Below are 72,089 nucleotides of genomic sequence, written 5' to 3' on the forward strand. Positions count from 1 at the left end.
AACAAATTATGGGGGAGAAGGAGGGAAAAATAAGTACAACTGGTGAGGGACAAGAGCATCATTCACTATGGATTTTAAGGTTTTGATCTTTATTAATGTCAAATCCCTTCTCCTAAAAGAGAGAGATTCCTGATAAGGCAGATTTATATATTCCACGTGGTAATTTGTTCATCTAGAGTGGAAGAGATCCACATTTAAGGCCCTGCTCTGCTCTTTAGGACTGGAATCTTGTTCTGGCATCAACTCCATAGCTGTCCCATTAGAGGAACTTTGGCATCTCCCTCTGCTCTCTAAAAAATATGAACTATGAACTATTCCTATCAAGCCTTTACACGGAAAATATTCTCAAATATTTATGTGTGTATGCATAAAGTGAGGCTATACAAGTACAAAAATATTGCAAATAGCAAAAATGTTATAAATATTAAATTTAAAAAAAGAAGGGGGAGTGGAGAGGGGAAGCAGGTTTCTTGGCTTGCTGAACACTTTTAATTGAAAATTTGGCAAAAACAAGAACGACGAAAAAAAGTACTTTTCCAGATGAATCTGCTCTTCCTAAATCAGGTTTGGGAGGAAGCCAGCAGGAAAGAGAAATTAGGAAAGCAAGATGACTACACATTTCCCACAATACAGGTCACAGTAAAATTGAATGGGTTTCCTGATGTTGGATGCTCAGCCCCACTCCTCACTGCACTCTGATGATGTAAAACTCTCCCGGGAGGGAAAATGTTGAGAAATAAGATTGTTTCCACAGAACCCTGTCCACTGCTAAAAAGAGCACTGAAAACAAAGAACTCCAAAACAGACATGAGAAAGTAAAATTTGTGCTTTACCTTTGAAAAGGTAAAACACAAATGTTTTACCCGTCCTGTGATTTTGAAAGAACAAAGATCTCACAAAAATATATATATTATTAACTATTTAAAAATTAGATTCTGTGTCTGAAGTTATTCTGCCATCTCTTCTTTTATGGTAACATAGAATTGGCATAGCAACATTTCCAATGTGTTATCATTTACCTTAGTTCTTCTATAAAAGATACATTATTATAGCTTAGTTTAGGAGAACTGTATGCATTAATGGAAATTGATGGTAACTTGGTAGAAAAATACTTTTATTAAATCCAAATATCCTATATGCATCTTCCATATACATTAGTACTTATATAGCTAAAATGTGTGTTAAAACAATTTCAGATGTGTAAATTCAGCCAGGAGAAATAAACTCTTAAAAAACTATTCATCTGGGCTAAAATATTCTTTTCAGGAAGTAAAATAACTGCACTGAAATCCTTACAGACATGCACAACAAGCATACATTCTACCAAAAGTAAAAAAGAAATAAAAAGGGCACATCCTAAAGGGTTTTACTTTTACAGTATTATATGACAGAATCCTGCTACTCAATACATTTAACCTTATTTTTGAAGTTAATTTCTGCCAGTAAAAGGACAGAGACACGAGGATGCTCTTCAAAGTTACAGCAATATCCCATTGAAACTGAAGTCACCAAAGTTCAAACACGAAATAGAACTGTTGTACTGAGATTTGCATCCAAACTGGCTGGTCACAATAATCTGGTATCAGTGGATTACACAGCAATACTGGTGAACTATTTATTAGTGATGAACTGATTCAATCCTGATTGTTCCTTTACAGGAAAACATCCCTTGTTTGAGTCCTGAGTGCTGTTTGAGGCTACACAGCTACGAAAATCCAACTTCTTTTTGAGGTCTACACCAAGCCACAGATTTGCCACAGAAAACCCAACTTTGGTAACCACCTGAATGCTGAGTTCAGGCTAAAATACCTTCAGCCCGACACCACAGAAATCAAAGAGCATTTTACACTAACGTCACAATTTCCATCCTTGAGGATGATCAGAATTTGACTGTGCAAGGCCCTAAGCAACCTGATATAAAGTTAGACAGACTGGTAGTTTGGATCAAGCAGCTTCCTGAGGTCTCTTCCTACCTACATTATTCTGTGATTCCCAAGGGAAAAAAAAAACAGTAGGTAAAATGAAAAGTTGCAGAAGCAGAATGTGAGAGGTATTCACAGCGACTACAACAGAACTGTAGAATAATATTGCTAGAAATAACATTTTTAAGTGAAGAGACAGAAATAACAGCTGGAAAATATTTTGTTGAAATGTTACTCAAGTATTACTTAAAATGGTCAAGTGAGCCTTTCAAGGCACATGATAGCACAAGCTTTATATACATAAATCCCTCTCCTTCTCCAGCATGTTAAAACAGATGTTTGAATGTTCTACTTTTTCCCTTTTCCACAGACATGGGAGAAAAAACTGCTCAGGTTAGCTGACTGGGTTAACTTCTTTTTTTCTTCTGTTTGAATCAAACAGCAAACATCTAAAAGGTAACATCTAAAGGGTACATCACGGATGCTGTTTCTAAAGATCAAGCTTGGCAATATCACCCCAAAGAGAAAATTCACAGAAAATTCAGATTAAACCTATTCCATCAGGATCCTAAAGGGCAGAGTTCATGGCAATATGTTTGTTTACTCTTGGTCCCTCACAGCTGTTGCCACATCTTGCTCTATCTGCTCCTGAACACAAAATATGGACTACAGCATTCCCTGGTTCCATTGCAGGGAGCATTCCAAAGCCTTCAGCAGGACAGCAGGAAATCCTAGCAGCACACTGGTTTTTTTTCCACCTTACACCCGAGGGATTTTAGACAGAGAGAGAGACAGACTCCACAGGCACAGTCTCTGACCTGTAGCTGAATCTGTATTTATAGACTGCTGCTTCCTGGGAAGCACAATAGAGTCAACTCATTGAAAAATCCTGTGTTAGCCACTGGCCCAGCTCCTGCACAGATATAAGGAAGTCACCAAGAGAGCAGGAAAGAAGTGATCTGTGTCTGTCCACACCATGTGACTCATAAGTGAGATTATTTTAACAGTCTTTGCTTTAAAATCGCAGATATTCATAAACAGCAGGTTCCCACTCAAATTTATGAGAGAAATATCACGTACCTTGTTTGAATGAAGCAGTCAGAAAGAAATCCCCGTGCACTTCATTTGTAAACAGGGTTTTTCCAGAGGAACACTCCCATCCAAGGAGGGCAGAGCTCTCCCTCTGTCCCGGGTCCCACAGTGGCTCCCATTGACTTCACAAGAGCTGAGAGAGGTTGCAAAGTTTCCTGCTTTGGGTCTTGTGTGGATCATCAAAAACCACCACCACAACTGCAGGTTTAGTGCTCTCCTCCACCACACCTGTGTGGAAATTCCAGCTTGTTGTTTGCTGAGCATGGCATGCAAGGGTGTCACAGCACACAGAGCTGGGTAAAAAAAAAAAAAAAAATAAATTCTAAAAAAAGGCAGCTTTGCAGAAATTAAAATCAGCATTTCCTGACTATTGTCTTAATTTTTGAGACCATATTTTGCTAAGCTGTTTTTGCAGTTCCCCTTATATATATTTAAGAGAGGATATGAAGAAGGCAAATTATCTGATTTACTCTGAGAGGTTTGATAGGGGATTAAATAGTTGGTTTCTTCAAGATCTTCCTAAGGCTCTGCACAGATGCCCAAAAACTGTTTCTGCTCATCTTTTTATATAAATTACAGCCTGGAGAGAACTGGGGAATGTTCTGTTATCCTCCTTCCAGAGGATGCACATCAAACAAGATAACTTTCCTGTTCAAAATCTATTTCTCAATTTTCAGAATTAAAAACATCTGGGTTTCCCATGTCAACTCGTGACATCTTGAAACTATTCTGAAATAAATGAAAGATCATTTTTCCACTGCTGAATATTCTGACCAAGGCTGAACAGTAATTTTACAGTCATTGGAAACAAAATGTTATTGATTGCAAAAAAAAAAAAAAAAATTCAAAATGGAATAGTTTTATTAAGTCAAAACGTTTTTTGCAGCAGCAATCCATAAGATCAGTTCCTAGAAAAGGTCACAGTGTAATTGGGCTATTTCTGCCCAGGGCACAGGACTGGGCCCCAGCAGAATGGTGTTTTATTTCCCATTTAATGCTACCGACCTTCAGCACAGCAGTGTCTCCCTCAGGAACAGCGATGCCAGTTTACAGAGGGCGTCGTGATAAGCAGGTGAAAAGCACTTTATCACCTCTTAGTCTAATCCTTACTAATTAATGACATAATAATTGGTTTGGTCTTGTTGCTCGTTAGGCTTTGATGTGTTAATTGGTTTATCCTAATGCCTTTATTGAATAGACCACTTCCATGAGATGAATTTCCAGGCAATGAATAATCCACAAACAGTTTTCTCACAGCCATTTAAAGCAGGTGGGTAAGGCTGTACAGCTCAGGCTCTGTGAATGCAGTCTGAAGTACCAGAAAGATTAATTCCAGCTGCATCCAGTTACTTCTTTCAGAGACGAGATGTGTGAACCTCGTTATCTCAATTCATTGACAGAGTGGAGGTTTCTCCAGCCATGACAAATCCTATCCTCCACTTCTCAGGCCAGTAATAAGGCACAGAATTCAGTAAATGAGCCCAGTTTTTTACTGTGAGTCCTTTGAATCTTTCTTGAAATTCTACCGTTTTAAAATTGTCCTCCCGCATAAATGATCCTAAATCAACGTTATGCAAAGATTCCCTTCACAACGTGTAATAGGAAATACCTGTCAGGTGCACAGACTGTTATTTTACTAATAAATTAATAGCACTTCTCCCAAAAAAACCTTCTTATTTAGAACTACTGCTCTGAGCCTAAGAAAGGGAATATAAAACATGAAAAATTGCATCCTCCAGCTGAACTTCCTTTCTGAAATGATTCCCTATCTTTAAGTGGACATCAGATATGACTCCCAGTATTATGATACACTGTTTGTCTGAGACTTGGAGGAACAAGAGGGATCATTAATTTCTCCTCAGACTGAGATTACATGTACAGGGATTTGTGTGTGAGAAATAGAAAATGCTTCTTCAGTCTCAAGCAAAGAGAAAGGGTTCCTTGGAGACGTTCTGAAGCAATTTTCAATCATTTCAGAAGTATCTACTCTAACATATTGAACCACTGCCAGGTCAGAGCATTGAGATCAAAAAAACAAAATAATTCATGTTTTTTTCACAATTAGAAGGAAGCAGGTGTTTGCATTGTTTCAGGACATTATTTCAGCACAGCACCATATTGCTTCATATTTTCTATTACAGAAGTACCCTAAACTCTCTAACTATCCATCATGTATCTTAGAAATAACAAATACACCAGTAGCTAATTAATCATAGTCAATATATTATTAATTCTAACGTGTAATACATAAAAATTATGCCCAAATAACATGAAGAAATGAATGTCAAGACCCAGAGTGTGCACTAACACCCAGGGAAACATGGATTTGAATCAGAGCAGAGTGAGAACTGGCCATCAAGCTCCCACCTTTATCATGAGGAAAATGGTATCTGAGCAGTGAGTGTAGGTATTAAACACAAACATGGTATCAAGCTACTGAAAACCCACTATACCTTATGTATCTATGCAATATATATATATATATATATAACTTTTTTTTATTCTGCTCAGATCTCCGAGTAAAAGGAAAAAGCAAAAAATTAAAAATTTATATGTATATTTATGTATGTAAACAAAAAGAGTTATAGCACCTTTTTCCTCCTTCTTCTGTGTCTGTTCTTTGGTTCTGAAGGACAACACCCTCATATCTTCTACTGTAACACCTAAGAGGAAACGAAAATGAAATAGGGAGGAGGTGAGAGAGAGAACATCATGGAAGAGGAGAAAAGACAAAGAAGAGAGAAAGTTAAATGGAAGGGAAAAATAGTTTGTCTTGATGTTTTTATCACTGCAGTTTCATTTCATCCTGCTCCTTAGCACAAATGAGAGAGCTGCCAGCTGAGGACAGCATGTTCACAGCTGATTGGAAAGAGCTCTTCGCCAGTTTGAGTTTACAAAAAGGAGCAAATATGCTTCTTGAACCAGCCACACCAAACACGTGCTATTGAGAAAAGGCACACAGTGCAACTGCTGGCACAGAGAAGCTCTCAAGAGAGATCTGTGAAAGTTCTTGCACAAAATACAAATCCTGTCACCATAACAAAGCAAGCAAAGGGCAATTGTTCCAAACACCTGCGTTCAGCTCATCAGTTCGCTGATCACACCCTCTTCAGTTTGTTAGAAACCTGATGATCTCCATGACAGCCTTTGATTAAGCAGTAAAACCTCCACACCCAAACGTGGTGAAGTGTTGTATTCGTGCATTAGAAAACATAACAGCACAAATTTGTAATTTGAGTATCATGCCTTTGCTGTCAGAGGCCACCTTTCTCCTCTAACCTGAGACGGAGACAAGAACGAAACACAAACTCGGTGTTTTCCTGCTGGGCTTGCCTTGTTATGTTTTTTCTAATTTATTCTGTCATGTAAACACTCTCACAGATGTGTCTGATGACCTCCTCTAGTTCTGTTCCGTGCCTCTTCTCAGCAGTGGATTCTCTGTGCTGAGGATGCCTTGCCTGGAGTGAACGTTTGCTCCTTTCTGCACGGGGCACTCTCGCATGTTGAGGCTGGAGTAAATTTGTATCTTAAAGGCCAAGATCTCTCCCCATCTGCCAACCCACACCACCCCATCTCCTGGGCATGCAAAAGGAAAATCACAGGCAGGAAACAAAGCAGAAGAAAGCAGAGGAAGACTGAAACAGGAATAACAAAGGGTCATTGTTCGTGGAGCAGCAGAAGTTCAGGGAAGTGAAAGGGAAGCTCTAAGTTTACTTCTCAGGTGACACCGTGATGTGGAAGCTAAAATAGGGCTAAACTCCAACTCCTGTCCCTGCTACACCACCAGGCAACCACATCTCATTTTGTAATGAGCTGATGAAACCTGGCAAAAGAGCATTACCCAGTTCCTTGTAGTTTATTCTGCTTATTTATTCTTGAAAATAAAGGACGGCCTGTGGTCCATCTGATCAAATTACCATTCATTGGTTATAAGAGGATGCAACTAGAATCCAATATTTTACTTATTCCTTCCACATAAAGCTTCTGTGAGAAGGGAAATTGAGAGAGCTAGCTTTTCCTGCAGAATGATCATTATCACTTATTTAGATAAATATGGACAAATTAGCAGTAACAAAAGACTGTCTCTACATCAGGCATCACACCATAGACGTGAGAATGACATATTTCATCCTGCTAAAGTGATGAGCCAGATGTTCATCTTTTCTGTTCAGAGAACTTACTTAAGACTGATGAAAGACAGTGTCATGAGGCAGCTGGGATTGATTATGAAGAAGACTTTGTTGCTCAAGTGATATCAAAACTAAAAGAAGCAAGTCTCCATCAGACCTGAGTGAAACTACAGAAAAACCGTAGGCAAAAGCAAGATAAGTTCTTTTTTTTAAAAAAGAAGTCCCAATAGGATTAAAGTACCATGAAATAGGGGAACACAGAAGCAGAGACTGTATCAGCAAGCAATGGAAGTGAGCACAAAAGACAAGCAGCAGGTGGTTTTATTTCTGAATATTGCTAGTTCTGAAACTGTTTTCCACAGGCCTTGGTCGGGCTAGACAAGTCACTATGATACTGTGCTCTGACATATGGCATCTTCCACACTCAGAATTACAAGAGATCTTTCAAAAAGTGTAAAATGGAAGTAAACTGTGACTATTTTAAAAGCAAAGACTCTTTGTGGAGCTGAGCTCTTTCAGACAGTTTGGGTCTACCATAGGACATCCAGAAGGACGAGAAATCTTACGAATTACTTGTTGGCAAGCAAAGGTTAGCCAAGTTTGAAGGCTGAATGGTATCTTGACACCAAGGATGAGAAAGAATTCAAAATAATGTGGGAGATAAAGAGAGAAATTTGAACTTCAATCTTCAAGACTGCAAAACAAAACAGAAGGGTAAAAAAATCTCTAAACAAATCGCTGTATTTGGGGAAAGATGCAAAAACTTCAAAGGATTCTATCACTTTGCAAGTATTTGGGAATATCAACAGAGTTTTCAACAGAATAAACAGAAAGGATAGCAAGAGTAACAGTAACTCCAAGGAATTTTTTTACAGTAACTAATGAATAATATTACAGCAGAAGACAAATGACCTACATCTGAAAGGCAGCACAACATTTAAATTTAAAGGCTTACATTCTTGGCTTCACATTAGGCAGACTCAAATGCCCAAGCCAAAGGAATACTCCAAAGCTCCAAAAAGTTTCCACATCATGACTGATCTTTGCAGATTTCTACCACCTCTCATGATCTGGAATTTTTAGTATTATTCCTGCACAAAAAATAAATAAACAATTAAGTTGTCCACCAATGCATTTTAGCAGGTGGTTTTTAAAACACTTTAAAACCTCAGTTAAAAACAGATTCAAACCTGGGAGAAGCTACAAAGAAGTGTTTGCCAGATCAGATCTGATAGCACCCTGTCATGGAGTGGCATGAATTTAAGGCATTCTCAGCACAGTGTCATTTGAGATGTGTTACTCCGGCTCTCTGACAGAATTAGTTGAACCATCTTTATTAACGTTTTACAAACTGCAAAAGCTGCAGAGCTCTGTGCCAAAGCAAACAATGTCGGTAACTAAAGTCTTATTTAACTGAAAACTTAAAACAGAAATACACTGTTTGAGATGTGCAGTCACATTAGTGAGAAAATGCAAATACAGAGGAAAAGGAATGCAAAAATAAAATCCACATAATGGGGGTCTGCACTTAAAGCTAATACTTAAAGCTAATACTACTGGAGTGAACCTACAACACCAAGCTCTGCCAAGGCAGACAGAACTGAGATGAAAGGAGGGAATGGATGCGGATTGAGAGGTGGTGATTTCAAAGTGAGAACAGGCGTCTTTAAACACCGAGCAGAAGATTTTGCCTTCTCCTGACAGCTCTGAGGCTCTTTTAGGAACATCACAGCTCCTCCTTTGAGGCAAGGCAACCATAAGAGTGCATTAACTGGGAATTTAACTGGGAAGTGCTTGTAAAAATTTGAAATTGTGTCTTTAATTGCTAGTATTATGTGTACTTAGAAAACAAAGAGGGGGGAATAAGTCCTTTAAAGGACTGCTGGTGGAAAGCTGTGGGGCTGGCTATGGTGGGAGAACCTGCAAAAAAGCAGAGTTCAAGTCCATATCGTTTCTGAGTTATGTACTGAACACCATCCACCAGAATTCCTCACTAGAAAAGGTGCAAGAGAGGAAAACAAGCTACATTTTTAAAACACTCCCAAGAACATTTTTTACATGTAACATCTGCAAAGGAAAGAAGTACCACTTGAAAACAGAAACAAAAAGTCTGAAACTATTCCTTAGAATGCCATGGATCTTCGTTAAATTCCCAATGTTTTAGGAGGGTAAAAGTACACGCAGGAGTTCCAACGGAAATATTCCAGCTTATGTTTCATATTCTTCAAACTCGAAAAAAATGATGTCTTTGGTTGTGGTAAACTATTTGCTTTACAAACATATCACACATCTTACCTACTTATGGACCTTGTTATTCTTAAAAGATGAAAAGGTATTGAAAGTCAGAAACACCACATGGTCTTTCTAAACTCTTATTGCCAGTATCCAGAAATGTCATATCCTGAACCACATGAATTATACAGGGAGCCATGGTGATCATAATTCTTTGCTCTGTTTCATATTTACTTTTCATTCTTGTTCTTTATAGTCCTTTAGGAAATTAAAACTACTATATGTGAAACTTCATCATTAAAAGGTATCGGGTTTAAGTAGAAATTAATTTTAATCACAGTTTTTGCTGCGTTTTCTTTGCTAGTAAAAAATTAAAACTTTTTCTCCCTCTACTCCTCACATACAATCTTATGTCAAAAATCCATGATAAAGCTGTTTCTTTTAAGAACACCAACAATTAAAGTTACACATTTATGGACACATAACAAATTAGGAAAACAAAAGCTATTTGTACAGCACTACAGGTACACTGATAGATCAATGTAATGGACTGTGTTGGCCCAATATTTTCTCATATACCTACTAATATACTCCTTGATCTTTAAATTCACCCTTAAAAGTTTAAGCTACCCTGTTTGTCAAGAAAATCAAGTAGGTATCTCCCAGATGATAACAGTTCCATGTGCTGTTGCATGTGCAACGACTGGGGGATACCTGCATATGCTTCAAAAAAATGATTTAAAAAAAAATGATTTCACAAATCATTATAGATATTACATTGAAGTTCAGCTGCAGAGCATTTCCAAATGCCTACCAATGCCCCTGTACTTCACCTACCACAGAGGACATGCACATTCAAGAAATTAGAGAGAGGCAAAAATAAGAAAAGACATGTGACATCTCCCAGTCAGATTTACTCAATAACCTTTTGTAACTGGAATTATCCTCTGAAATGTGAAAATTGAAGAGGTATGCACTCAATAAAGCTTTAGGTCTTACATGCCTACCCACACCCTACCTGGTTAGTATTTGTCAGGAACATAATCATACAGACACTACACAAAGACAGCATTATATCGGATCCATAGTTTCCAGACAATGCAGAAGAATCCCAAAATAAAATTAGCAATTTCATACTGGATTTTCCCGTTCTCTTTTGAAGAGGATGAAGAAAGTATTTGCTTACAGCTGCCCTGGTACAGCTCTGTTTACATATCATGTCAAATTTCCAAACCTTCCTTTATTTCATTTGTTGACACAGCGTCCAGTAAAATATTATGGATCACTAACCAGGCCTAAATATTTTTTTTCTGTTTTGTTTTACATAAACATGTGGTTGGTTGGTTGGTTGGTTGGTTGGTTTCACTTAATGCAGAATTTCTCAGTCATCCTAAAAGTGATATAATATGCTCAAGGCATACTTGAGAATAATTTTATGAAAAAGGGGATTTTCCTGTTTTACGTATTAAACCTGTGGGTCAGATGGAAAGTATGACCAACAGCTTGTTTTCTTGTTCTCTCCTAGACCTTTTCAGGACTTTGGAAAAAGCAGCTGATTTTCTCTTTTTCAGCATCTGAGGCACAGAGCACATCTCCAGCTGCTCGTGGCATCACCCGGGCACACTTTGGCTGCTCCTCTCCACCAGAGGAATTTTCTCACTGAAGCAAAACAAACAAGATGAACTGATGGCCCCACAAGAGCAGCAATTTGTGATTCCATCTTCCTTCACGGGTAACAAGTTTTCACTGCCTCTCTACAGGTACCCATCGGGCTCTGGCTTCATAAGTGCTTGTGTCTTGTCTGGGCTTTAAGCACCCTGTCATCATTTCAAAAGCTAACAGATATAGTGATAATTTGTAGTGGCTCCATCTGTTCAGCTATGAACTTCATCCTGCTGGGATTGTAAATGCAGATGGGAAAGAAAATCACACTTCATTGTTTTGGGTTTGGGATGGGTTTTTTTATCTGTACAATCTCCTGAAAGCTGATACACAAGCCAAGAACAAATGAAGCAAACAAACAAACAAAATCTGAAGCAAACAGACATAGTAAAATTATTGCCATGGGGGTCAAAACAAATCTAAGCAGATAATCCACTTATAATAGCCTTGTGATGTAGAATCTGAAAGAGAAAATAGTGTGGGCCACTAGTGGATGAAAGCTATAACAAATATATAGTAAGTAAAATGGATCAACCAAAAGATATCATCTCTCATAAACCTATGCACTAATAGCTTTCTTCTGTGCTTCCTCGTGTCTTTAGACAAAATTCTTTAGATTTCACAAACAAAGTTTTGACATTGATAAAAAAAAAGAAATTACTAGTTGGACAAGTCCATCACTAAGACAGTTCAGTTAATGTGTAACTCATAGGAATTCCACTTCCTCACTCAGTGAGAACTTTAAAATATGTTAATAAATCTGACTAAATCCCTTAAATAACTGACCAACTCTTATAATTTTAGAAACTCTAAAAAAAGTACTACTGAAAATCATTAATAATTCTACACCCTTATGAGCACAAAGCCATTTCAGTCACAACATGAAGCACGGGAATATACTTGGTAACACATTTTGCTGTGCAACACTATTAAAACTTACATATGCCACCATAAAAACATCAGCTGGTTCTTCACTAGCCCACACTCCATCCCCCAAACACACTCCCAGTGCAGCTTCCACCTCAGGTGAGGGAAACCCATCTTCTCTCCCTCCTGCCTCAGCAGACCCAAACATTTCTCCTGGTGAAATAAATGGGTGCTCTTTGGGAAGGCAGAGGAATGAAGTTGGAAACCTCTCAAAAAAAAGCACAGAATAATTCCAAGTCCTTTTTCTGAAAGAAAGCTCTCAAAAATTTGACAATTACAACCTAAAATACTAAACACTGCCTAGCTTGAAGGCAGCTCCATCTTTTCTCCTGCTGTATTTTAGAACAGTAATTCTGCTCAGAAGTCTGGATAAAGATGGGAGCATCAATTTTCTGAAGAGTGGCCTGGCAGAAGAAAAAAATCCCTTTTCTGTGGAAAGCACCTGTCCTTAATGGAGGGATGGTCTGAGTACAAGCTCTGACCGTGGCAAGTGCAGTCCCATCAAGGTCCTTTGGGACACCACAATGGAGAGCTGGACATGCCAGTACCCTGTTAGCTGGTCCTAATGTCTGAGGCCACCTCTCACAAATTTAAAAGGCAAACCAGTTTTTTCCCTGGTTAGAGGTGCAGGGAAATTTATCACATCAGAAAATGCTGATTCAGAAAGAAGAAAAAAAGCCAATAATTTTAATAAAATATTTTTCGGGGGGGGGAAAAAAAGCAGCTGAAATCGTGATTGCTTTTGTCTCAAGAAGAGGCAACACACATTCAAACTTGCTGCTCCTCAGTGAAAGTTATTTGCACATGGGCTTACCTGTAAACCAACATTTACCTGAAGGAATTAGAGAATTACACACAACAAATCAAAATGAACCAAAATTCCAATAAGGCAAAGGTTTGGGATTTTCAGCTGCAGCATTTCAGCGTTCTTCGTTTTTTTCTGACTGAAACTGAAAACAACTTTATTTAGAAACAACAATAAAAAAAATTAATAGAGATCAGATTGCAGGAAAGAAGAAATATATTATCATTTTTTCCTCTGTTTTAAGCTGACTTAGAACATGGTACTGCCTTGCACCACTATAGGCAATGATTTTAGTGTGTTACTTTATAACTGTAAAGTATCACATTTTCCCAAGTCATTTCCCAGTTATAAATGACTAAAAAGATGGTCAATCTTGCACACAATTAAATGATTTATTAGGTAAATTGAAACCATTGCAGAGTCAAAACAACCTTCCAAGATGAACTTACAACATAAGTAATAAAAGTATTTCAGATGAGGATAACAACATGTCAGGCTAAAATGATGCAAATGAGAACCCTTTTTAGAGAGGACAGAAATGCTTTGTTCTTCCCTCTGCAGCAATAAAAGTACCAGGGTGACTTTTATATTGATGTATTTTATATACACAGGAAGGTTTTAAAATGAAGCACTCAGAAGTTAGAAAATTCCTAATAATTTAGGCAGCCTGTGCAGCCAAATTTTACCCTGCATGTCCATGTGCACCACAAAACAGCCCTTGGCTTTTTTTCCCACCGGCTGTGAGCCAAATAACATATCATTCCCCAGCCCCATCTCCACAGGCAGCTGAACTGCTGCAGTTGAATTTTTCCCAAAAAGACTCCCCTCAGAAGGCCATCCAACAGGACTTTTTCAAGCAAGAGGTCAACGTTTCAAACTTCAGCAAGTGCAACTGGTCGTGCTTGGAGTTCTCGCGGGGTCTCACAGCTGGGCCCACAGACAAGGCTGCCACCTCCTTGCAAACATGGACATGGACAATGAATATCCTCTGTGAGGATTCAGGGACACAGAATTCCTTGTCAGACAAAAGGATCCAGCTCACCTCCCCTCCCCTGCCACACAAGGAACAGGAAAGGGATGGAGTGGGTGGTTATGAACGTCACACTCGGGCCACGGCGTTTCTTCAGGACTGAGGTGGCATTGCCTGAACTTGATCCAGGCAGCTGCTCATGACACCACCTGGAATGACTGTGACCCACCAGCCCATTTTGAGATCTGCCTCAGATGCTCTGAACCCTCCCTCAGTTGTGCTGACCTATCCCACAGTGTCCTGTTTCCTGCCTGATCTCAAGACAGAACACATATATCTGCTCAGCAAGCCTGCCTGCCACTGGTTTATAATCCATGTTTCTGCTTGTTCTTTCCTTCCAGGCCAACATTTCACTGCTATTTCATATTCATAGAAAAGAAATAATCAAAGACAGGTGGGTTTCTTCTGCCATTTGAGCTAAATTCCTGCCCCACATAACACAGCCTAACAAGAGGTCTGTATTAGATTACATGAAAAGGACTTGCAAGCAAATCTTATCTCTCTTGCAACTATTAAATCTACTCCTAAGTAATATGATTGTGTATCATTTGTATGATAAGGCTTAGATGTGTGATTACATACAGGCTTGATCATTTTAATTCGGCTAAAACATAGAACCAAAGTGGTCAATTTTACAGTATTCTTATTTCTTTCATGTTCATTTGAACCATGTACATTCATTATGAGCCAATTTCCTGCAAGGCCATCTCTTGGATTCCATTACAACAGGCCTGCCTGCCTTGCAAGGCTTTGTATGGCACAGACACTGTTCCTGATGCTCCTGCTCCACTATTTGAAGTTAGATAAGGTATCACTCCACAGCACACTGGAGCATGAAACGTTGGCATATCCATAAGTTGTTTGGTGTGGTTTTCTCTTTCCATTAAATGCTTTTTATTTACATCACTGTGAGAACAGAATCCAATCCAAAACTGAATCTTTCTGCAGATCTAATCGTGCTTCCCTCGCTTTAATGGCAATTTAAAAGCATATTAATACCTATCTCCATACCTATCTTTATTGTACCAGCTCAAATTAAGTAATTTCTTGCCTTCAACAAATTATTCCAAAGCAGATGAAAAAAAGTTTAAGTCAATGCTTTAGAAAGTGTGGCTGAGTTGTGTGCACACTGCTGGCAGCAGTCAGACAGAATTCTGCTAAGGACATACAGATCAGGGCTTCTCTTCTAGCTCCTGATTGTTCTCAAAGTTTGGACTCTGAACTTTTATAATCTGCTGTTACCTAAACTGTGCTCTCCCTCCCAAGTAACCACAACTTAAGCAACGGAGACCAAGGTCTCCTTTGTTTTGCTTTCAGGTTTTTTTTTACTTTCAAGTTGTTTTACTTTCAAGGCACGAGAAATAAATACTGTTCTGTTCACCACACGGACTCACTGCAGAGCACACGATTGCCTGTGATGGTAACAAGGAAACGAGCTCACTTGGATTGAGGCTGGATGTCAAAGGAGTTCTCTGCCTTCAGAGCCTTAAAAATACTGCCCTGCATTTTCTGAGAACTTTTGCCTTTCAACTGTAAAAGCTCATAGGGCTTTTTGTGGCTGAGTTTGAATCATATTTAAAAAATGAAAACCATGTGAACCTCTTTGCCTGTTTTTACTGCTGTATCATTAAACATCTTTAGATTTACTGGTACATAACTGAAAGCAAATCCTTTTATCTTCTCGTTGAGAATAGTGACATTAGGAATGAGGTGATCATCATTAAAAAACATCTCCACGGCTTCAGTACCCAAATATATTCCTGAACGTTCAAGGAAATCAAAAGCCACATTTTTTTGCACATTAAAAAAAAAAATAGAGAAAAGGAAAAAAGAAAACATGGCATCAACACAGAGGACAGCCCTTGAATTTACACACCAAATAATAAGCAAAAAAGTAAAATTGCATTTAGTGTTTCAGCCATCTTTGGCTTCTGAACTGTCATGGGAAGTCGGACTTCACATAAATCTGTATCACACCTTTCAGGTAATGTCAGGAAACTTTTTTCTGTTACAATAGAATGCAAATAAATTAGAACTAGGTGTTAGTAAAAGGAATTCTCACTAGTGTCTTCAGAACTCACCCAGGCCCTCCTTTCCTCCTGATGGCAAAACTTGAACACGCTGTCTTCAGCACAAGAGACACGACTGCACATCATTGTTTTAAGGCTACTCACACATTTATTTTTATCTTAGGCAGGCTGTGCAGTTGTGGACTGTCATGTTTACTTGAGGCATTAAAGCAGGGTGAGCAGACACAAAGCACTCATGAAAAATTGTGATGTGAATAATCACAGCTTAGCAGCAGTGGAATCATTCACCACAGTTCACAGTAAGCATAACTCATCCCCAAATCAGAACAAGCCATTCTAAACTGGTGGCAGATTTCATGGCAACTTGAAAAGACATTGGAGAATCCATTTTTAGAGTGTGACCACTATCATTTCTCACTTTGGCTGCAAGCAGTAATAAATGTTTGTTAGTTTTGCGGAGGAAGAGGAAAAAAAAAGAATTAGCAAGCACAGCTCATAAAAGTCATTTAATCAGTAGCACAGTCCTGGGCTCCCCTCGTGCTCTCACTGCTGTTCTTTTTGGAAAAAGCAGGTAAAATGCAGCAAAGCTGGCTGGTTTCCCTTGGCCAAGCAGACCCTTCCAGTAAGAGGATGGGACTCAGGTGCTGTTCATGCCCTACCAGCAGAGACTTAATTCTGTTCAGCATTGTGCCCTGCAACCAGAAATGTTCTCAAAAGGTGAGAGTCACAACACTTGTCCTCGTACTCCTCGATCTGCACAGCAGAGAGGACAGCAACAGTGAATTTGCAGAACTAAGAACACAGTGTATTGTGTTACACTCAGCCCTCTGCCACGTGCATTTGACTGATAGTGGTTCTCGGTTTATTCTGTCAGAACTCTGTGGTTTTGCATCACTTCTTATCCTGAAAGACACTGTACACTGATTTTGCTGGTAGCTGCTTCTGAAGAAAACAGTGGAGGAGACGAGCATTTCATCATCCCAACAATAAGCAGTAGGGATGGAGAGCAGGAGGAAGGAACTAGGATGCAGAAGTGTACCAGAAGGGTGACAGTGTCAGTCTTCATCACCCCCACCCTAAATCCCCCCAGCAACACCAAAAACACAAAGGAATTAGAATGGAGAAGAAAGAGGCATAAAAAACAAAAATGAAAAATAGAAATTACAAGATAATCTGGCAATAAGAGTGCTGATTAAAGTGCTGGGGTAGCTTTTCCTCCTTCTAATGGATTGTTTTCCTAGTAGTTTCTTCTGCAGTAGGCTGTGATTACAGATTACACTGTTTTTCCATGTGAGTAAAAATAATTGGTTCAGCCTCAATATGGGCACCATTTTCATTTAGTAAATCTGAATTTGAAGGGGTACTCTTACTACATGGGGATTTATAGAACCTGAGATCTCCTCAGAAATGAGTCATGCTTTCATGACAAACAAAATGAAAATTTCTCCCACATCAGGCAGCAGAACGTAAGAAACACCATCACAAAATCCCCCAGACCTGCTTTAATTTTTCTTCAAATTCACAGAAGTAGCAGTACTGCTTTCCATAGAAAATACTAATATCCCTTGAATTTATGTAGACTTTTTACTCCTGTTTCCTCACCTCTCTCTGAGACTGATACACACCAGTTGAAACCCTCGACAAGGAATTACTGACCACATTGCAGGCTGATTTTAAGTCATCTGGGGCGAGAAACCCAAGTGTCTGAATAAATGAGGAATTCCTGTCTGCTCCCAAGAGCTGTCCCTACCTTCCACACAGGCTTGTTTGAGAAATTTCCTTGCTCTGACTGCACATAGTAAGACTTGAGGTGAGAAAATTTATAATTAGTTATTATTCTTGGGTGGCCTCAGTCTCCCTGAGGACCGAGTACATCACTAGTGCTGCCCTCTGGGTAGCATGTTCTAACAGAACTGTCCTTCAACTGAACTGGTTTTATTATTATGAAAAAAAAAATCTACTACAAGACTGATTTTTTTTCCCTCCTTTTTCACAATCGTCTCACCATCCTGGCTTCAGACCAACACTCCTCATACTGGCCAGAGTATAAATAAGAGATTTCACCCACCAGGGAAATTGCAGAGTGGATCTGCAGAGGCTGGAGGCCGGCAGGGCTTTGGGCTGCTCCACCCGGCCTCCCGAGGACGCTCCCACGCCACAGCAGAGGGATCAGCCACGTCCCCCCCACCACCTCCAAAAGGGTTCCCTCAGGCCACTCCTGCCACTGCTGATGCATCACATCCCAACCACTGCAGCATCACCCAGCGAGGGCTGACAAGTGGGATTTATTTGGGGTCTCCCTGGAACAACCTGCGGCGCACAAAGGACGGGAAACGCTCCCGCATCGCCGTTGTCTCCCGGCAGGAGCAGGATCACAAAGAGGGACTCTTCTGGCTGGGATTCTGCCAGCACGAGTATGACACTGTCATTTAACTCCCTTTATACCATTTCCCTTGCCTCCAGCCAAGTTTTTGCCCTGTTTGGAGACAGCAGACTAAGATATGGAGACACGGACCACGCTCATCCCTTCAGGCCACGGCACTGGGCTCTGTCCAAAGCTATCCCGAAATCCAAGAGGGCTACAGCTGTAACTTTCCCCATCTGCTCTTTGCATAATTTTTCTGACAACACCACACTCGAGGTTCTTTAACCTTTTATGAAGTTACATTGGCTTGGTTTTGTCATCCAGGATTTTTCCAGATGTTCTGTGATCTCACTTACAATTAACAGGATCCAAGTCTCGCACTGGCACCGAGATCAGACTCAGACACGTACTTTCAATAGTCTGACATCATTCTTGATTTGGTTTACATTTCCTAAGCCTTTCCTATGGAATAAAATAACAAATGCACGCAAATAATAACTCTGAATATCATCAGCAACTCCTAATCATCTATTTCACTGCTGAACCTTTACGCTACAAAAATTACTGTAATCTGTATTTCTGTGTTGAACATGTGGGGCACAGACACAGACATCCTGGGCTGAGTCTCCTGTTACTCACTTCACAGTTCTGAAATTAAAATGGCCTTTTTAATTTTTATATCTGAGAAAGAAAAATTAACTAAGCAAAACGTGGCAGTATCTACGACAGAACAACACTAATTACTCCACTGGCAGGAGCTACAAGCACTCACATATAACTTAAGCAAGGCTTTGGCTCAGAATGTTAATTTTTCTACCTATTACCACCCTAAAGTCAGTCCATTATCGTGAACTACTGACATTTTAGCACCAGCATGACAATACACAGCACAAATTGCTGGCCAAAAATAGTTTTTTGACGTAGTAGGTGATATTTTGTTATTGGGATATCCCTGTTACAATAATTCATTTAGGTCTTTTTTTTCCCCTTTGATAAAAATATCATCCTCTTAGTTACAGTGAGTTGGATAATTCTTAATAAGGAAGAAGTACACAAGTTGGAAGAATCATCCCTGCTTAATTACAGCAAAAAGCATCGTTTCTGCTCAATGATCCAAAGTGTTTCAAGAACGAAAATAACTTTTTAAATATGAATGATGCTCACTTTCACTCGACAATTTTTGTTTTACTTTATTTGAAATCAGAACTATTTGAGATAGCTCACAAAGGTTCAGGGGAGAAACCTGGCTGTCCTATATGTATTTGCAAATCATATTCCTTTCAGACCCCTGAAGGCATATAAACTATTTCCTGGGAAATAAACTGTTTTCCAAGATGACACCTGTGGGAGCAGAAACACACCAGCCAAACATGGTGAAATGTGAACGTTTATTTGGGAGGGAAATGAAGCAGTAAGTGATATTTTGTGGGATTACCTTGTGTCGAGTTGCAAGTTATTGGGTAGAAGGAAGCAATTTCAAAATATATCAGTATTTCTTCAAGCAGTGAATGTTTTGCTCCAGCTCTGTCAAGTCTGGAACTGAAAACTGTTCCATCAAAGTCAGTGTGAATATAAGTGAATATAAGTGACAGTGAATATAAGAGGAATAGGTTTGCAGTAAGCATACCAAATAAAATGTAATCCTAAACATTGCAAACACTTTTAAAATCATTTTAAGGGTTCCGTGGTACTGACCCAATTAAACACCACAGCAAACACTTCAGCCTCTCACTAAAGTGGATTAATGTTTCCTTGGAAGAGAAGATCAATTTTATACAGACAAAGACTGACATGTCTGTATAAAAATATAAACAATTCTAACACACATGGAATATTTTATCCAGCTTTGCAGGTTAAATCATCCAAACCACTGCCTTTCCTTCTGGCCATCAGCTCCTACTCACCCTAGATGGGTTATCCAGAGAGGAGGTGCCAAGGAGCTGTGGCTATGGCACAGTCCATAACTCCTCTGGGCAACCTGTGCCAGAGCCTCAGCACCTTCACTGCAAAGAATTCTTCCCACTATCTAATCAAAATCGACCTTCTTTCAGTTTAAAGACAAAAGAGATTCTCTTCAACGGAGGTGACAAATTTCAAATTGCTGTTTTAGGAAGCTGTGGTTGAATTGCTTTAGGTAATCATGGATTAAAGTTCTCCTTTCTTCATCTCCCTCCTGGTGCCCGGGTAACACAGAGCAGCAGGAGCAGCAGACAGCACGTGGGTTTTCAGGCACCTGGGGCAACTTCATGGGTGAAAATTAAGGCACCCCAGAAACTACTGAAAATCTCTGCTTGTCAGGGATTGTAAAAACAAAAAGTTTGAGTCCTGAAATTAAATTTAGACTTTCTCACTCGTCCAGGTGTCCTTGCAAAAGTTTCACTCCAGGCTACTGGAGTGGACTGTTCTAAATTCTCCTGCTGGAGCCCTCTCTTCCACACAGCTCTGCCTTCAGCGTGTCAAGCAGAAATAGCACAGAAACATGCAATCCAATGAAGAAATTGTTTCAGATTACAAATTACAAATAGCTTATTTATAATTTACAGCAGAATTTAAAGGATTTTTCTGCTGCTGCCTTCAGAAGAAAGTAAATACACACACACACACATAAACTTTTGCTGGGAATGGCAGCTGCTTGGTAGAGCTGTTTTACTGATAACAATTTTTTGCCTCAAGAATTCAACCTCCTACTAGAAGTAGATTTTTTTTAAAAAATAAGAAATGGATTTATCTTTGTAAACTTCTGCAGCGAGTATTTATTTTGCAACCATGGTGCTGAAATTAAACAGCTAGATAGATACATGTTTATATTCCTGCAACCACAGGACTTTTTTCTAAAGACTCCATGAATGTGTTGCTACGAAACAAAGTCCTTCATGTATCTATGTCACTCTTTAACTTATCCTAATTATAAACACATTTTTAAAATTGCTTCTGAAATTATATTTTTAATGTTTAACCATTGTCCAATCACTTCAGACGTCACGTTGTTTACAGGAGGCAGCAGAAAAAAGGGCCAAATGAAGTAAATAGATTTGTTCTTAAAGCATCATCATTTGGAGTTGCTGGAATGTTTACAGGAAGCCTTTTCCCCCCACATGAGGAGGGTCAGACCTATTACAGCAAACAGTTGTGACTGACCAGACCTTTGGCACTTTTGTGTTATTAATTCTTCCTGTAACTTGCCGCAAATATTATGCTTATTTTCTTGTTTCTTATGAAGAAATTGCACTAATGTTTTAGGGTTTGCACAGTTTTCAGGCTCTCTGATCAAACCCCCATGTTTCTCCCAGTAGGTATATTCCTCAATTGCACTGCCTACCCCTACAAAACATAAATCACCTCTAAAAAGTCATCAGACTACTACATTTCTCCAGAGCTGCATGGAATTTTTCCTATGGCATTTCTCTCAAAAAAAAAAAAAAAAAAGAAAGAAAGAAAAAAAAAGCAGAGCATCAGCTACATAAAGGTCAGATTGCAAATCTGTTTTGATTTCTCCAACAGTATTAAAGTGAAGTGAAAACCAGAAAGAGTATGGATTCCTACTCACCAAGGAAGAACCAGGAACAGATGAGAAAGATTTACAACTGTCCTTGTCTTTCAGCCTTCACCAAAAGAATTATTTGTGACCTAATTAGTTTGAATAACTAGGAAAGCTTGGGAAAGCCTGCAGAAGGTATGAGTTAATGAATCTGTGAGTTACATTTAAGAATCCTATAATAATCAGCAAGTGCAGATCCTGCTCACCAGCCTGACCTCCTCCCACCAAGGGCATGGGTTCACAAAACAGCTGAGTAAAATCAACAGCAAACAAACATTTTGGTGCAGAAGAAACCATTTACTTGATAGTCTGAATTGCTACATTTACAACAGAAGAAGGTCTCTGTCCAAATCATCCAACTGGATGTATTAATGACCATCAGAAACCAAGCTGTGATAGTGGCTGTTCTCTGCAGAGAATCAAATATGGCATTTTCCCCATTGTTTACCCAGCTCCAGAGTTGAAGACAAGAATGTGTGAGACACACAACACCTGTCACCACCGTTCCCCACATCGCTGCATCCACTGGTTAAGGAGCAACACACCTCTGAAAAGTCATTTTTATGAGAATACAAAGCATGTTGTTACTGAACCAATCAACGTCGCATTAATGTGCAACATTTTCCACCTGAGATAGACACTCAATACTAGCTGGCCAGGGGGTGTTGGAACTCATAATTGTTTTTCTTCCTTGCAGCTACTCCTCATGACATAGTAGTAAACTCGGGGTTATCTCCAGAACACAAAATGCAACTGCTCATATTGAACAGCCCCTCTTTTATCTCACTTTTTACACAGCATTACACTACCAGTATTTAAAAATTTCCCAGAGAGTATCAAAATTAACTCACATTCAGCAGGAAAACAATGTCTGTTCAAGGATTAAATACTTCCCTCAATATAATGCAGCAACACTTAATTGAAAGTCACTGCTTGCTGAAGTGCAAGAGCAGCTTTGCCATTTTTAATGGTGACAGGTTGCAGAAGTTTGAATTGAAAAGCATCTGGGTTTTCTTTAGGATGCAACAGAAGTCACAACAGGTGTTGTAAATCCCCTTGGATTTGTGCACTTTTCCCAGGACCCAAGTTTTGAGCATTAAATCTCACGCCAACCTATGTTGCTACTCAGTGGAGTGCTGTGTTACCAGGAACATCCTGGAGCAGTGTATTGGCACATCCAAAAGGTCCCAACATCTTGTTCTAAAGGATCTCCATGGCTACAAAACTGGCACGTACTGCCATTCCTGAAATTGTTCCCAACACATCAGACTAAACTAATAAAAACACACAAGGTGGACACTTTGTCTCAAGAATCAGATCTAAAAGGCCTTGAACCTTGCTCTCTATCTTTGTATCCAGGTAACAAACTACAGATATTTGCATAATCCCTATGATGAGCAACTGGTTACTGATGGTTTCTTTGCTTCAGCACGTTTATTGAGCCCAGGCTAGGACCTCATTTTAGGATAATGTGCTCCCTCATACAGCCTGCCATTGCTTAAGATCCCAATTAGGTTAAAATATTCTCCCACCCTGAGGATTTCTTTGGTCATTAGTCAGAAATGAGATTCACTTTCTTCCCACCAGAGCACTTATTGCCCCTGCCTGCTCTGGAGGCACTAATTATTGCCAGCAGTAAATAGGCAGCTGATGACTGCTCACATCGTTACCCAGATCATCAGCACGCTGCTAAGCAGACTGTCCTTTGCTCCCTGCCTGGGCAGCACTCAGATCCTAATGTGAAGCCATCCCACAGGTGGTTTTTTTTTTATAATCTCATATTCCATAAAATATATAACTAATCCTCCAGCCCAGCACGTTGTTGGCTCTCCTGTGAGTGGAATACAAGGATAATCCAATTGCTTTCGGGGGTAACAGATCCTCAGCACCCTGAGCTGCCTCTGCAGGCTGTCACACCACTGAGCAAGACAAAATATTAACAGCAAAACTCCCATTTTTTCCAGGATTCACAGCGTATGTGAAACATGTCGGCAGGTATTTGGATAAAAATACTTTTGTCCCAAACACCGAACTCCCTCAGCTCCGCTTCTATTTGCATTTTCTGAGAATGGGTCATCAGAACTTGACCTGTCCAGCCTCAGACAGCAAAGTGTTCAAACGCTATCACCTCCTATCACCTCCTATCTTGAATCCAGTGTGAGGTTTTTTGTCATAAGTATTATTTTTAACAACTTTGGATCTCTTTTGTTACACAAAAATACCATAACACTCACGATACAGTTTGATAACTTTAATGAGGCTTTACAATTTACATTCAATATGTATTAGTACACAAAATATAAGAAATCACATATACATATAAACTTCTGTTTGCTTTGCAAGTCAACCAGTCTGAACTACACAAGCTACGTTTATTCACACAACAAAATGGAACATTGTCGAGCTTCATTCACCGATCAAACATCTCAACAACTTACGGACCAACATTTTTTTTTGCAGCTGCTAAAACAACAATCTCCCATAAGGAACAAATAATTTACATCAACAGATACACTGACACCACACTCTACAAAATGAAAAAGCCAAACTGAGCACTGAGTGAATGCCTCCAGATTTCAGCAGAACCCACGTGAAGCAACAGTGCAGAACTTATACCAGCATCAAATCTGTCCACGGCTTATCAGCTCCACGACTGAGAAAATAAATCACATACAGAAATTCTTTAGGGTAAATGAAGCCATTTCATTACAGGGTTATTTAACCCACTTATTTTTCAACTTTTTTAAAACAAAAAGGAAATAGCTTTAAAAAAAAAATTGAAATATTTACACCTTTTGTTTTTTCTATTTTCTGACTTAAACTATTCTCACGTACAACATGAATTTGTACTTTGTGAATAGTTTTGGTCCCTCAGACTGTTCTCTTGGTGAATCTGTTTTTAACTACTTTGTTCAAATATAACAACACTTCACTAATGTAGTCATTTGAAGTTAAGTAGATAAAAAATAAAATAGATCTTTTTATCCTAAAACAACACCTCTCATTTTTTGCTTCTGAACAGCATACAGTCACAAAAACCAAAGCTTCTGTTAGCAGCATTATAGGTGAAGGGCCTTTTGTGTGAAGTCCTGGAAACCTTCTGGTACCTTCAAATATACTGAATGTTCTCAGCTCTTCAGACACAGACCCTGCAAAAACTGAGCATTCAGCTTTCACAAACAAAACCGTGTTCCCAAAGCAGTTCCCTGCAGAGGTGTTCATTTGGTCACAGACATTTTCACGAGACACATGTGACCTTTAACAAATGAAGCAGATGTACCACATGAGCATTTCAGTATGTGCACTAGGGGAACACTTCCAGAATTGTCCTTCAGTTCTGGGAGGGAGGGGAAAACCTATTTTTACAGACCAACCACTGCTTTATGTCTGGTTGTTTCAACAAAATTTGTTGAAAGGACTAAAAACTCACCAACGAATCTGAAAATGCAACTAAGCAAGCTGAGCTGATCTGCTCCTGTGTTCCCACAGGAAACCTTGGGTTTTGTCAGTAAGCTGAAAGGAACACTTACACTGATGAAGCTTGCAGCTCTCCCCAAAAACTCATGGAATAGTCAAGAGGTCAAATCAATGAACCAAGCAAAGTGCATCATTTCATAAACTAGGAACAAGCAAAATGTCTTTTATATACACAATTGGTAAATTCAATGTCTAGAAGCAAAGAATACCCTTATGGAAAGGACACTGGACTTTATCCTAGAAAGAAGTGACTCTGCAAAGGATTTGGGGTAGAGAAAATCTACTCCTTTCAAAAATCACCTTGGAGAACGTTTTTGCACTCGCATCCAGTCTTAAGAAGCCCTCCAAGGTTTGGTGGGGAGTATTATAAGGAGCCCTGTTCACTTTAGTACCTGGAAGGGAGAAATATGGATGACTTATCATTCCACTACCAGTTTTGGAAGGGACGTATTCCAGAAAGAATTAAAACATCCCAGGGCATCTTTTGGAGTAGCAATATCAAACCGGTGAGCGACAACAGCAAACCACTCACAATTTAAAAGATGTGCCAAAGCACTGAGCCTTGGAGTTCACTTCAAGGTACTGCCCGTGCACGAGCGTTGCCTCCACTGTCTCTTCACAGCCTGTGTTAAACTTCACTGTCCTCTCGAGCTGAGCGGCCGCGGGTTTATCTGTTTGGAACTCGGCGACTCGGATATCGCCGCGACCTTCAAAGAATTCTTGATGGAGCTGAGCTCCCACACGTGCAAGTTCACGATGTGAACGCCACAACAGCCCCTCGTGATCTTGTACAGGTTCCTGAGCACGGCCTTCCGGAGGAGAATGTACACCCAGGGATCTAAAATCTGGTTCCACGTGGCCATTCGGAGGGCGAAAAGGATCGTTTCGCACGTCTCCTTCGAGCGGCTCTCGTTAATCCCAATCCTGGCCATGGTCACCTGAAAACGGAATGTTTTAAAATTATGCATCAAAAAAAAAATATGCCAAGAGAGCACACAAATCACCTGCAAATGGAATATTTAAAATTACACATTAAAAAATAAAAATACACCAAGAGGGCACGTAAATGAGTGAAATCGTTTCAGCTTCGTCCCTGATCTTCACACCTTCACAGCATCAATGCCTCCCAGTTGCAATGTGAATTCTGTCAGGCATATAACATTTATCATCCTAGAAATCCTCTCATGTTTTACACAGGACACACACGTGTCTCTGCTGAATTACTTCTGCTGAACTTTGAGCAGATGATGGCAACCAGCCAGGGAATACCCTCCAAAACCAGGGACTGATTTGAGCAAGAAATAAAAACTTAATCCAGAAGTTGAGCTAACAAAGTATGCCAAGACTATTCCAGGGATGGGTTTTTTCAAGGACAGAGGCCACTAGCAGGTCAGAACATTTTTATGAAAGGTTTTTTCACATCTTCCTAATTAAAGGCTACAGAAGGAATAAAGCAGCTTGATTTCAGCAAGAAGATTCATATGTTTTAAGCTGCAATAGAACATAATTTATTGACACCGGAGGATTTAGAGGTTTATAGGGAAATTTAAGCCATGGTGACAAAAGCCTCCAACACCCCTCCTCTTGCCAGTGGAGACACAGATGGGTTCCTGTCCTGAGTTCCTGTGTGAGGAAAGCCTGATCTGCAAAGCCAGGAATCTTGCCATAAGGTGGTAAATTATCTCTCTCTCTCTCATTAATGTTCAAAGCACACGAAGACTTTTTTGGTAGAAAGATGAAACACTGTAAGGCTTTCAGTTCCAAAGCCTTTAAAGCGACAGTTATTTAACCAAGAAACGGGGTATTTTACAAACTGATGCTACAAGTACACTGATTTATTGGGCCATGAAAGGTAGGGTCAGTCTGTCCAAGTGCAGAAAGCTGTAGTTTCAAAAAGATACATTGGGGAGGAAAAAAAAAAAACACCAGCAACAAAAAAAGCCTAAAATGAATGATGAGAGAAAACTAAAGCTCAATATTCCAGCAAACCTATTTCACTCCTTTTTAAACGCTTCTCTTCATTCCCAGACTCTAGCTATAGCTTGCAGGTCACCACATCTGAGTCTAAACTTGAGTGGAACAAAATGAATGCATAAAAGGACACTGAACTTGCTTGATTAAGTATCGGGTTGACCATTTCTGTGTGGCATCTATGGGAGCAGCACAGAAATCCCCCAGGAACACTGCTAAGGAAGCTGGTAGGACTGACAGAAGCACAGCTGGGAAGCGGTGTGAGGAGGAGGAGGAGGAGGAGGAGGAATGTCTGAGCACCAAGCCAACACAAACACCAGCCAGTTCCCTGAATCTGCTTTTCACCCCACAACCACTGGGCACATTCCTCTCTGACATCAGCAGCCCACCCAAACTTGAACAACCCCTTTGGCTTCTGCAGGGGATGTTTTTTCAGGGCAGTCTACATTTTATTTATTAGAGGTCTAATACCACAAGCCAAACTCAGAATATTTCTTACTCATTCAAGTAGGACTGGGCAGCAAATGGGACCTCAACAGAGCTCACAGACCAACATCCTTGTCCCACACAGCTCATGCTTGACTTAATCCAGACATACAGCTTCCTAACCTGCTTCTTGATGGACTTCAAAATTCATTTGTTGTTAATAAATGCCAAATCCAATGCAGTTTCATGCTCAGAAAAAAGAAGCAGTAGATGTTGCCATCGAGGAAAAGCAGCTCCATCCAGATTTTGTAAAGCTGTATTATTTTCTCTCGTGTTACCCAGCAAACTTGTGAGATTCCCTTCCATTCAGAAGTAATCACCTCTAAATGAATCTATTCATATAACATACCTCTGCTTTGATTATGGATTTACATGAAATAAATCAGGGCAAGGAATATTGAAACATAATTTATGGATTCTGAGACTTGGAGAAGCTTCATCCAGAACATTCAAGTTACCTCTTCTGAACATAGAGCTTTATGTACATAGACACTTGCTTAAGCAATTCAGCTGTGAATCTCTGTATTTGAAATAAGATAAAACCTAGATTAACAACTAATTTTGTTTCATAAAATACAAATTTTCTAGCCATATTACTTACATTATTTGGGAATATTATGAAGAAATTAAAAAATATTTCCTTTCTTCTATCACTGAAACTAACACAAAATAATATCCCAAATATCTGAAGTTCTGAAGGCTGAGATTTCCATACAGAAATAGACCAAGAGAATCTCATTCCAGCCCCAAGCATGAGCATTTTTGTCCTAAAACACTTCGTGTCTTCTGAGAAAACACATCACAAAACTGCACCAACAGTGCTAAGAGGTGACTATGTCCTGGAGCCTTTCTAAAACCATCTGCTCATTTCTAGAACAAGACCCTAAACTCCAGCTGAGGAGGGGTAGAACAGAGTGAAGTCAATATAAATTATTAGTTCTATCACATTTTCACAGTCAATTGGTTTCTTTGCATTTAAATTCTTATGATACTGTTCCAAAGTCAGTTTGAAACTGTAAGTTATAAAAAGGACTAATACACTCCCAGGTTTTTAGTTAAGGATTCCATTGAAGCAAAAAACACAGCAGACAGTCTGTATTTGCTCCCTGGGCACGAGACACTTGTGCCACTGAACTGGCTCAAGTCACCAGCTCAGGAACTGCAAGCAGAGCTCTGAGAGCAGGACCACCTCTGCAGGCACAAAAGGCCACTTCTTTCCTTCTTATTTGACTAATAGTGGGCAATAATTAAGTCAGGAAACCAATTCAAAGACTTTTTTCCTTCCCTGTAGATCCACTAGGTTACTCTGACAAGGGAATTCTGTTCCTTGTAGCCAGCAGTACACAAATGGGGAAGTGGGAAAGGAAATGCAATTGCATCATATTTAATTGCCTTTGATGTGTACAAGTTCCTATTCATGCAGATTCAGCAGTATGATTCAAAAAATTAATCTCCAGCTGGTAAATAATAAATGTAACTCGTGACGTTTTCTAACCTATTTAGAAATGTAAGAATCCAAGTAGCACTTTGCTGATTTATTCAATGTTTATATGAGCACAGCTGTAGTGTGTCTCCCTGGTTTGAAAAAAAAAAAAAGAAAAAAAAAAGAAATGATGTAACCAAGACAATTCAAACTTTCTTTAGAAAAGGAACTATAAAAGCACAACTCTAAAAGCAATTTTTTAAACCAAGGGTACCTGCTTGTAAGATATAAAGTTATCCTGACTCATATTAGCCCTTACTGGTTTAAGGAAAGACCTGAGAATTCCCTGTATCTAAAAATTAAGAGAAATTAAATTTGTGCCAAGTGAGGACTTGACACAACACATTAAACTTCTCCATACTTTCTGTCCAACTTTAAGCTTCACTAAAACCAAGGCTCGCTTTGCAAGATCCAGGAAGCCTGATGGAAAATTTTTTAAAACCATTTTGAAATTGTTGACTTCTTCAGTTTTGCACCAAGCCAGGGAGCACCAGAGAACTGCCATTTCCCCGGGGCACAAAGCTCAGTGCAACAAACCGAAAAAACTCCGCTCCAAAGCTTCACACCACTCTCCAAACGTAAACAGCGCTGATTTAATTTAATTTCCCCTCCAATTGGAGCTCCAGGAGAACAGCTAACGGGCTGAATGGCTGTGCTGCTCAGTCACATTCCCGTCAGTCCTCAAGGACAGCCTGTCCAAACAAGCAGCAGACTTCACAGCCGGTTAGGAAATAAGACAAAAATGCTCCTTTGATGCATTTCAGTGCTTAGGCTCTAAATCCAGGTTCTATCCTTGACTTCAGGAAACTGGAAAAAAAAAACAGTCACCGAGAGACTGACATGGAAAGCAGAGTGGACAAATATCAGAAACTCTCGTCCTCTGCGGCTCAGCCCTCGGGCTCCACTTCCCTGTGGGAACCTCGCAGACCCTCCCAAACCTCTTCCTCTTCCTTTGGATTTCCTTACAAGCAGTTGGGAAGATTTCCACTGATGGAATAAAGTCCATGGATTTTTCAGTCTTTGCAGAGTATTTATATTTTGTCACTAAGGCCTACACTGAACCCAGAGGTGCAAATCCCCTTCTCCTAAACCACACAGGGCTCAAGGCAGAACTTTACTGATCGTGTCCCACTCCATGGAAACAAAACAATGTATACTTATCCTGAATTTCCAGAAGTTTTTGGAACTTCCATTACTCCTGCTACAAAAGAAGCTGCAGTCTGCTAATAGGCCAGAGATCATACAAGATGCCACTTTGTAGCACTCTATAAACACAAACTTTAAGAAAAAAAAAATGCAAAACAGGGGGAGAGAGAACTAAAAATGCATTTAATCTTCACATTTTATGTACCGTTTTATATCTCCTGAGAACAGCTATTTGAAACACTGACAGTAAATTGCCTGTATCATTTGTTATACAGATCTTGCAGTATATAAACCACACATTTGTTGCAACAAAGCTGAGCATGCTTCACTCTGTTTTTTATGTGATTCTGTAAGTCAGGGTAAAAACAAGGGCTTCCAAGAAATATGCAGTGCACTACTCCTGCCATCAAAATGTTAGTGCACACACTGTTCTACTTATGCCACATAATGCTTTTTATGTTCTTGATCTGCAACGTGTTTTTCCCCTAATGTTTTCCTTTCTCTGTCCAAAAGACAAACGTGAACCGTGTCTTCAACTTTTATATGCCAGATGATCGTTCAGCCTAGCAGTTAAATTTTAACTGAGTACAGTACTTTTATAGAAAATGTCAAATTAAAAAGGAATTGTAGATGAAAAAATACGTGAGCAAGCTTTCCTTCACACTGAAGTCCAGAGGGTACTTTTAACAGCACACGCAATAATTCCTTGTGGAAAGTTTTGCAGGATCAGCTCTTGAGAAGTAGCAGCAGAACAAGGCAATCTCCTTTTCTCTCATGTATACTTCTGTGGCAAAGTAGTAATGCCAAAAATTAAGAGTGGATCCACTGACTCACTATTCAGCTGGGGAAAAATCTGTGTCTAACTCCCAAAATCAAGTTCTGGCCCAAAACAGGTAAATCAAGGATGGTGATTACTACCTGCCACGATATACATCCTTAAATGTGTAAGTTTGATTATTATCCTGATAAAAGCAGCGAGTCTGAGAAAGACCTTTCCCCTGTCAGGATCACAGGAAAAACAGAATCCGAAGAGAACCCAAATGAGAAACTGCCAGAAAAGATTTGAATTACCAGAGGCAGCTGGGATTGCCAAATTATTTTACAGAAATTTAGCCTCTGTGCACTCCATATTTGCTCCCCTTAAAATGGAGCTGCACAAACCTGGAGGTATTGTGGGAGTCACCATCCCTGGAGGTGTTGAAGGTGAGACTGGATGTGGCATCAGTGCCATGGGCTGGGAACCACGGCAGGGTTGGATCAAGGGTTGGACTGGATGATCTCAGAGGGCTTTTCCAACCCCACTGATTCTGTGATTCTCTGATTCTATGTTCTGAACAAACCTTTGTAAACTTCTTGAAATGAGATTTTTCTGTACACAAGGATTTCTCAAAACTACTGAAAAAAAAATCCGTGAAGTGCCACAACATTATACTCACTATTTGTATTTTATTAAATGCCTTTGGCATTATCATGCTCTATAAAAGGCAGGAATGCAATTATGAAGTAAGCCTCATAAACAGAAGGTGCTGGGGTTTTTTGCATATAAACTTGCAAACATTAACTGAAAGTGAAGACTTTATTTCCCGTCAGCTTTCCCCTTAGACACTACCTATTTGCATCTGTTTTGCAGTAGCATAAATTCAAGCTGGGCTTGAATGAAGCATTCCAGGCCTCTTCTCTTTGTTCCTCCTAAATAATCCAAATATTTCTATCTATGGTTTGACAGTCCTTTTTCCTTATTTCCTTTCCTGCCAGTCAAAATTAGAAATACTTTGCTTCAACTAGCTGGTAATGTAATTACTCTCACATCTTAATTGATAACTCATTTGAAAGGAAAGCTTTGTGGATAAGGGTAGAAAAGATTCTAGCACTGGAAAGAGTAAATGACTCACTTCATCGTGAAAAGACACAGCAAACACACCAAAGTCAAATAAACAACCTGTTTCCTGAGCTACATGTTTTAAAGTTACAGGAAGGCCTGATTCCATGGCGTGAGGAATGTGTTCCTGCCTAAGAACAAGGCCTGCAACCAAAATATCTTGCACAAAAAAATTAATTGTACAGATAAAATTAAAACATTCTTTACCCTCCAACGCTGAGAGGAACTTTACAGGACAACTGTAAGGACTAGAAAACAACAGAGTATTTCTAATACTGCATAATAAGGGACATCCTTAAGTATTCAGGGATGCAAGGACTATACATATTCACACTTATTCTTCCATTAAGGTCAGATGGGTAAAGCTTCAAATCCTGGAAATGATCTATTACTTCTCTTTTGTTGCTTTGCTTTTCCAGGTTTTCACATTCAATTGGGAAAAAAATCCCATTTTTAATGGTTAAATAAATAGTCTAATTTATTTAGGAGTAACAGGACTTCTCTCACTAATACCTGACAAATGCCCAAAGAAAGAATCACAAATAACACACAATACTTGGGAGAAAGAGAACTGTCTGAATGCAGAAAAAAAAAAAGACAATATATAGACAACCTGAGGAGAGATACAACATAGATTCAGCAACCAGAGGCAAATCTTCCATTTCTGTCTTTCAGAGCATGAAGATGCTCCACTGGGAATGCAGGATCTGCCAGTTCTTCCCTGGCCAGTTTTTTAAATTCTCTCTGATGTGTTTCTTTTGTCTAAGAATCCAAGAGTTAGGCTGAACTCTCTAAGGGTTCCTTGGACAGATCACTCCCTGATTTCAGAGGAATGTCACACACCCAGTGGTTTTCAGGGCAAGTACCACCAAATCCAGAGATATCCAGACATATTAGAAGTGTTAAAAGAAGGGAGAGAAGAATTTCAGAGTCAGTCACGATACATAGTGGGCCTTTTCACGTCTTCTAGAATTCAGGAATGCAGATAGCTTTGATGTGTGACCAAGCCTGCAAGACCTCTATTAACAACAGGTCTAAAAAAAGTGAAGAACCTACTCTATTTTCTACCAGTGGAGAGTCAGACATTCAGTTTGAGTATCTGAGAAATGATGGTGTTCCTTGTATGGGTGTAGGAGGAAAAAAAAAAAGGTATGTTCAGTTGTAATTATATTTTATGTTTATCATGGATGCAACATACACAGTGGAGGAAAACGAAATCTTCTTGAACATCACAGAATGTCACAGAATCATTAAGGTTGGAAAGGACCTCTAAGATCATCAAGTCCAACCATTTCCTCAGCACCACCATGTTCACCACTAAACCATATGCCCAAGTGCCACATCCACATGCCTTTTGAACACTTTCAGGGATGGTGATTCCAGCACTTCCCTGGGCAGCCCATTTCAACACCCGATCACCCTCTCAATGAAGAAGTGTTTTCCTAATTTCTGATCTAAACCTCCCTTGGCACCCTTGTCCTTCTTGAAGATGGATTAGAGTCACAGTCACCTAATGACTTGGTGCTATCTGATTTGCAGTGTTTGAAAACCTGGCTGGAGGCAAAGGAAGACATGATCTGTTGCTTTCATGTTGTTGGTTTTTTTAAAATCACCTTTGTTTAAGTGACTTATTTTATATATCATTGTGGAGAAGTAAACTAAGAAGCCATGAACAGAAATATCAAGGCTATATTAGCAATATATTTACCAAGCTGGAATATACAACTCACAATCACATTTTTCTTTAGTATTGTCAAATAAATTGAAAGGGACTGTTTTGCAGCTGGACCACTCAGGTGGAGGAGGGAACAGGAAAAATTGTCTCCATCTAAGAGTGATTTATTTCTCAGTACTTCTGTGCAAGCACGCTCCAGGTAAAACACAGATTCAATTTTATTTCCAATTCACTAATGAACTGTAAATCCTAACTCAAATTGCTACCACTTACATGGATCCTCACCTCCTTCCTGCTTCACCTGCTCTTTCTCCATGCAGTGAAGCAGATGGGAGCATAGCTGGTCACATCCTTCCCAGCACAAGAGTCTTCAGCCTCATGTCCTAACATTGGTCATAACACAGGTCAAAACCTTTCTGCAACGTCCTGCTACCTGGCCACTGCTGTTCCTAAAAGCACATCCACAGAACCCAAAATGGGACAGAGCTCCTGCTCTGCTGGGGATGGAAACACCAGGAACAGGCACCCTCCAGCCCGGGGAGCTTGCAACAAAAACTGCAATTCAGCAATTCCTCTCAGACATTCACACATTCTGCAGTATTCCTGAGACAACCAACTTCTACTAGAAAGCATTTATCAACACCATGCCAAACTAAAGCTGTGAATTAACACCATAATTATCTCTCAGAATATATGAATCTATATCACACCCTGAAGTCTGCCATTAAACCTGGGAAGGGTGAAGGACTTGGTGGAGTTGCTCCATGTGAGTGTATTTGTCCCTGAGACTTTTCAGCAACAACTTTACCATTTAAGGTGTTTAGATACTCAGGAAAGAGAACTTTCCTAAAATAACTATCCAAAAATGGTTATGCTGTGTATGACATTTTCCAAAGATGGTTATGCAGTGTATGATATTTTCAAGTAAGAAAGGCCTGAATAAGTGTAATATCTAGGAAACAGGAAGAATTCTCTTATACCAAACAATGGAATGTATGTCAAACTGACTTTTTAATATCAAGCACAGAATCCAAAAAATTTACCAACTGAATAAATAAGCAGAGGTTATGAATGGCAAATTTATTTGGGTGAAGTTTGGAGAATTTGATTTTTTGAGATGGTAACTTCAAAATTGGAAAAAAAAAATCAGAAGTTTCTGTGATAGCCACTGACATCTATTTGGAACAATGTGCTGTGTTTCAATTTTATAGATCTTCATAGTTTAATTCGGTATATATCATCTAAATTCAAAAATAAAGATGGAAGAAACTATGAAAGAAAACCAGAACAACATTATTTTGAAAATGCCACGTTCTCACATGACTCACAACCTGCCTTCCCTACTTTCTTCCCTCCAAAACAATCTTATTGTATTCTGATGGCACTGCATTTTCAGAAAAGGCTTTACATAAGTTTTTCCAAACAGCACAAGTAAACACAGATAACAAAAACTATATTTATGCTTTCCCAAAAGCCTCTGGTAAAGGGCAATCTGTCAGTCTCAGCCTTTCTTCCTCCCCTGGTTCATATCATCACTTATCACCACCATCCATTTCTTCCCCAGCACTTCTTTCCTGTTTAGAGAAGATCTCAACTGCTCAGCTCCCTGACTTCTGGGAGAGGGAGGTAAACACTTGAATTACAAATATAGCCACAATTAATATAGAGTTTCTAAGCACTCTGTGATAAACTATGCCCTGGCCCACACTTATAAACATTTTTTTTAAATGATTCCTATTTCTCGGAAAGGATAAGGCCTGTAAGATCTCTATGTGCTGTAAAAGAGGAAAATAGGAACAGACCAATTCTGAACAGCAAAACAGTACCTTTGAAATTCAGTATCATCTCAGGTGGGTATACTCTAAAATTAATCTCATTCCATTTCTCATCTAACCTGGAGGAAATTTGCCAGCTGTGCCTTTCATTTTATTCAAAATAAAAGAGAGATCTCTATAACCAGTACTAAAAAAATGCATGAACATCTTATCCAAGGGTTTCTAGTATCATAGAAACACATCTGAATAGGTGGATTGAATTTTTAAATGCACTGTATTAAACTCTGTTGCTCTCTCTGCAGACATCTGCAAATTCTTTCCAGGGAATATTTTCATGGGGACATACAAAAGCACACTCAAATTGTCTGAGTTGCTGATTAAACCTTATTCCAGGGGAAACTAAGCTGGAAAGACACTTGTGTCTTGAGACTAACAAAAACTTCGATTCAAATGAGTGTTCTCTTTCCTCTTCGATCCTAAAATGAGTTATTAATTTCAAAATACCTTTTGGCCCATAATATCAGCAATGACAGTTACCTTTCAGCAATTTAACCCTGAGTATCAGAGGCTCATTTGGAAGAACTCAAGCAAGAACAGGAATTGAATTTGCACAGTGTTAATGGATGTATCAGGAAATCCAGCAAGCAACCAAAGGATCACGACAGGAGGGAGAGCAAGAGCCCTTTCTCTAGTGTAGCTCGAAAGACAAGCAAACTCATGAGATTCTTCTTTCCAGAGGAACCCAGTGAGCATTTTATTCGTTCAAACTGCCCCTCCTGATCTCTTCTGACACAGCAAGGTCTGGAAGAGAAATAACTACCTACAGTCGACAATAACCATGAATGTATTGATGCTTTGGACTAGACATAGAGGTGTATTTAGCAGGCCTGCTGCTGGCAAAAACCTTTTTTTCCTTTCCCTATGAAACTGGTTTGTTCATTAAAACCACTGTGGCAGCAGTGGGCCCCTGAGATGGGCTTGCACCCATCCTCAGAGGTGCAATGACAGCATCCAGCAAGAACCCACAGGGGAGAAGCATCACCCAGACCCAGCAAACATCTGCCAACACATCCCATCCCTGTACGGTGTCAGTCCAGACCCAACAAACATCTGCCAACACACCCATCCCTGTACGGTGTCAGCAGACAACCACTCTAGCAAGAATTCAACACCAAAAGCCAGCACAAGTGTAGCAATTATTGTTGATTATCTTTAAAATCCGAATCTGGAAAACAACAAAGTGCGTTTTTTCCCTCTGAAAGTTTACAACAGCATTCAGAGCTGCAAAGGTTAGCTAAACATATTTAAGAGTATCTCCTTCTTCAGTCTTCAGAAACACATGACTAACTTATTCTTTTTCAAAAGGAAAGATCACTCTCCCTGCTGACAGTGCCTGTGCAGGCACAACAAGCTCACAGAGGCTGCAGCTTTGACTGAAAACGTGTAAGACAAGAACACACTTATGCAGAACAGCCACCAGGGAGATGTGGGGGGCTGTGCTGGACAGGTGGCAAGAGCCTCACTGGCAGAGCATGGGCCTGCATCTTGGGACACCTCTCTGCTTCTCCTCAGCTGCACTTTCTGATCATGAAAAACCACCAGTTGCAAGAGAATAATTTTTAAGTAACTCTTCTGTAGTAGGGCAATACAACCAGCAATGGTTGAAGGCATACAAACAGCATTAATAAAGCAACGAGCTTTATTAATACATGATGCCCATCACACATACAAGCATAAGGTAGCAGAACAGAAATTTAAACTGCCAGCTTACTAAAAAAGACAGAAAACAAGAATGCAGGGAGAGACTTCAAGGGTAAAGGGGGTATGAACTGCTGGCAAAGTCACTGTGCATGTGTGGATGTGACTACACATGCAAAACAACCCAAATGAGATGTACACAGATTGCCTTGTACACCAAACTACCTTATACTGTATGCAACTAGAACTTACTCAGTGTAAAACCTGCAACAAAGTGACCTCCTTTGGCACATATGGTCTGTGAGTACCCAAAATACCTGGTGGAGCAAGCAGGGGGGACTGGGGTGAGGGTATTCCAAGGAGAGCCTCCCTGTTAGCACACAGCTGCCCTTCTCACCAGCTCCAGAAGCACCTTTGTTGAAAGGACCCCTCAGATCAGCTCCAGCAGCTTCTAGGCTGAAGTGACTCAGTAAATTCTAAGCTGGACACAGCCCTAAGTGCACAAAAACCAGCCATCAAGCCCCACTGCATCTGAGGACAAGAAGAAGTCAGAGCAAGTTCAGAGAGACACAGTTAGCATAACAAATTGGAAAGGGAAGAGATTACATGAGAAGGGACTGATAAAAATTAATCTATGCAGTAAAAAAAGCAACTGAATAAGAGTTGATTTAATCGTATAAAATGAACAGTTGAGCCCTAAAAAAAAAAAAAAAAAAAAAAAAAAAAAAAACCAGGAGTGGCTATTTTTTGCTGTATAGGGGAGGTAAAACTGGAATGAAATTAATCAGATAACTGCATGGAAAAAGATCTTAACAAGAATAATTTGAATTTTTCTCAGGCTAAGACTGTGTTCCACACATGAAAAAGATCAGAAATTTCTCCGCATCACAATCTTTTTCTATTCCTCTAAAATAAATCCCTCCTGTCCACAATTACAGGCAGTTCTCTTTGCTACTCCAAAAAACAAAATTTAAAATATGTTTACCCCTCGAGCCCTACAGAATATGACGTACTGAAGTCAGAATTTGCTCACACAAACACAGCTCCAAAACCAAGCCGTTTCATGACAGGCCAGATGTCAACTCACAGCCAAAAACCAGCTTTATATAACAATCTATTTCATCAGAGGTGCTCGTCACAAAATGCTCCAGCCCAACTATTTGCTTTGGGAATCCAGCCCCTTGGGATCAAATTTATCCAGCAAAATTCACATACCCCAAGCAAAGGGCTAAGGCTCTAGCAAGGATGAGAAACGATGACACTGTACAGAGAAGTTGATGTTTCTATCTTCAGAACATATTTACCTGGAATTACCCACCACAAAGCAAAATTATTTGGACTGTCAGAACAAATGTGCCTCTGCAAATTGACTATGTATATTATTGACTACACATATTATTATAAAACTCATGAATTTCACTTGTCACCTTTTTTTGCGAATTCGCTCCCCCTCTCAGTTCCTCAAAAGCAGATCAATGCTCCCCCTCATTCTCATACTTCATTAAGGAAAGATTCCCTCACAGTGGCAGAAAACTTGAAAAAGCTGCTCATGTTTGAAAAACAAATGAAATGGAGCTTCAGGAAAGAAATCGAAAGGAAAAAAAAAAATATCAGAAGGAAGTCTCTGTCCAACAGCTCCAGGCAGAGCTCCACATAAGCCATACCACAGGCTCTGCTTCTGAAAAATGCTACACATCTCCAGTAACCTTAAGGTAAAGGTGTTGACTGATTATACACTATATATTTTTAACTATAATATTAAGTGTCAGCTATCTATGCATTTACACACACATAAAGGCATCAAAACAACTTCACTACCACTGAGCAGATGCACAAGTCAAGTTCAGTTCCACACCAGACACCATAAAGGACAATCCAGGGTCTTGGGACTCTAATGACATCTAAAGGTGATTTTGTCACAGGACAGTGACAATGTCTGAATATTAACTGCACTTGGAAAAAAACACAGAATTGATTGGAAATCTAACAGTGAAGTCAATCTGTAGTGGAATTACAGTCCTGGACTTGACTCTGGTGGCCCTGCACGTACATCAACAGACATAACACCAGACTAGACTGAAAGCAGAAGGAAAATAAACAAAGCAAACCCCCACATCAGACAGGAAATCACACAACAAATCCAAACTCTCCTATCTGCAAACCACATGTGGCATAAACCACATTGCCTTCCTCCACTTTCTCTTCCAAAGGTTTGTTTGGTTTCCAATTGCTTTGGTTTACATTGAGGCAATTGACTCTCACAAACATTTTGTTCTGTGTACTCTTTGGAATAGAGAACATAGTTAAAATTCACAATTCAAAGACTAATACTGACTTCTAGATTGAGCTTAAAAAAAAAAAAAAGTTAAAAAGCAAATGATTGAAGAACAATCATTTCCAGATAATTTCACCTATGGACACCTGTTCATATTCATGTCAAGAAAGACTTACTTTGGTACATGCTGATTATATTATAGAATATAAATTCATTTATAGTCTATAATTCATTTCACAAATTAAAGGCCCTGAGAGGTGAAGATATATCAGATAAGCAGGTTTGAATCAGCAATTCATCATAAATCATACACTTTGATAAACCCTGGATCACTTTAATGCAGCACTTAGGCAGTATGTCCTGACAAAGCTTTATCCCACTGCTGGCCAAAAAACCTTGCTAAATTAACAGCACACTTATAATTCTGTTTGTATTCAGTGAATAGAATGCCATGAAAATAAAGACTGGGTAATTCAATTAATTAACTGGTATAAACTCTACCATCCTAAGAGCTAAGAAAGGAAATATCTACAAAGGACCCCATCCTTAGTACAATATATAGTACAATTAATAAAAATGGAAAGGCATAACAAAATTACCAACACTGAAAAACAACCACAGTGGTTGCAATTTAGTGTTCCTTCGTATGTTGAATAAATGAAGCACCTCTTTTGAATTAAAAAAGTTTGTAGGTCTTCTGACACCCAAGGGTTTTCAAAAACCAAATTAATTCCTACCTTTGAGAACAATTATTTTACCTGAAAATAAATGTCACCAGAGGATAATGCTTCTTTTTCATGGAATGTAGAGTCATCATTTGAGTTGCTCTCCTTAAAAACCACTCTATGGCTTGCCCCAGACAAACTTCAGAAGGTGTCTGAAGTAACTGGAAGGAAGTTCACCACAAAACTTGCTATACTGCTGTGACAACTTTGTTTATGCTCTCCACACTACAGCCACGACACTGACAGAAGCCCACACGAATTTAAACTATGCTGCAGAGCAAGACTAGAAAAATTCTCTGTGATATGAATAGAAGTGAAAGAGGTTTTGTGCATTTCAGTGATGCAGACATTCATATCCAGACTTTCTCCTTAAAGTCTGTGATACTGGATTAATTAAATGCTACCTGCCAGATACACCCAACTGCTGCAGCAAGGCTACTATCAGCATCTAATTTAGAACTAACTCAGGTAACCTCATACCCTACCATAGGCAGTGAGCAGATGAGATACAGCTGATACAAATCTCAGATGTAAATATCTGTATTTGTTAGCTCAAACCAAAACTGCTCCTCATTTATCTCCGTGGAAAACTACAGGGCCTTGTTTCTAAGAAAGAAGGTAAGATTTCATACAGCTTGTAACTTAACCTCTCTGACCTGAGCAAAAAAATTCATTTTCTCCAGACAGGTTTACTACACTAAAAAGAGTTACAGCTTTATACCAGCTTTATACCAGCCATCACACAACAGCAGCTGTCAAATTCTTTCCTGTAGCACAATCCTGGTTCCTTTGGCTTAGAGTGTGCCCTAACAGGAGCAGCACTTACCACTCTGGGAGAGCCACAGCAGTGACAGCAGAGCCCCAAGATACAGCTGGGATGGCTGAGAGAGCACACCAACCACACACAGCAGCTCTGCCAGTCAGCTGTCCAGATTACAAGCCCAGCTTGCTTAGGGCTAAACCAAACGTTATTTTAACCCACTGCCAACCCCTGTTTCTCAACAGGACTCTAAAGCAAAGCCCTTAACGCCCTGTTAATGGAGTGGAGGATTTTTAAATGCTTAACTGTTACCTGCCATAACACAGTCCACAAGTATAGCAGTAAACAGTGAAAATAACAACAAACAGGCTGCCGCAAATAAAAAAGTTACAGGAACCACAGTTCAGACTAAAAAGACTTCCTACTTCAAGATTTCACTGAATTTGTGGACAAGCACTATTTGTTCCAATGTATTCTAGCCACCATTCTGCTACCACTGTCTGCTTCACAGCACTGGAAATACAGTCCTCACAGTCCCTATATATTTAGCTTACTCAATGTATTTTGTTTATGCTCAGAAGTGGACAATAATTACCAAGTTTTTTATAGATGCATAGGTACATGCATTATGGACAATATGTATTAAAATTAGTATCATTGAGCAAATAGAGCTGTTACCACAGCTCAAGCACTTTAAAACCTGGAGATAAAAAAGTATAACTTTTATACAGTGATGTGCATTAAACATTGGCAAACACATTAGGCTCTTACCAGGAATGGACTCCAGCAAATGCAAGAAACACACATTATAGCCAAGAGCTGAATGATCATTTCAAAATGATGAGATCTCCCTTGTCTTTGTTGACTTTTAAGTTTGACTCTTAAGAGGGTAATTCCTGTGACAGCATTGCACAAGAATGAAACAGCAAGGGCCAGTAACCCAAGGCAAGAAAAAAGTAAGAGATAAAATCTGTCTTCCCAGTCCTCAACATGTTCTGTTTTATAGAAGCACCAGGTCCTCGATGCTTGAATTTGGTAGGCTCTAAACCTAAGAATAGGCAGCAAAGCTATAAGAACAGCAAACAGACATACCATAGTCAACATCATTTTCACATGTCTAGAAGTCATTTTTGTAGAGTGAAATATTGGCTTAGTGACTCCAATGCACCGTTCAACGGCCATCACACTGCCCAGGAAGAGTGGGCACAGACCAAAGAAAACCATGCAGATGCCAAAAACACTGCAAAGAATGTTGTACTGGTTAAATCGGATCCAGTCTTTATCCGACGCATACACAAACACTGCAATGGCTCCGTTGATGAGGTGGCCGAAGAGATCTGTGACAACCAAGCCACTGGCAAGAAGCAAAAAGGAGGCTTTTGATTTCTGCCTGAATCTCTGGTATGCCTTCATGAGAATCGCTATGGCGAGGCTGTTGGACAAAATTCCCACCGTCATGAAGATTATTGAAAAGAAAACTGAGATCTTCTTCTCCGTGTGGCAGGTTGTGTTCCTCAAGACTCCAAATCCAGCCAGCCCTGGTGATTTTGAACCGTTCATGGTTAGGAAGGGAGGCGCAGCCCTCAAAGCATTTCAGCAGTCTTGCAGTCAAAAGGCATCTGCAATATTAAAAACAAATATACACAACACTGTAAAAGGCATACCACTGTTCAAATGGCATTTGAAGCAGAAATTCCATAATATTAGCCTGTGGTACAAATCTAATTTTCCGGTTTTCTGTGTGATACGATATGGCATCACATTGTAAGCGCATCAGTCACGGGGTAAAACAATTATCTGCATGCATTATACAATGCAAATATAGCCTACAGGATCTTTAGAGTCTCTACATGTGTATGATACACAAAATAACACATAAAACACAAAATGCTCTTATACATGCAGTAAGAGAAACCATACAAACCATTCTGGTGGTTAACCTACGTTAAACAAACGTTTTTGCAACACACTCCTAGAATGACAGTATACGTCAGCCCAGCCACAGTAAAAAGTGAAATACTCAAACTGGAGCATTTAGAGATTACAATCGCACTCCATTTCTCTTCTCACTGTTAAACATTTATTTTCAAAACAATGTCCTAACATCTTCCAAACAATTCTCCTCTCACAATTTCTTGTTTCAAAGCTTTATCCTAACCGACACTGAAGCCTTCGACTTCCCAGCACCCTCGCTGAAGCTCAAACTTGGTTTTTAGACCAATTCAGAAACCCATTCTGCGAGTCGCTTTGCACTTTATCTCCCATCTCTGCTCCCAGGATATTTCTGCTGGCAAAAGGAAAACCTCCCAGGCAGGGGGGGGAAAAAAGGTACATGGAAAAAAAAAAAGAAAAGGTAAAGAAAGAAAGAAAAAAGAAGAAAAAGAAAATGAAAGATAAAAAAAAAGACAGGCGTTAATAACCCCTACTACAAACTGCCGCTGAAGTCTCTCGGTTACTGAGCTACACTGGGAACCGCGCACGCCGGAGCCAGGGGCATCTCTGCCAGCCAGGAGCGCTCGACCGGCAAAGTCCGGGGAAACTCCTCAGGCGGAGCCCGGCACCAAACTGCACCTCCCTACCCACACTCCCACCTCCCCGCGCCCCCAGCGCGACCCTCGGCGGTGCCGGGAGCGGCCCCTCCGCCCTTGAGCGCTGCTGCCGCCGGGGGCGGGGCGGGCACAAGTGCCGCGGTCCCGGCCCGGCCCTGCCCGCTCCAGCCCCGCCGCCCCGGCCCTACCGCGGTCCCGCTCGGCCCCGCTCGGCTCCGTGTGGCTCCGTGGTGCGGACGGAGGCGCTGCGGGAGCTCCGCCGGCCCCGCTCCCACACCGGCCCCGCTCCCCGCCCGGCCGGCGCCGCCCGCCGCCCGCCCTCCCTCCGCCCCCGGCCCCGCTCCGTGTGGCTGCCCGGCCGTGCCCCCGCACCTCAGCCCGGCCCCGGCGCTCCCGTGCCCGGCCAGGCTGCGGGGCAGCCCCGCTCCGGTTCCTCCGGCGCTGTCCCGGGAGCCGCAGCCCCTGCGCTCGGTTCCTCCGGCTCCCCCCGCCGCGCCGTGCCGGGGCGCAGCGCTGTCCCCGGCCGGGGGAGCGGGGCTGCCGTGTCACGGCACGGCCACGGGGCACCCCGGCCAGGCAGGGCGGCTGCCTGCCCACCCTGCTGCACACACGGCGGTAGCGGCTCATGGGGCAACCGAGGGAGGGGTTGTCCTCAGCCACAGCCTCATCTCTTCGCTTTCCACGTGCTTCTTCCCAACTGCCGCCTTCGGCAGCGCGCAGGGAGCTTGGGAAGGGGTAGCTCCCAGGAACACTGTCCGGAATGTAGCTGGGCACATCACCGGACACGCACCCCTTGCACCTACCGGGTCACGTAGAGCTAACAGTGTTCCTTGGACAGTTTCTCCACTGGAGAAGTGGTGAGAACACATCCAGATGAGGCATTAGTGATGTTATGGATAAGGCTAGAGAGTCAAATGTTCTTCCTTTCCCATCATGTACTTACGCTGTTACAACTTGAAGTTATAGGTAACTTTTAAGTTCTTTCATCCATCAGTGTCTGGGACTACTAAATGGGCCTGAATGGGAATTTTTATGAAGAACTCTTCTATAAAAATAAGCCAAAATATAAAATCAAGGTCAGATTGTAAAACCAAGTTATAAAATGTTACAGAATTTCTCGTGGGCAATAATGATGGAGAAGTTACATTTACTTCCATTGAGACACAGCCTTGAGTTGTACTATTCCTGGAGCCACAAGACAATTACTTAAAAATTAAAATTCTCAAACATACTACAGTTTTCGTATACCTTCATACCTTAAATACTATGGGTACAGTTTGCCTCTCCCTAATCCACCAGTGAGGAGATACAGACCAGGTAAATCCATTCTTTCAAATAGTATTTCAAGTCACTTACACAGACAGTTAAAAGCCCCACACGATGACCTTCTGCCTCAAAATACTTGTCAGATTTTGGCATTTTATCATACAAGGAGCAAAAATGCTCAATTTGGTCTGATTGAGACCTATAAATTCCCATAAATTCTTAAGACAACAATAAAATATAAAAACATCTCAAAATACATTATTGCTCATTAAAGTTCAGGGGGAAATAGTTTCTTTTATGTTTCCCTACCCAGAAATAAAAAGAGATGGAGATCTCAAACTACAAACAGCTTGTTTCATGCTCTTCTGTCCTACACAGATTTCTTCACCCATCCCTCCTGAAATGGGGGGGCAATTCCATTTGAAAAGAAGCAATGAAGTTGGTACTTCAAGACCCTGCAGTCTGGGAGGTAGAAGCTAAAACACCATTATCAGGTAGATCAAGACAAAGAGAAGAACAGGAAAACCTCAAGACAGCTGTTTCAGTGTGCTTGTAAAAATGTAGTTAGGGTAGGAAGGGAAAGGCAGGCCTGTAGAGTACATCCTGAGTAAAGCAGGGCTCTGCCAAAAAGAGGGAGAGGAGCATTTCAGTTGCTGCAGAGATGGAGAAAGAAGGAAAGTAAATACATAAACTTTCATCTCTTTTGTTCAGACAAGAGGCATCACAGAGTGCTCCTGAAGAGGAGCTCGAAGAGCCACATCCCAGTTCTGTGCTGTGAGCAATGCAGCAGCACAGGAAGCACTGGCATAACCAGGATGGATATGTCTGGAGCTCTGGACACGTTTGTGTGCTCCTGATACAAGAATAACTGAAATAGTGGCTTCTCTGGGGTGGGGTGGTTTTGTAGCGTTATGGCTAATTAGGATAGTGATTTCAGAAGGTGTTGGAGGGGTGAAAACTGGCAATGACACCAGCAGAACTAAGTTTTTCACAGTGACCAATGGTCAGCTCCATTCATTTGCTGTTACTAATGAAGACAGCAGAAGTGACCAAAACTGTCCCACCACAGCCTCTGCTGTGGGTCCTGACTGGGGAGCCACTGCTTTCTCAGAGGGGAACAGCCTTTCTCAGGTCGTACACCTGAGCAGGAGCTGTGGGAAGGGACAGGAGGGATTAATGTCATCTCCATCAGGGCAGTGGCTCTTCCTCTCACAAAATGTTTTCCAATCAACCACGATGGAGCAGGGTTTGATTGAGCTTCTTACATAGCTGAAAACAAAAGCTGCAGGTGCAGGAGCCCCTTAGGAGTATTTCTGAGAGGCTGTGTCGCTCTGGCTGTTCAAAGGCTTCAAAAGGCTGGAGAACTGAGGTGGTGGCATTGGCTCAGCTCGCTGACTTCAGCGCTTCTTAATGTGTAGGGGAGCTTGTGTTGGTTGCAAAACCCTGGGCTCCTGGATACTCCAAGAATCAGGAAGATAAATGCTCTTTTTTGCTCCAAGTTTCCACTTGAATGAAGGAATCAGCATTCCCTGCTCACCGTCAATGGGTTTAAATTCAGCAGCAATAGTTTAACATATTTAGAGATAAAAAGATATGGACATAAAAAGACATCTCATGTGCTGTGACAATTGCAATCCACCCATTGGTTATCAAACTCCAAACAGTGGGAGAAAAATGTTAAAAAAAACTTCTGGATGAGGAAGCATGTTGCTGGTTGGCAGATAAAGTGTACAGTAATCAAATCCTCAAAGCCTCCCATTATTAGTCCAGAGCATACTCAACACTAATTTTGCACTAAAGACCAGCTCCAAACAACCTTGCTGTAAATGAACAGGTAGACATTTCAGTAGCAACATCAAAGCTGGTAGAATGCAAATAAAAACAATATCTCTTCCTCTTTTTTCATCTACTCTTAAATTTCTTGTGCAGCCTTCAGTAACAGTTACTATACACTTTTATTATATGCACAGTTCTTGCTGCAAAACATTGGAAACCTTTTCTTCTTTGTACATAATAACAGTAAGTGTCATCTTTCCATTTAGTGAAATAGCAGTGATATAAAAGTCTTTATATTTAGGAGACAAAAGTAGTAAATCAAAATAACTACAGATGGAAATTATTAATATAGGATCAGATTTGGGGCACCTCAGTCAAATAAAACTGTCAGTGAAGATCCTTCAGTTATTCAGATCCTGTCTCCCATTTCTTCAAAATTAGCAGTCCTTCAGGAATTCCTTGTCCTCTGGAATTAGTGTTATTCCTGCCACCCCCAAGGAGCAACTTCTATCAAAGATCCAACTATACAAGATGAATGAGCTGTTCAAATGAAAAAGTAGATATCCAGGTGAAGGTAAGAAAGGAAATTTAGAGCAGGTGGGATTGATATCAGACAAAACTGTACATTTTTTGATGCATACATGCTGTTCTAAGTATTATATTGCTGAAAAAAAAATAAATTAATGGAAATGATGAGTTTCAAGAGGTCCATAACCAATGCTGAGAGGTTGGGCAGAGGCTTGCTCTGTTCTGAAGCTACCAATAGGCAGACAGCAGAAACATGGAGATGAAAAATTATAGTCTTGGAAAGTCTGAGTCACTCCTTAAGCATTGCTACTGCTTCTTGTATTTTTAGTGGTGTTATTTAGTATTCTTATTACGAAATGAGGAATTATTTCCACGTCTTTTTTGAGGCTGTTAACTTGGTTTTACAGCAGATTTTCTGAGAGACTGTGATTCTAAATCACATATAAGTGAAGGACAATTTGCAATCTCATTTCTTTAAGCAGTTAAGACTGATAAGGGCTAATTTTGCTTTAGAAATTAATTACACCTCGTGTGGAAAATGTGATCACAAAATGTGGAAGGTGATGATGTGCATAGTAAAGTGTGAGTAAGTGCACAATAAAGGATGTCACAAATGCTTAAGGTTTTGAAGGCTCATACAAATTTAGCAAATAAAGCTTGTTTATATAAATTTAGCAAATAAAGCTTGCTGTTGTGTCCCCTTAAGGTCCTGGCTTGATAGTGTTTAGATAAAACAGTAAGTTTCTGCCCAAGCTGGGCAATAGGTTTTGTAAGAACACACGCTCTGTCATGTTGGGGTGCAGTTAGAGAGTGTAGGTACCTGAAGCAAGTAATGGAAGTTGCAATATGTCTCCTTAAAGATCTGGTCTCAGGATCCTGGGCTTGCTTGATTCTTGAGGAGGGTGGATAAAATACTTGCTGTGTCCTGTCATATTCAAAATATACATATTAAAATATGTTGTAACGCTTCACATTAAAAAAAAAAAATGTGGTTCAGCAGAATGCAGACAACTCCCCCATGGCTTTGTCATTCCAATAACCACCACTCTGACCTTCATGAAGTAGTTCATAAAACAGTCACAAATTGTGGCATGAGTTGCCTAAATTGGGACACTGGCCAATGCAGTTAAAGGAGGAAATTCCTAGGTAGTTAAATATAAATTAATGGTGTTTTGCAACAAGCCACAATTCACTTCAGGAGGTTAAAAACACCAGTAGGCATTCACTATCAGGGGAGAGTAAAACCAAGAAAGGTCATCAGGAATCATAACGACAAACATGCATCTTTCTGCTGAGATTTCCACCTGCCGACATCTGAAAAGGGACTGTTTGGTCTTACTGGAAGTACAGCTATGAATAATGGTGTTTTATTTTCTAAACACCCCTATCAGCAAGGAAGTTAATTCTTTGTTCCTTGATAATAAGGCATGGCTCCTGGCAAATCACTGTAGAGAGAACAAACGGGAAATATTCTCAATTTCCCTGGTGAAGTTTGGAGGGGGAGGGGGACATACAAAGGTTTGCCATAATTTGTGATATTCATATTTGATTGTAGTTCTTTTCACTAGAAAGAGCAAAGAGAGATTTTTCTATTTTAACTGATCACTTCCCTGCAGTGACCAGGGACAGCACTCAGGGAATGGCTGGAGCTGTGCAAGGGCAGGGTCAGGTTGGATCTCAGGAAAAGGTTCTTCCCCCAGAGGGTGGTTGGGCACTGCCCAGGCTCCCCAGGGCAGTGGGCACAGCACCAAGGCTGCCAGAGCTCCAGGAGGGTTTGGATGATCCTCTGGGGCACAGGGGGTGACTCTTGGGGATGGGCCTGTGCAGGGCTGAAGGTTGGACTGGATGATCCTTGTGGGTCCCTTCCAACCCAGCATATTCTGTGATTCTGTGATCTTGTGCTCACAGGAAGAGTCCAAGAAGTCCATTCAGAGGCATTCCTTTAACCAAGGAATTTGGCCATCAAGTGGCTGAAGGCACTACTGATAGCAAACAAACTGATGGTTTCTGAGGTACCAGCAGACCTGCAAAGCAATTCCTTCCTAGGCAGAGCACAACCATCAGCTCATCTGCTTGAACAGCTGAATTTGACTGAGTCATCATGGCCTGTTAGCAGAGGAGGAGGGAGCTCAAGCATCCATCATCCAGCTATCAGAGATGCAGACAAAACTTCCAAGTGGAAAAAAATTACTAAACTCAGAAGTTTCCAGTCTAATCCAGAATATTTGCAGTATGCCAGGATGTGCAGTACAACATCAACAACGGATTTGATTCTTTACTGTCTTATTCACATTTGTTCTGAGCAATGCTTGCATAAACATAAAAATTAAGATGCTGCTTATTGGTCAAGTGATTCACTAATGGATCATGCCACCCTATGCTAAATATTAGAAGTGGCTATTGAAACCTTTCATTACATCAGTTTATTGATTTGCATTTATTTCTGCTTAGAGATACACTTTCATCTTAATCACATACTGTTACCCTATCTGATTGCTTCAGACAGTGACTAACTTGGCTACAGGAGAAAGAACTGCAGGACAATAATTTATTTCCCTTCTTCCTTCTTCATTTGTAAACCTTGTGTATATCTGGTGCTTTATTGATATCTTTCTTTCTATTATGTCACTACAAGGCATACTTGGAAGATGTTAGGAACCTCCTTTGAGTAGTTTGGTTCTTTCTTATGTGCAGTTTTATGCATTACTTTGTACCCCTTAGAAATGAGAAATAGAATAACAGCGATGTGACTATACAGCAGGTCACTGAGGATGTTCTTCCTACAAACCAATCGATTTGAAAGCATTCTCATCAAGAATTTATAGGAAGCTTCGTGTAGTAGTTCTGTACCCATTTGTCTGACTAATGAATAGCAGATTAAATGTTTTTTTATAACATAGTTTTTAAAGCTCCATGTGATATTTCAGAATCAAGAGTTGGCTCCTCTCTGATTATGTAAGGTATCCAGTTTTTGTGCTAGCATAGATCCAAATTTTTGGATGGCCAGAGGAGAAACATATCACCATTACTGTCCAGGCTGGGATAATTTGTAGTGAGTGGGGCTTAATCAAGAGTGGAAGTACAGTTCTACACATAACAATAACAGCATAATCTTCTTTCATTTTAAACATGTGGGACAAAATGTTCTCTCTTATGACTCACCTCTTTAGTATTTGTACATGTAAGAACAAAAAACCTATAAAATTGTACTAAATGCTGAGCCATATTAACTCCTTTTCTCTTCTTCCATGCTCCAAAATGGAGGCACTGAAAAACCAAGTCAGAAGAAATCTTTCATCGAGTATTCTTTTCAATCATTCTACTCAAGTCAAATTAAAAAAAAAGAAAAAATTTCCTTCAAATTGTCCTAACCTATTATATTTATGCCATAATGGGCAAAACAAGCCCATTATATGGATAAAACTCATTAAGGGTATGCCTGCTGTATGCTTTCAGGTTATGTGGTATTATTTATTTGGGTTTTTTTACATGTTCAAGGATTTAATATGTGAAGGCTTGAGAGATTAAACACTTCTAAAGATGGTTTTGAAACTAAAGGGTTGTATTGTTCCGTTGGTTGCAAACAGAATTTCCACAAGGTCTGGAAAGGAATAATTTGTTTAAAATCAATAACCCCTAGCTCACTGAGTTCATTACCAGTTCTAGTAGTCGTGCTGTATTACCTCACCACTTATTTTCTGGCCTAGCCAACAGGTAGAGATCTATCCCTTTAGACTTTATCAGTCTCACAAACATCAACCGAAAAAAATAATCTCATTTTCTCAATACTTCAATAAATAGTCACAGAATTAAAACACCAAACAATAAATGCACTAGTTAGGATCAGCTCTTTTAAAGAGACATTCTTCACTTCTCATTTCGGTCGTGTGATTTTGAATGCCTCTGTTTGGGAGTTGTGGTCTGTGTATTACTTTTAACTGTGGCTCAAAATAAGGGTGAACTGCTGTTAAATGGAACAGCTTTTAATTTAAATAATATGGCAATTGATATATGTTATTGATAAAGGTAACTAATCAAATTTGTTACTAACCCAGGAGACTTCTAATTCAGAAGTTAATTAGGAGCAGAGGTAAATCACGTTTGAAATACTCCTGTATGATGTTATGTGTTTTTTCTCAAAACAATCACAGGACTGTGCTCCTGAAGCATTTACAACCTACATAAATGAACAGACAGAAGAGGTTGGAGCAATCTCTTCTCCCCAGAAATCATAAAAGCAACCCTTGTCGAGTGTCATCTTCCCATCTGCCATGTGGGCCCTGACAGGCTTTCCTTCCAGGAAATTAAGATGAAAGGTGATGCTTTCAGTTTCAGAGGCATCTTTTCCAAGAATAAGAGGACATTTGAAACTGATAACTCAGTGAAGAAATGAAAAACATGATCTGTTGTTTCTTGGGAGCAGACACTGATGGGACAATCAAAGCTGTGACTAAGGGAAAATCTTCCTTTCTGTTTAATGACCTGCAATTATTGCTGCAGTTCACAAAATGTCCATGCTTTTCCAGAGTCCAGTTCTGTTACAAAATCACAGCCAGATTAATATTAGTTGTTCCTGATTATCAAAAGCATCAGGAAACAGAGCACAGCTGCTTTTAAAAGCACAAACAAAAGTATCTTTTTAACATAGAAACCTTCTATTCTATTGAAATATTCTATTCTACCTTATTCAAATATATAATGGTAAGTAGACAGGTTCATTTGCTTTTCTGGTGTTTTTTCCTCTGATTCTCCTCATATAATTCTTCATATTTCAAAGTAAAAACACTTCAGTGTTATTATTTAAGTATATAATAAAATACAAATCCAAAGTCCATTAAAAAGCAGTAGAAAGATTTCAAGTAACATCAGGAGGCTTTGGGTTACAAACAAAGTAAATGCCAGCTGATTAGCAGAAAAAGCAGCCCTAGAATAGCCAACAATTGCATTTCAGATAAACATTTCTCTCCCTGAGCCATGCCACCACAGCCTGAGATTGATAGGGATGCAGAAATATGTCGTTGCTGCAGATAAATAATAAAAAAAGTTAGCCTTATCATCTAAAAGTGAGGAGAAGGAAATTTTCATGATACACCAAAGTAAACTAAATGAAAATAGAATAATGCAACAGCTTAGGCAAGCAGATGTCTAATTTTAGAACAAGCTTGATGTTTTCACAGTATTATTTTTTTTCCCAGAATCACTATTACCTTAAAGCAAAGCATGAACTTTAGACTCAACAACAAACCACAGCCAGGAGCAGGAACTCAGCCTCAAGGTTTTCAGCTAAGTGAAAGTGTTTGAATTTCCTGGCAGAGGATAATTTTTTGATGAAGAAATAAATTCACCTTAATGAAAAGAAAGAGCACTCATTTATGATGTGGAGAGGTCTCTCTGTGGAGAGATTTAATTAAGGATGATCTAATTTTTTTTCTATAAGTAATTTTCACAGTGTTGGCTTACCTCAAGTAATATCTTTGCTAAAGAAAGCTGGTAAACAAGTTTATATCCTTAATTAGAATATATCAGTGTGATAGGCAGCCTTGTAACTATTCAGCTCTTACTAAATTAATACAATCTGTATAGGTATTGCCTTAAGCCAAGCAGAAAAATTACCTATGAAATCTCAGTAAGCCAGTTACTCTTGATAAACAGTAGGATGTGATAAACAGTGGGCTAATGAAGGATTTAATAATCAGAAGGGCCCATCTGCCTCTAAAGGTAAGGGGCAGAGAAAAAAACATCTGTGAGTCACAGTTTTGCAACCACATTCTCCAGGTACTGGTGCTCGATGAAAAAGTTTGGCTTCACATACTCAAAAGAAAAAGTGTCATAAAGGTTCTTAGAGGCCACCCACATGCATTTGTATACAGATATTAGAGCACAAACACAGAAGGAGGGAGTCTGACTTCTGAATTTTAAAGAATTAATAACTCTTCAGCAGCCTGTGAGTCCATAAGTAACACTACAGGTTGTAAAAACACGAGAAGGAATGTTTTTTTTCTTTAATCTTTAATTAGTGGCGAACAATTAATAGCATTTTAAAATTCTGACTGCCTGGGGTCATAGCTAGTTAATAGTAAAACCAGAAATTATGTGTCAGGCTTCTACTTTCTAGCTTGGGGGAACTCTGAACCGCTTCTGTCCATGCTCAGGTTCTCCTGGTCACCAGTTAGACAAAGTGGAAGGACAAGTTACTGAGCCTGGGGAAAACTGTAAATGCTAAAAAAACAATTTTGGTTTTGTTTTGTAATAGAGTTCAGGCTTGAACATCAGAAAAAAAGAAAAAAATTAAAAATTGCTTAAACCAAGCAATACACCAAAAACCCTCTCCTGGTTAGAAAACTCGTTTAAAAAGCAGGGGTAGAAAATATATTGTAAATAAACTGTAAGGGGCAATTCCTCATGAAATATTACACCTAATTTAGCTCATGCTACTTGCAATTATGCTGAAATATAGTTACTTCAAGCTCAAATTCATGCTAATACATATTTGTCCCGTGTGTATAATGTTGACAGGAGCATATCTGCATCAGAAATTGAATTTCTGCCTTCTTTTTCCAATGGGCCTGAATTTGTCTGAGTAATTCACTCAGGAAGGAATTAAAATTCTAACACAGCCTTAATTTTTCAACAACAAGCCACTGTTACAGCTGACATTTATATTTCATGCTCCTTGTTTTCTCATGCTTCACACAAAACCTTATCCGTAGACTGCAAGGATCCTAAACACTTGGATCACATTCAGGATGTTGTGTCTCTCAGCAGAGAGCCTGATTAAATTTGGAAAAGAGTGATTCCAACAGGTCTGAGCAGCAGTAGTCTACATCTCATCCCATTCCCTCAAATTTTGATTGAATTCCATGGAGTGCATGATCTTTTGTGATCACAAAATTAACCCTCCTGGAGGTTCATGGCTCAGCGGGCTGCAGGTCCTGCTGGCTCAACCACTTCATCATAACACATGAAAACTGGGGTCAGGACCTTTCATCAGTGAACACAAACAGTGCCCATGTGCTGCTCCTGAACCTTCTGCCCCAGGAACTGCAGGTCCTTTGGATCAGGAGCGTGTCTGGTTCTGTCTTTCCTGCAGGGAAAGAAATTGTGTCCAGTGGCCACAGACTCACGAGTGCAAACAGTTCCCGTGGATCAGATGACTCAGCCATTTTTTCTGTGTTTAAATGTCCAGATTGCCTCCTCCTGATCACTTCAGACATACTCACTGAGACAGCCTTGGAATAAATACTGTAAAATTCCCATTTAACAAATTCCTGTACTTGATTATCTCTCTGTTACAGTTCAGTACTAGACACACAATCCGTCTTTACCCAATTTATTTTTTTCTTGAAAATTTTCTCCCCTGGATAATAGCAACAATCAAATGTTGAGGCATGAAAGGATTCCTGATTCCACCTCAGTGCTTATTTCAATGGACATTAAATGCTTCTCATCATCACCTGCCTACTGAAATAATCAGCGTTACCACTGGATCTAGAATGGCTGGTTGAATCTTATGGAAATTAAATGATTGCTTTAAAATAATGTGCGTCTCTTACTGATTGCCCATTCAAAGCTAAAAATGTTCTTTTTTTTATTGAAACCTATATAGCTTCTTGGATGATCAGAGAAATGGTACATGTAAGAGCTACTGTGGCCTTCCTTGGAATATAGTTCATTCTTCCATTACCTTTTCTGTCTCCATAAGTGGTCCTTAATTCTGCTAAGAGCTGATGAGAAGTTTGCCTTCTGTGAAATTATTTCTGATCAGGAAAATTCTTTTAAAAAAAGAGAAAAAAAGGAGGATTGAATAAAGTCTTTAATAACAGCCTCAGTGGAGCCTCTTTTCCCATTGAGGTTCTTTAGAGTCCAAAAGAATACACAACTACTGAGACATCATCTTCAAACTGCCTGTCTTGTGGTGTGGATTACTTGTGAGTCTCTGGGGCAATCACTGAGAGATTCCTGATGTATTAATGGAGTTATTCCAGGAGGAAATAATCCAAACTGACCATTCACTGTGCCACCAGAAAATCCTGAAAGATTAGGCGTGAGCTACACCTCACTTTTACTATACCTGAGCAATTCTCCATCAGCATCTCAGCACCAAGGAAAAGATACAAAATCTCCAAACCAGTCTTACCAGAAAATTTGAAAGCAGTCTCATTTTCAGAAGTGGCCAAGTAAACCAAGGACCTGGCTGTCATCACAGTTGATGGTGATAAAGCAGTGAATTCACTGAAACACTTGGAAAATAGCTGGTAATTTAGCAGCCCCATTCTAGGGAGATCAATCCTGTCTGTTTAGCAAAACAGGGTTTGCAGTGTGTGCCCACGTCCTCCCTATTCCCAACCCCGAGAACTCAAATTGCAGGACATTGTGTGGGAACTCCCTGAGCTGAAGAGCACAAGGGAGATCACTGGTGGGAAGGTACTTGGTTGGCCAACCAAAATTGCAACTTTCCACCCTTCCAGCCCAACCTGTTTGGAGCCAGTGTTGCTTTGCAGGTTTTCCTGCCACACAGCAGAGCCCTTGTGTGAGCTGGGATTTCCTGCCACAACTGAAAACAGGCTGTGAATTACAGCATCAACATCTTGGTTGATAATTAATCTTTGCAATGAGCACCTGTTTTGACCTTGTCAACGATATAGGGAAAGATCTGATAAAAGAAAAAGGATTGAGACTGGACTTAGTCTTGGGTTTATTTTTTTCCACACCATTTCCAATCAGATATTAGAACTATCCTCTTTAAACACAGCAGAAGGCTCATCTTGACAGATGCAGCAGCACTGTAAATTATTGGCAAGGTTCATATAAAACAAAATGATGGATAAAATTGAGAAATAATATTCTGGTATTGGAGCCTATGTTAGCCTTGGAGATTAATGATGCACGTCCAGAATTCTTATGCTTTGTTGAAGGGCTGAGAGAGAGAAATTGTGCGAGTACCAAAACTGTTGATAAGGAAACAGGGAAAACAGCTGGTCTAGAATAATCACAACTTACCTGCCAGAAGACAAAACAGTGTATTCCTTGGCCCAATATATCATCCTGCCTTTCCTAAAGGATTTTTGAGAACAGCTTTCAGATACTGTTGCCATGTGATATGTTCTGTTGAAATACAGAAAAAAAAATAAATTATATGGAGTTAAAAGCCTGGCCAAGAAAAGAAAATCATTGCCAAAGAAAAGAGAAGAGGAAGTGAAGAGAACAACAAGTGGATGCATTAATAGGACAGGAGGGAATTGTGTGGTGTTTAATTTAAGAGTAACAGGTATCAGGAAGTATATAGAATTTTATTTGAGGGGGAGCATTGGAGGCAGTGAAGAAGACTATTGTGGGAGCCTTACTACAGCTTCACTCTTCCCTAGTCAGGCTCTCCAGCCCTAAAGGTGCTTGTAAGCACCATATCTCCACTTCCTTATACAGATTTATAATGGCAAGATAGGTTCTGATGTTGACTAGAAGGGAATATGTGCATGTCTGAAAGAAATTTTTATGTCTGTATTTTTCTGATAGACCTTAAACAAACATTTGATGTTCTTTTGGGAAGCAAGAGAAATTCAGACATTTGTTTTATAAAAGACACATGTTTTCATGACTATGAAATAGCGGGAAAGGCCAGGGTGAAGTACTTTCAACTGTTTCTCTATTCCTAGATTTTGGCTGCTGAATAAAAATCTGAAGAAGAAAATGTGTAAATTATTCAGATGAAGAGTTTTACCTTCCCTTGTGTTCAGTTCACGAGCAGTCCTGCATTTGGACACGTGTGTATGTGACTGCCATTGGACACCCAGAAGACACATTCACCTGTCTCATCGTGTGAGCAGAGCTGAATCACCAGCAGTGCCAGCCTTGCAGGCACATTTAATCAAATCCATGGCTTTAGCTGCTGTCACTGGGAACTTTCTGATGCTCGTTTGAGGCACAGGCTGAAAGTCAAGAGTCGTGGAAGTCAAAGACAGAACAGCCATTGACTTCAGCAGGATTCTACTCAGCCAAGGGAATGAATGGCTGTTCACAGACACAGAGCAGGAACAGTGCTGGCAATGTGTAGGCCAAAATTTAGTGCAGCTCAGAAAATCTTCATCTAAAAGTGAGGAAAAAAGCAGAAATTGATCTGATGACAACTGCAGTACATGAGTACCTAGGGAAAAAAGGAAGATCGAAACACATTGTGTCTGTACAGTCACCAAAACCATATCCTGACTTATGGCCAGGAGCTGTTTGTCCTGGAGCCGAGCTGAGGAATGCACTGTCGACTCTGAAAATGAAGTGCATCACTACAGTGTTAAACAATACTTATAATCCAGTAAAAATCCATAATACTCAGCATAAGGAGTTTTATTTAATTCGGTTTTAAAGCACAGTTTGTTTCCATATATGACTTGAGCAACGTCCTTTGTGGACGGCAGCAGCTCGGCAACACTTGGCTCTTGCAGCAGTATGAGCTCTGTAAGTTTAAGAACATTGCACAAAAGTTTTTTTCTTTTTCCCTTTTTTTTTTTTTTTTTTTTTCTCCTTAAGAAAGAGCTGGGAAATGAGGGAAGTGAGTAAAATTTTGAACATTGGCAGATTGTTTGCTTTTATGTAAACAGCCTCGGGGGATTTGTTGAGACGCAGGATTCAAACAGGCGGATTCTATTTCATAATAAATGAGCTTTTAAATTATCCTGACATATTCAATCACACAAACAAGGTCTTCCCAATTGAGAAAAACTTCTCAGAGTTTTTTCAAATCTTTTTTTTTTTTTTTTTTTTACATCAGCAAATAAGCTTATTCTTCTCCTCAGATAACTCTTACTTGCTTTTTTCCTAAATCTTGATCTCAGTTTCATTTACATCACCAGCCAATCCTATCGCTGGGATTTAGAGATTTATAAACATTTCATGGTAATCTTGATAATGTATTTGTGATGTATTGAATCAAGTCCTAATGAAGGTTTGTTTTAAAGAAATATAAACAGGAGAGACTTTTGCAATTTCTATTCTAATGCAATTTGGCAGCAGAGTCTCCTACAGAGAGGAAATGAGCTGTCCCATGGTTAGTGTACTGGTCTGGAACTCAGAAATTCCTGATTTAGTTCTCTCTTCTGCTGTAGACTTCCTACATGACCTTAAATAAATCTCTCTCTGCTTCTGATCCTCACGTGTAAAATGCAGTAATACCTGTTTCCTGGTTAACAGATGAAGGAAAGTGAAACACAGCTGAAAAGAGCTCCATGTCTGTCTGCCCAGTTCTTATTGGGATTGTACATTTGCTCATGCTGTCACCTCATCTCTATCTGCAGTTTTCATGTGTGACCAAACCTTTAACAGTTGAGCAAATGCCTTTCTTGTCCTTTTTATCACCTTAGTAATCTCTTCTTGTCTTTGCTCTGTTCCCTATGAATCCTGAACTGCCTCATTCCCCACCTGTTTCATGAGTTTGCCTCCATCCCTGAGCCAAGAGCCATCATTGACACCTGCTGTCATGTACAAAGCCAGGTAATTTTATAGTCTAATCAAGGCAAAGGAGTCACTCTGTTCTTCATAAGCTTCTGGAAACTATAACATATATAAGACCAAACTAAATGCTTTAAACCACCCTCCTAAATTCTACCTAACCTAACACACATTTCACCCAGGGTGCTCTTTCAGAGGCAGCCCTGGACAGAGTACTTAGACATCTTCAGTTCACAATGTGCCATGATAAAATGTAAACCACAGATCTTTTGCCTTTAGAGCTATTTCTTTTAAACACTATTAACCATATATATGTTATTAATAAATACAGAACATTTTATAACATTAAAAAAATTTCATATAAAGTGTCAACATTAAGAGAAGATGGAAGAAATATCTAGTGTAACTTATATTTTCACAAGTATTCTTTGAGAGAAATCAAAGGGACTTTGATAATTTAAACTGTTGAAAAACAGACTATTGATTTAAAAAAAAAAAAAAGAAAAATACTGTCATTGTAACCACATGTAAGGCTGTTCTTTATAAACTCAGCTACGTTCAGTTTGAGATTACTGGGGAAATAAAACACAGAGTCTCCAACACGTATTTTGTAAAAAACAAGAGAAAACACCAAACCAAAAACTAATGGAAACCCAGACTTGAGAGACACATTTTGTTCTGTTCTAGACTTTGATCCATGTCCATGTATGACTAGTTTTTTGGGGTGTTTGTTACATTCCTAATCCCAGCTTCAAAGCATCTGGTAGATCTATTAGCCAAGTGTGTATCAAAGTCTGTACATATGGTTACTGCCAGTGGAGTTCAGAATTAGAGCAGAAAGTGATGACTCAGACCAATGGTTAATATTTCAGTCATAGAATACTGGATTGGAAATGATTTTATGTATCATCTGATCCAACCTTCCTTGGCAAAAACACAGTGTAGACAAGATGGCCCAGCACCCTGTCCAGCTTAATCTTGAACTATCCAAATTTAATTAAAAGTTCTAGGTAATCATTTATATTGGTTGTCCTTTAAGCTATTGCCTAGTTTAGACAACAGATACTTGGACAAACTATGAAGATAGAAATTTATACTGTTTTCTTGTTTGTGCACTAACAATAAAATCCACTCACAAGATGGAATAGTTATGATAGAATAGTCAAATTTTTCTCTTGACTTTTATGCAAAATAATATTGGAGCACTTAAAGAAAAGACACTATAAGCATACTGAAAAAACCCCATAATTATTCCCACTGTGTCATGTTTGGCCTCCTAGTCATGATTTCACTTTTGTTTAACAGTGAAAACGGGAAATAAAGCAGAGATTGATGGACTTCACTGAGCTATTGTACCATGACTGTAGGAAAAAATAAATAAGCTAATCCTGTAATTTACTTTGAGGGTGGAAAGTTTGGGAAATAGGACTGAGGAATTCTAAGTATGTGAAAGGTGATGAGTTGGTATTACTATATTGCCTCACCAGTGTTACTGATCCTAATCTGATCACCTGGAGAGAAGGGAACTCAGTCCAGTCCTTGCTGTAAAAATAACAATAAAGCTTTCAGGTAGCACCAAGACTAGTGAAGGTTATTGGCAACTGAACACCAGAGGGCAATAATCAAATTATGCTGCTCTCATATCCCAAATCTTGTTGGCTTTACCACTGTTAGACCATGGGGGGGAGGAAACGCCACAACTTCACAAATAACTGGCCCAGTTTTTTCCTAATCATTTCTTTTCACTGACTCTCCTTACATAGTGATATCTCATCTACCAAGAATTAGAGAAAGTAATATATACAGTGCATGTAGAGTGAGGTATGTGACATTTGGTGAGCCAGGCCTTCCTTCTTTTTTCTTTTTTTTTAAGGATACCTGTTTTCAGACAAGACACAGGAAAAAAATGGAGAGAAATTACCAACTCAAGCTCTTAAAGTAACCTTTTCTCTGTAATAAATAGCTCACATTATAAAGTTTAAATGGGGATTTAGTTTGCAGGCAGTTTTGGAGGAGAAAAAGAAGTTGTAGATTCCTCTCTCCATGCCTCCAGTATAATATTGCAGCACTTTGTAGCAAAAGAATGGGAATGGGAAGGATGGACAGTGGATAATGCTGCCTCAGGACTTCATATCTTACAGACTAAGTGCATACACAACCAAAGGTTCTCCTTTTTTTTTTGTTTATGAAAGCTTTCTCAGAAAGTGTAGCTACTGCCTCACTCCCTGTTTTCCACAGAACTTGGTCTTGTGTTCTTTCAGTGACATTCCAAGGCCTCCTTGCTATTAAGAAAACCTCAATGTGACCTGACACTTTGAACTTGGAGACAGACATAAGTGGGTCTGACGGGAAGTCTTCCAAAGTGTAATTGAGACTGTTAAGTTTTTCAGTGCAGCCTTTTCAAAAGATATGCAACATCCAGTAAAAAAAAAAAAAAAAAAAGTGAAATCTATAAAATAATAATATTAATAACACTGATCATTTGCCAAAAATTACCCCCGGACTGACCCCAATGACATTTAGCCTACCCAAAACATCACCTTCTTACTTCACATTCTTCATATGAGCTAGTCTTGGAAAGTATGTTTGACTTAATCAAAGCTGTATTTACTGGACAACTGCTTCCTGTGACTACAGTGCATGGTAACAGTAGTTGTATGCATTGAATTCAGTGGTCAATATATCAAATGAGTGCTTGAGATAGAAGAGTGTTTGAAGAGGAGGGGAAAGAAGAGAGGGTGAGTACATTCATAATCAGCACCTAAGCAAGCTATTCCATCTCTCCAATGCCACAGCAAATAAAGCAAGTTACAGTTATTTAATTTCTGCTTTGGACAATGAAGAATGGATTTTTTTAAGTCCTGTTTTCCATGTCAGACTCAACCAATTCTGAAGTGAATGCACCATCAGGGGCAGAAGAAACCACAGCCTCTGCTTGGCTCTGCAGGAGAGGCAATGTGGGTTCATCTCATGTCTGACTCTTTTCTGCAACAAGATACAGCCAAAACTCTCATTCATCTCTCTAAACCATATTTGTGTTGGACAGTTTCTAACAGCATTATTTCCATGCCTGTTCTCCACTACAGTATTGTAAGACGAGCATGAAAAATTATTTGTCTGTCTTTCGTTCTTTTTCTCCTTTCTCCACCTTGTGTTTTACCTCCACTAGGGATGTACCTGATCTGGAAAGTGCAGCTGAAGATGATGAAGCTCACGCTGGCTGGAAGTTGTAACTCTGGTCCTGACTTAAAATACGAAGCCCTGGTTCAAAAAAGCACTGTTGTGTAACAAGTTTAAAACCTGTCCTAATGTCCTGATCTAAACCTGCTGCTCACATTATTTAGTGACAAGTGAACACTATCCTGAAAGAGTGTGTGTGCATCAGCTAATAAAAGACTAGGTTCAATATCCAGAGCTGACCTTCCAGTTCTATACACAATCAAAGGAAACTGTGAATCCCAAAATAATATCAACTTTAAAGAGATTCCGATATGAATTCAGTTTGAATTCAAGTGTGTCAGAAAGAAAGAGAGAAATACATCCAAAAGAGCAAAATACCCTCTCTTCTCTATCCTGGTTGCTCCTCTGAGCCTGCTTTGATTTTGATCACATTTCACATTGATTTTCAGGTTCAAATAAAGGCACGATCCTACTGAGTTCCTCTGCAGCTGATGTTAAAACAGAAACCATATAAATAATTGATTTATTTTTTTTTTTGTTCAGTAGCCAACAGAAAAAAAAAATCCCACAAGTTAGTGGTTATTGTTTTGGGTCTGTCCCAAACTGAAATGTTTCCACATACTCAGCCAATTAAGACAGATCATTTGAGATTAAACAAAACATTTCATTCAAGCAGAAATAAATCAGACATGCTTAATAATGCCAGCAGGCCAGAGTCAGAAAACAGTCAGGGACAAGAAAAACCCTGCATGTGCCTGCCCCTGTGTACCAAAGGTGGTGACCCTGTGGCTCTCGGGTTGCAGAGGACCTGCAGACATTCCAAGGACCATTCCCAGGCCAGGCAGCAGGGCTGGTTTTTGCAGGAACGTGCTGGCAGCGTCCTCTGAACCCTCCTCTGGAAGGAGGGAGCCAGGAAGGGCCAACACTGCTTGCCTGGATCAGTGACATAGAATCATAGAATCAGCTGGGTTGGAAAGAACCTCAGACATCATCCAGTCCAACCCTTGATCCAACCCCGCTGTGGTTCCCAGCCCATGGCACTGATGCCACATCCAGTCTCATCTCAAAAACCTCCAGGGATGGAGAATCCACCACTTCCCTGGGCAGCCCATTCCAATGGCTGAGCACCCTCTCTGCAAAGAAATTCCTTTTAATATCCAACCTAAACCTCCCCAGGCACAGCTGAAGACCCAGTCCTCTTGTCTTGCTGATGGTTGCCTGGGAAAAGAGACCAACCCCCCCTGGCTCCCCCCTCCTGTCAGGGAGTTGCAGAGAGTGAGGAGGTCTCCCCTGAGCCTCCTCTTCTCCAGGCTGAACAGCCCCAGCTCCCTCAGCCTCTCCTCACAGCACTTGTGCTCCAGTCCCTTCCCCAGCCTCGTTGCTCTTCTCTGGACCTGCTCCAGGACCTCCATGTCCTTCCTGAGCTGAGGGCCCAGAACTGGACACAGCACTCCAGGGGTGGCCTCACCAGTGCTGAGTCCAGGGGCAGAATCACTTCCTTGGACCTGTTGGCCACCCTGTTCCTGAGCCAGGCCAGGATCCATTGGCCTTCTTGGCCACCTGGGCACACTCTGGCTCCTGTTCAGCTTCGTGTCAATCCAAACTCCCAGGTCCCTTCCTGCCTGGCTGCTCTCCAGCCACTCTGTCCCCAGGGGTTGTTGTGGCCAAAGTGCAGGACCTGGCACTTGGCCTGGTTGAACCTCATCCCTTGGAATCAGCCCATGGATCCAGCCTGTCCAGGTCCCTCTGCAGAGCCCTCCTGCCTTCCAGTTGATCGACACTCCCCCCCAGCTTAGTGTCATCTGCAAATCTGCTGATGGTGGACTCAATCCCCTCATCTAAATCACCAATAAAGACATTAAACAGAACTGGGCCCAACACTGATCCCTGGGGGACACCACTAGTGAGCGGCCGCCATTTTTCTTCGTCTCGTATTGCCTGAAATAGTGCATTTTGAGAAGTAAATCGTTCACCAGAAAAACAAAGTTATTCAAAGATATTAAATTAAAATTCACATACCTCTTTAATTCTGTTGGGGTTTAATGTAGACCAATGTGATAGTCCAGATTTCATCAGAAGTTATTTAAATTTCTAAATAAATGTTGTGCTTTTTGCTTGTTTTGAAAAAAATCTGGATGTTCATGTTGAAACTCCTCCTGAAAAAATAAAGTTAAATAATCTTTAAGCTTTAGGATAACTATGAGACTGATCCTCTTGCTATACAGCTTTTTCTTGAGAGGAAAAGCCTTGAATTTCAACGTATAAATTAATTACCACATAGACAAAAAGTAAACACAGTTATTAAGACCAGTAATGGAACCATCATCCACACAAAGGATACATGTATGAGCCACCAAAAAAAGAAAAAGGTTAGTACATCTATTTTTTCAACATAATAGAGAACACTATTCTTTACTGATCACTCCTTTTAAAAGTACTTTTGACGGCCAAGTTTTGTCCAACTGTTGAATTTAATAAAAGCAGGGGGAAATTGCGTTTTCAAAGTTCACTTAACGCTTGAAGTGAAATGCAGATGTTTAACTCACCGCAAACATCGATATTCTGTTTATTTAACAGAGAGCTTGAGGAATCCATGTGCCTCTTCTTGAGTCACATTTTGCACGCTGCTTTCCCAGGCTGCTCCCACTCGTGTCAAACCCTCCTGGCTTGTAAATTTGGCTCAGTGCTCACTGCACCACGGTAGTTGAGAGGAGGATTGTGAAGCTGCAGGCCTGTGAACAAAACAAGGTGTGCCTTCACAGCCCTGGATAGCAGCTGCCTGAAAAAGAAACCAGTAGGGACATGAAGGAAAGAACTCAGATTTCTGCAAGAGGTTAAACAGAATTAACTCGTGTTTCCCCTTCTGAAGTAAAATTCAGTAGCAATTCAGAGTTGTACAATTAGAGTTATCTAATTATACAAAGGCACAAAGAAAAGGTGGAAGTTTTAAAAATTGGGCTAATTTTCCATTACATTTCAGCTATTTTGAATCTTTTCTCCTATAGCTTTTCTCTTCAAACCTTATGTAGCAAAACCCAAGTCCTACTCACCCTGCTTCCTTTGGACAAACTGCTTCTGTTCAGGAGACAAAAGTATATATCATACAATGGCAAACTTCAGCCTGGAACCTTGAGCTACCAAAAATAAATACTAAGTCAGAGGAAAATGTTAGTGTCACAATTTAAAATAAATAATGGCCCCGATCAGGACAGCCTTCAACTACCCCAAAGTGTTTCTGCAGGGGTTTATCACACTGGTTGAATATCAGGGCTTTAGCCCTGGTGAAACATCTAAAAAGCATTAATAGGGTGATAATGCACCTTCACAAGTGTGAAGATCGGTGACCAGGATTGTATTCCTAAGCCATATTCACCCTACAAAGGAGGAACCTCACTCAGCTACAGCAGCAAGTGAAGGCACCCTGGAATGCCACAAGCTTTTGTGTTTGCTGTGCACAGAATGGAAATGTTGCTTAAGAGTTGTTGAGCAATCTCCTGTAAGGAAATTTTGTGATTATGAGAAACCTTTTCCTAAGGGATTTTCTGTTTTGGAAGATGTTATGTGCTACGATTTGTGAGGTGTTTGAACTTGAAAATGCTCGGGGGTAGGGGCGAAGGCTTCTTTGTTGAAGAGCTTGGTTATTTATGGTTTTGTTGTTTGGGAATTTGTCTGCACTGTAAACCCAATAAACAGTTAATTCCCCATTCCCCCCAGAAAAACCAAATTCTCTTTGTAGCTTCTGTTTTGTTATCAGCTCCCTGACTGCACTGATAATCCAGACCCAGCATAAGGTGCACATCAGTGCATTGCACAATTGCAGGCCCTCTTGGCACGGCACCAGACAGCAGCTGATTCACACACAAATGGAGTCACTGGGAACCTTTTCCCTGACCTCACAGGGCTTCGAGAAGGCCTGAGAAGACCATTTCATTAATCCTGTCATTTCCCTTGTGAACATCCCCAGGAAAGCTGGAGCACACAGATTTTAAGATCACACATTAGAAATGATGACAGGTTCACTGGTAAAGGGTGAGGAAACACAGCCAGTCTTTCTGCTTCCCCCTCCAGTTCCTCATATTTTGGGAGGCTAATCCTTTCTTTGGGAGGTCTGGTTGGATCTTTTTGTCACTATAGGGTGAAGTCCCATCTGGGAATTGTCCAGCATGGAAGTGTTTAAATGAAGATATTTCTCCATGGTCTGACAAGTGCCTCGTCTCAATGTGGTTTGTTCTCTGCTTTGTTTTCTTACATTTATACAAAAACTACAAAGCATTTTTTACCTCTCCAGTTGTTTTGATCACTTCCTTTCCAATAGGAAATAGAATCCATAGCATCTTTCCCTTCTCATAACACAGCAGAACTCATAAAACAGTAAATAAACTGTCTCTTGTCTACTTATTAGAAAAAAACATATTGGACTGCTGCCATCTTTTGGCTATGCTCTAAGATAATTGCTGTCAATTAGAAGTTGTTTTCTAAACCAAACACGGGAATAAAGTATTCTAAAGACATTTATGAGTTTGTGGTAGCAAAGGGAATTCTCTAGATAAATACAGATCCAGGAACATTTTCTCTGTCGTCACTGAAGTTTCAGAAGCAACTTTAGTGTATTTTTACAAGGATCTCTGGGAAGGCCTGCTTGAGGCAACAGAATTTTAGGACACTTGAAAACATTACACTTTAAATTTTTTTTCATTGCAGACTCATCACTAGATAACTTGTGATCCTTGTTTTTGCATTTCACTCTTCACTTTTTAAAATTATTTCACCACTTCCACAAACATATAGTTATATTTTCTGAAGTCTTTACCTATCTGTCCTTATGATGTTTGGGATTTATTATGCCCTCAGAAACCTGAATTATCAGAAGCCTTGAATGCTGACTCCTCTGATCCACCCAAATGAAATGGCAACACGTGGGCACAGTTAGAGACCAGAGAGAGAGTAAACTCATGCTCCCCATTGGTTTGGCTTTTACGTCAGCTGATGAGCAATGACTAAAACTGCAGATTTCTACCACTGCTCCAGCTTTCTCAGACTGTGAGTACATTCACAGCTGTTTCATTTAGGAGACCAGAACACAATGAATGCAAGGAATACAGTTGACAAACAATTTAGCAGCTGAATTTCAGGCGAGCTGAATAGCTCAGAAATTATCAGCCCAGCTGGAGTGCTTCAGAAAGCGCTCAGGAAGATGTACGTAAAAACTGTTTTTCTTAATTTCATTGAAAAAATCAAGATGAGAGCCTCCTACTTCTTGGCAGCTGTTTGATAAACAGCAGAACAGATTAAAAAAAAAAATATTGCAATGAAGCTGTGGTTTCTTGAGATTCTGTGATAATTCCTCCAGTCCACGCTGTCTGCAGCTGGAATGTCACAATATAGGGATAGAACATACATTTTCACGCTCAGGTTACAGAATATTTCCCACTTAGCCTTCAGCAATATATAGTCCACCATGCACCCAGCAGGTAGCTCTGATTAACCCACAAATATGAGTGTGTGGTACCTGGATCCTAGTAATTAGCTAAGATAGTAATGACCCCAGTTAAATGTAGGCACATGTGGCCACCTGATACACCTTTGGCACCCAAAATCAGCAGGACAGGTAAGTTAACACTATTCAGTGCATAAAACCAGTCATATCATTATGGAGCAGTTCAAAAGAACTGATCAATGCCAAAAGTATTCCAAAGCCACCTTTTTAGTGTGCCTGCAATATGATGGAGTTAGCTTTCTTGCTGTTATCAAATATTTATGTTAAGTTGCTGCCCAAAGGTACTGCTCTAATCAGTAGTAGAGATGCTTGTGTTTGGTAGTGCATAAATGCAGGTTACCTATATCCTGCCAGGCTTACAGTCCATTTATCAGGACATTTTTATTTAATTCATGAAGCTATAAAATGCAGTGTATTAACGAAACCCTTATGTTGCTGCTGGGGAACCTGTTGTACACAGGTTTGTCAGAAATGACAAACAGTGCTTCAGTCAGTGGTACACAAGCACAAATAAAAAGGCTGTATCTGTGGAAAAGCCTCTGGATACCAAAAGGAGCAAAGGTACAGAGAATAACCTGGAGGAATTAGGGTAGTAGGCAGAGGAATATTTTGCACAGACATAAAAAGTCTTCTCTATCAGCGATTCATTCTCTTCCATCTATCTGGAAGCTTTCCCAAAACCAACATTTAATTTCGAGACTCAGAAATTATGTTTCTTTCCAGGTAATTACTTTCTCTAGTAATAAATTTAACAGTAACAAAGTTAAACACAGCAAAAGATCTTTAAATAATCGCAAAAAGTTAGCAGGAAACAGGCTTTCAGATATGGCTCTAGATACAAAGCACTGCTTTGTGTGGAGATACAGAACTCACTCAAAAATAGGCGTTGCACAAAAAATGCAACAGGCTGAAAGTGTTTCTAATATATGTTACAGTCCTGTAATGTGTTAGTTGTACTTATTTCAGTGTATATCTACTCAGGTATTTAAAATACATAAAATCTACCTGACCCACTTGATGTCTCCACAAAGTACATGTGCAGCCCACCTCAGACAGATCATGGATGCTGATGACACATAAACAGGAGAGAACTCCAGGTCCAGTTGTTTGAGCCCAGCAGCGACACCAGCTGTTCAGAAAATAACACCTTTGCCCTTTTGAACTGGCCAAAAGATGTTGTATAATGAGCAAGGACATGAAAATAAACATATCTGCAGTGGAGTTTTCAGTGTCACTCCTCAGGTTATAATTGTGGTTTATACAGTTGAAAAAAAGTTCTACCAGTGGAAGTGCAGAATTTTGACACAGCAGCTTGTGATGCTCCAAAGGAATAAACAGTCCACACACTCTCTGTCAAGCTGTGATATGTTACTGCAGCACATCACACTGAAAAGGCAGAAAGCAGACTTGCTATTAATTTCAAGCTGAAAGAAGAAGAAGTTGAATTCATCTCAATATGGAATGAAGGTTTTAATGATGATTTTCCTCTTTAATTTCAAGGATCCAGGAAAGAATTCTATGAATTTTCATGTAAAACAGAAGAAGCATTTTGATAGAAAAGTGGCACTTAATTTGTAACAGTACCTAATTTAAAGTACTACTCAGCCAGCACTGCAGAGATTACAATGATTTTAATACACAACTGTGTGTGAATTTTCCAGGTTGTGTTGTAGTGCACACCCACCAGGCTCAGTGGCCACAGCTGATGTGAGGGACTGTGCCTTCAGCATGGAAATAAGATTGATGCACATTGAATACTAGAAACTAAACAGCCTATAATACAATTTTCACTACTTCAGACTGCTCAAGTGTTGCCTGCAACTTCTCGGTAGGTCTGTAATCAGGCACTGAGCCTACACAGCAGAATGGCTTTGTACAAAACAGAATGGCTTTGTGGCATGTCTCTGAACACAGCAGACTTACCCACTTTGTTTCTAGTAATCACAGCTGATATTGGTGGCACTGCTGCTGAGGGAAAGCCACCCAAACACACACAGCTGCAGGAAATGCTGAACGCAGCTCGGGATGAAATGGGGAAAACAAAAAGAGCCATTTGCAGCTCTGAAATCTTTAATGTGGTCTACAGCCTGATTTGAAGTAGTGGCTTCATTCCTCTCCCTTACCCACAGACCCCAGGCTGAGATGAGGAAAAACACGGTTTAGGGCAAATTATTTTTGTTATTTATTGTGGTAACTACCTGTTACTCCCGTTGACTCCCTGTCAACTCTCCAGACCTCAGTGGTACAAAAGGACTGGCTGGGGCTCCCCAGCATATCTGTATAAACCAAACAAACCTGAAATGTATGTCTGGTCTCAGTTAACAGAAAAATGACAGAAAATAGAGCTTGGGAGGACCACAAGCAGCTCCATAATGACTCAGCACAAATAGCTGCAGCCTAAAGATATCGCAGTCATGACCTAATTAGTTCTGAGCTTGCTAATTCTAAGAGATTTTAAACTGAATTATTGAGCTATAAAGAGCAGAATTGCAGCCTATCTCCACCAAGCAGCTCCCTTTTTTTCAAACCTCCATCTTTTAAAAGGCCTGCCAACCTCTGGAAACCAGTTATATCAGAACAAAAGGTAGGAATGATGCCCCCAGGAGTGCTAGTGAGCACAGTATGCACACCTTTCACAGAGTCAGGGCTGTTCCTTGCATCAGCTTGAGTAAACAAGAGGGTTTTTTAACATAATCATGTAAGCAAACTATACCAACAAATTCAAAATATCACAGAGAATGCCACGGTAATCTCAAGGATGCCATTATTATGGCACTACAAGAGGACAAGAAGAGGAAGAAAATGAAGAAGTACAACTGCAAAACAAACAACAAAGAAATGCAGGGGAAAATTACTGTCAGACGATGAAGCATTTTGTATTAATATGTCGTATTTTCTCCCACTTGCTTCTGACCAAAGCAAGGTCTTCTGTGCTCTTTTCCAGAGGTGCCTGCGGAACTGTGATGCATTTGCCACAGTCAGGCTCCTTGGAGCTCTTCAGGGTGGGAACACAGCACAGCAAAAGGCAGGAGGGGATCACAGGGACTGACCCAGAACAGCAAAAGGCAGGAGGGGATCACAGGGACTGACCCAGCACCTTGCCCCACAACCATCCCAGACCTCTCAGCAACCCCAGGCTAAGCCTCCAGCTCAGAGCAGAGGCTGCAGCAGCCTCTGGAGCAGAACACACAGAGTCAGGAACACCACGATTTTGTCACCGTAGCAAAGGATTATCCCACATTTTCCAGGAGCACATCTGGGAGCGTGGCTCCCTCACTCACAGACCTGGCTGGTGATGCACCGTGACAGGGAACTGCTCTGGAGACAGAACATTGCACAACAACACTCCACGCAAGTGGTACTGATTGGATGCCAATTATGTATCATTAATATTGTGTTTGGATTGTAAATCGGGCAGACTCAACTAAAATAACACAGCTTGTTTTACTAAGTCTTTGTGTAAATAGAGCCATTGTACTGTTCATATTCCATACTTATTGCTTCTCCCTATGGGCCAGATTCTGCTTTTCCTCTACTCAGTAGAAACCAATTTCATAAGTTTTTCATTAGTTTCACAATGTACATTTCACAACGTACAATAGTCACAAATTTGACCTTTCTCCAGCCATTTTCTCCAAAACATCTCTCATTCTCTGTGAGATACAACCATTCGTTCATCACTTTCCTTGAAGGCAGAATAGAAAAGATATTTATCATATGTCATATATCATTTACTTCTAAATGTACAAAATCCTTCCCCAACTCCTAAATTTAATGCTAGGACACATCAAGGATCCAGAAGGACTAAGGATGCTGTTGTGGTCTATCAAGGAGCAAATGGAGTCCAAAGTCAGTGCAAGCTGTAGATATGGGATATACCAACCACCTTTGTAGCTGAACAATTAGACACCAATGGAAAACGAAATCCAAATAAATTTAAATTAGGAAGCCGCTCACTAGTCGCTATTATCAAACCAAGGGGTTTCTCATACATTCCTAAAAAATCAACATGCATGGAAATCGAAGGTCTGTACTGACCACTTACTCCAAATCTTGACTGAGAAATGAGCATGGTTGGTTTTTTGGAGAAAAGACCTTTATTTACACAGGTCAGTTGGCTGGATCAGCCAACCAGCACAGAATGTATCTTTTGACCAGGACACCTACCTGTGCAGATCTCAGTAAGTAGTGCCAACAGACAGTTAAGGAAGTGTGCATTATTCTTGCAGAATTCCAAAAAGGAACAAGGGACACAGTGTAAACAAATCTAATATCAACTGACTCCAATCACGTCGTTTGCACACTCAATAACCGTGAAGAACTAAACAAATATTTCAAAAATACGTGTTGAACAGACACAGGAGAAATAAACAAACACTGGAGAAACAGTTTGTGATTGTCTTAAAGCCTCCAGGGCGTTCCTGAACATGCACCCACCTGGTGATTTGGTAACTGCTCGTTCCTGTGCACTGCTGTGGCAATAGGTGATTAACTTCTCACTGCCTGGGCCTTCCAAAGTGAAACTTTGCTTCAAGGGCTTTGATGGTGGAAATGATGGCGACTGACCACAGAGCAAGATCCTCAAAATTGGGAACCAAGGGACAGCTCTTGGGAATGAAAGGGACTTGGCAAGAGTAATATTTTTAGCTGTGATATAAAATTAGATATAAAATTTTATAAAATTAGAAAAAATGATGAAAGAGAGTAACAGGAGAGGTTAAATTTAAATGCATCTAAAAAGAAGAAACTTTCAGCACTCATTTATGGCTAC

General features: G+C 40.1%; 1 protein-coding gene and 1 long non-coding RNA gene across 8 annotated transcripts; both read right to left on the minus strand.

The window, feature by feature from the left end:
* Nucleotides 1–23,969: 23,969 nt before the first annotated feature.
* PTGFR (prostaglandin F receptor) lies at nt 23,970–44,488 on the minus strand. 7 transcript variants are annotated; one of them, XM_039384734.1, is made up of 3 exons: nt 44,436–44,488; nt 41,855–42,702; nt 23,970–26,148 (listed from the first exon to the last, which is right to left on the minus strand). In XM_039384734.1, exons 2-3 carry the CDS (start codon nt 42,641–42,643, stop codon nt 25,846–25,848), a joined length of 1,092 nt encoding a protein of 363 aa, XP_039240668.1. In that variant the 5' UTR covers nt 42,644–42,702; nt 44,436–44,488; the 3' UTR covers nt 23,970–25,845. The 7 variants fall into 7 exon arrangements, with proteins under 7 accessions (XP_039240668.1, XP_039240669.1, XP_027599852.2 ...); XM_039384735.1 differs by lacking the exon at nt 44,436–44,488 and adding an exon at nt 44,005–44,305 and having other exon boundaries at nt 42,176–42,702; XM_027744051.2 differs by lacking the exon at nt 44,436–44,488 and adding an exon at nt 44,005–44,303.
* A 110-nt stretch (nt 44,489–44,598) lies between these two features.
* LOC120323909 lies at nt 44,599–57,271 on the minus strand. Its single transcript, XR_005564835.1, has 5 exons — nt 56,921–57,271; nt 56,203–56,307; nt 54,887–54,974; nt 48,023–48,127; nt 44,599–44,677 (listed from the first exon to the last, which is right to left on the minus strand). It is a non-coding gene; the product is annotated as an uncharacterized LOC120323909 (long non-coding RNA).
* Nucleotides 57,272–72,089: the final 14,818 nt, after the last annotated feature.

This window comes from Pipra filicauda, unplaced genomic scaffold (assembly GCF_003945595.2).
Source record: "Pipra filicauda isolate LSUMZ 115617 unplaced genomic scaffold, ASM394559v2 scaffold36_size6622888_pilon, whole genome shotgun sequence".
NCBI classification, from domain to species: domain Eukaryota; kingdom Metazoa; phylum Chordata; class Aves; order Passeriformes; family Pipridae; genus Pipra; species Pipra filicauda.

Bases quoted from the DNA above. Each gene is read 5' to 3' on its own strand.
- PTGFR (XM_039384734.1), bottom strand. From the start codon at position 42,643: ATGAACGGTTCAAAATCACCAGGGCTGGCTGGATTTGGAGTCTTGAGG. The intron at 26,149-41,854 runs GTAAGAGCCTAA...TTCCGTTTTCAG, and splicing joins TTTGCTGGAGTCCATTCCTG to GTGACCATGGCCAGGATTGG.